We start from the raw sequence: 72,089 nt of genomic DNA on the forward strand, positions 1-72,089 counted from the left end.
GAAGAAAAATCAGATTTTTATAAAATCTTCTAAAAATGTAAAATAAAGATTTGAAAGTCAATCCGATGTCGGAATTCGATAATTTTTGTATGGATGAACTCGTATCGAAACGGGTATTCGAATTTCGTGAGTTTTTTCGGGATTCGAGGTGTGGGTCTCACTGTTGATTTTTGAAATAAATTTCGGATTTTAATCCGAAAAAATTAATAAATTCATATAGAATTAATTCCTACGATTTGTATTGAATATATTGAATTGTTTATGACTAGATTTGAGGATTTCAAACACTAATTCGCGAGGCAAAGGTGTATTGAAAACTTGATTTTGGTTGCGAAGCGAGGTAAGTATCGTGGTTAACCTTGACTCAAGGGAATATAATCCTTGAATTATTTGCTATGTGAATTTCATGTGCAACGATGTATATGCAAGGTGACGAGTGCCTATACTTTGTCAATTTAATTATTTGCTTAATTATTTAAACATCTTAAATTATTTTAAGACGCGAATTAATTGTTATAATAATTGTTTCTCTCCTATTCCTTGTCAAATATTAATTCTTGAATTTCGGTAATAATTGTCACATGCTTATTTGATTTATGTGTCTTAATTGCTACTTGACATTTAGCATATTAAATATTATACTGCCTATTTTCTCCCTGATTTTTATAATTAATTGCTACTTGTCATTGTTTGTTTCATAAATGAATTATAATTATTGTATGCCTTGATGCTTAATAGTTTCTCATTGAACGTGATATTTATTGGAGTATTTTTATTACATTTAAGAGTTGTTAAAATATATGGGGGGATCGGGTTGCATGCCGCAACACAAATGAAAATAAATATATTGGGGGATCGGGTTGCACGCCGCAACAGAGTTATTTAAAATTTATATTGGGGGATCGGGTTGCACGCCGCAACTGATTTATTTAAAGTTTATATTATTGGAGCGGGTTGCACGCCGCAACGAAAATTTATTGAGGAATTATATTGTTGGGGCGGGTTGCACGCCGCAACGGAAGTTGATTGAAATAATAATTGGTTATGACTGCCGAGTTGACTTCAAATGTTAAAATGAGTTACCTGATTTATTTCTATTATTGTTATTATTATTATTATTATTATTATTATTATTATTATTATTATTATTATTATTATTATTATTATTATTATTATTATTATTATTATTATTATTATTATTGCGTACAAGTTAATGTAAGTGACCTGCCTTAGCCTCGTCACTACTTCATCGAGGTTAGGCTCTGCACTTACCAGTACATGGGGTCTGTTGTACTGATACTACATTCTGCACTTCTTGTGCAGATTTCGGAGTTGGTCCCAGCGGCGTACTGTAGATTTGCCCGGATACAACTACCAGTGTAGACTTGAGGTATAACTGTACAACGTTCGCAATTCTGAAGTCCCCTTCTATCTTATCTCAGACGTGTGTTATATTTCAAATAGCTTGAATTTTATTCAGACCTTTATTTGTATTATTCTAGAAGATCGTGCACTTGTGACTCCAAATTCAGGGATGATATTTAGATATCGCGTCTATTATGGATTATTCACTTTATTTTAGGCTTTATTTTCGCATTTGTTTTCTTTGTTATTAATTAATTTAAAATTTGTGTTAAAATGGCTAATTACATTCTAACGTTGGCTTGCCTAGCAAGTGAAATGTTAGGCGCCATCACGGTCCCGAAAGTGAGAATTTCGGGTCGTGACAGATGTATAAAAATAGTACTAAAAAAAGTGTATTAGTAATTCGGTGATTAGTAATGCTTGTTGGTTACTGTGACTAAAAGACAGAAATTGTGGTTGTAACTGAATTTTGAACCAAACAAGCAGCAGAATTGAACTGGTGAAGGAGAAGAAAATAGTGTTTGAAGCAGAATTCGTCAAAGCTTTCATTTGTATAGGGAGTACTATATATAATTACAGTAAATATATATATATATATATATATATATATATATATATTTAAAAGATACTATTAGGGTGCTATATATGTGTTCAAATTTTATATTTTGGTAGCTACTTACTAGTGTTATATTACTCTTACTTTACGCGAATTTTTCTCTTTTTATAATAAAAGAGTATATCTGCAAAACATTAATTTTGAAGGGTTAAATTTTATTATTTGATCGATAGATACTTGTATTGGTTTTCCTGTAGTTAAAGGCAAATGTTCAGTGTTACCTTTTTTCTAATAGTTAACTTATATCTTATATACATTCACAATTATCCATTGTAAAAGGTTATTTACCAATGGTAATAGTTCATGAATATGTGACAAAATCTAATTATTAAAGATTATTTTGTCAATAAAAGTTTACAAAAATATTTTAATTTTTAACTCATAACTGCGAAGCGCGGGTTAATTCACTAGTACGGTAGAAAACAACGGCTAATATAGTAATGGATAATAACAACATAATAAGCTAATTTCTTCAGAGAACTGTTCAAGAAGATATATACGGATGACTTTCATAATTATCACAGCTTACGGACAGGGGCGGATGTAGCCCCGTAACATCGGGTTCTCAATTGAGCCCATAACTTCGACGCGGAACACAAATCTATGTGCAAAAAATCACTAAAATCGCAATAAATTATAGGTATGAACTTATAACTTTAAGGATATAATGAGTTTAGTACTTTAAAACTTAAGATTAAACCCATAAAATTTAAATCCAAGATCCGTTCCAGCTTATGGACCGTTGGGCGTTGAACTAGATAAGGGTCCGTTGTATATATACAAATCCCACGTCAGAATAGGAGAAAAAAGCTTAAGTTCAGAAATCAACTATTAAAACGCTATTGAAATTAAATCCCAAGGTAACAAAGTTGTGAGCCTCAAAAGCCTAGAAGTAATCTAAGGAAGTCAGGCTAAAGCAGATTGGATTTGGAAAGTAACAATAATACAAGTGTTAACACCAAATTTGACATTGTTTAGTTTCGAAGGAACACACATAATCAAACTGTTAAATTAGACCTGTCGATTTGACCACAACCATAATTACTATTTTGGAGAAATGACAAACCTAATGTAATCATAATAGTCTCTTTCGTGATTAGTAACCTTTCTATTATCAATTATTTCCTTCAAACCTAATGTAACAATAATGGTAAGAATTCAATAACGAGAATAGCAACAAATATCCAAATTAATTAACTATGCAATTATCTAAAAGTAAAATAGCCAATAGTTTTCTTGTATTTATTCTACCCCGACTAAACACTCGGTAGATGACTTTCACTGCCTAACTAAACACAATAACAAAACAGAAAAAAAATGAAGCCACCTTTTTCCTCTTCTCTTCTGTTAATATTACTACCTTTTATTGTTCTTATCATTTTTATGTACAGTGAAGAATTCAGCTGCATTTTGTGCCAGCTTGATCCCAGTGTTTCCAGCCAACAACACATTAGTGAGTAATTCCAATGAACTTGTACTTTTTCTTTCTCTTTTATTTAATATCTATTTATTTATTTTTTTAGAAGAATTTATCATGCTTGTTTGTCCGAGACAAAAGCACAGTTTTGTTTATTTATACATGATAACATATTTGTTTACTCTCAAAATCGGATAACAATTAAATTTGTTAGTGGTTTAAATGATATGCGGATTAACTTGATACTGAACGATAAATTAGATAGCAATTGAAATAAATAACGATAAACTAACTGCAAACCACACGAATTGGATGATTTCAGCCTAGGAAAGCTGGCCACCCTTGAGCTGAAAATACTTTTATTAATACCAAGATACCAAAGAATAAGAACTTAAAGAATAACGTTAATGTATTATTTATGAGTGTGTGTTACAATATCCTTTATGAATTGTGAGACCCCCTTTATATATTAGAGGAACATACTTTTAAGGTATTATTCCATTATTCCATAAAAGGTAAAAAAAAGTCCTTGATTTGTTGACCGTTGGTTCCTTTTTTGGTATGTTCCGTGATTTCCTCCGCAATATCCAGTTAATTACGTGAATTTCGTGTTGCGGAAGCCGAATATATAGAGAGTGATTAAATCACAACTACTATATCTAAAGATAGCTAATAAATAATAAATGAGACAATCATAAAAAGAACACTAGAAATTAACGAGGTTCGGCAAAATTTGAGTTTTGCCTAGTCCTCAGACACAATCAACTCAAACTTTATTTCACTTCAAAAAATACAAGTGAAATACTATAAGAGAGAAAGAAGATTCAAATGTCTTAGGAGATAAGAAGGCAAGTGAGAGATGTTTACAAATAAATAAAATCCTTGCTATTTATAGAAGGGAAATGGCCATAATAATGTCATGCATGACATCATATTAAGTGTGATCATGCAATGTAAATGCATGAAAAATGCATCTACTAATTTCTTCCAAAAAAGAGACTTCAAATGTTCACACACTAGTTCACATTAATCTTGTCAAATTCAATAAATCTCCACCTTGGCAAGATTTCACTTTTGCAATTTTCTCTTACTGATAAATTTTGATTGTGTCTTCAACTCCAATCTTCAAAGTTCAACAATGTTGATCAAGTTCAAACAATGTTGAAACTTGATCGCAGTCACTACTTTTGTTAGCATATCGGCAGGGTTGTCTGTAGTCCGAATTTTCTGCACCATGACTCCACCTTCTTCTATAATATCTCGTACAAAGTGATATCGAACATCAATGTGCTTCGTCCTTGCATGATAAACTTGGTTCTTTGCTAATTGAATAGCACTCTGACTATCACAAAATAGTGTGATATTTTCTTGACCAATACCAAGCTCTTTAAGCAACCCTTGAAGCCAAATTGCCTATTTTACAACCTCCGTAATTGCCATGTACTCTGTCTCAGTAGTAGACAAAGCAACCGTTGACTGCAAAGTATACTTTCAACTAGTTGGTGCATTTGCAAAAGTGAAAATATAACCAGTAGTTGATCTACGCTTGTCCAAATCACCCGCATAATCCGAGTCAAAATATCCAGCCAGATTCTGACTATCTTCCTGCTCAAAAATCAATCCAACATCTACAGTATTGCGAATATACCGTAGAATCCATTTCACAGCTTGCCAATGCTCCTTTCCTGGATCATGCATATACCTGCTTACAACTCCGATAGCATGTGAAATATCAGGTTTTGTGCAAACCATTTCATACATCAAGCTACCAACGACATTCGCATATGGCACTCTTGACATATACTCTCGTTCAACTTCATTCTTCGTCGACATAGCAACACTAAGCTTAAAGTGAGGAGCAAGAGGAGTGCTAACCGACTTCGTGTTCTCATTCATGCCAAATCGATCTATTACTCTCTTTAAGTATTCTTTCTGAGATAGATAGAGTTTCTTTGAAATTCTATCTATTTTTATCTCCATGCCAAGAGTTTTCTTCGCCTCACCCAAATCCTTCATCTCAAACTCCTTTCTTAGTTGAATCTTCAACTTCTCAATTTCCCCTTGACTTTTGGAAGCTATCAACATATCATCAATGTATAGGAGAAGATATATGAATGATCCGTCTTCAAACTTGTGCAAATACATACAATGATCATATTTGCTTTTCTGCACTTCAGCTGCAACATAAACTTGTCAAATCATTTGTACCATTGTCTAGAAGATTATTTCAATACGTACAACGATTTTTCAAGTTTGCACACCATATTTTCCTTTTCAGCAACTTTGAATCCATCTGGCTGAGTCATATAGATTTTCTCTTCCAAGTCTTTATGTAAAAATGCAGCTTTTACATCTAACTGAACTAGTTCCAAATTCAACTGTGTCACCAAAGCCAACAAAACTCTAATGGAGGAGTGTTTCACGACTGGAGAAAATACCTCATTGTAATCAATTCCCTCCTTTTGAGCATACCCTTTGGCCACCAATCTTGCTTTGTAGCAAACATCTTCTTGGTTAGGAAATCCTTCTTTTTTTGCAAATACCTATTTGCACCCAATTGCTTTATTGCCCTTCGGGAGATTGGCCAATTTCTATATGCAATTCTGATGAAGGGACTGCATTTCTTCATTCATGGCAATCCTCCACTTATCTTCTTCTGAACTTTGGACTGCATCTTTATAAGTGGTACGAACACCACCAGCTACAATTGAGGTTGCACAAGCCACCGTCTCTATGAGACGAACATGTTTCTTTATTATTCTTTTTGGCTTGCTGGTTGCTATTGATTCAAGTTATTGTTGGGGTTGCTGAGTTGGAATATCCCCTTCCACTAACTCTTCTTCTAGGGAAAAATCTTCTATTGTTTCCTCGTTTTCTCCCTGTGTTGGAAAAATTAAATTTTCCCTCAAACTCCACCTGCTTTGAAGCACCATCAATTTGTTTGACATCTTCAACTGCCACTTTATCTATTATGGAAGATTCATCAAAGGTAACATCTCTGCTGAATATAATTTTTCTTGTCTCTGGACACCATAATCGGTATCCTTTGACTCCAGAAGTAATCCCCATAAATATAGCTTTCTTTGCCCTCGGATCCAATTTTGACTCTTTCACATGATAGTATGCAATTGAGCCAAACACATGCAAAAAATTATAATCTTCATCAGGTTTTCCATACCATTTTTTAAATGGTGTCTTGCCTCCAATAGCAGCAGATGGTAGACGATTAATGAGGTAGCATGCATATGTTATTGGCTCAGCCCAAAATTCTTTGCCCAAGCCAGCATTGGACAACATACATCGAACCTTCTCCAGCAAAGTCCGGTTCATGTGTTCTGCCACTCCATTCTGTTGTGGTATATTTCTGACGGTGAAATGTCTCAAAATGCCATCATCTTCACAAATCTTATTGTAAAGATCATTTTTGTATTCTCCACCGTTATCTGTGCGAAGACACTTTATCTTTCTGCCTGTTTGAGTCTCTATCACCACCTTCCATTTGAGAAATATTTCCAGTACCTCATCTTTGATTTTCATAGTATACACCTATACTCTCCGGGAAAAGTCATCAATAAAGGTTACAAAATCGTATTTCCCACCTAATGAAGATATTTTGGAAGCACCCCAAACATTAGAGTGAACATAATCCAAAATACCTTTAGTATTATGAATTACTGTTCCAAATTTAACCCTTGTCTGTTTCCCCTTGACACAATGCTTACAAAACTCCAAATTTCAAGTCTCTACTCCTTTTAACAATCCTTGATCTGATAAAATCTTCAAGGATTTTTCTCCAGCATGTCCCAAGCGCATGTGCCATAGCTTGGTTGCTTCTGCCTCCTTGCCATCACTGGATGTCACTGTTGCTGTCCCAATAACTGTACTACCGTGATAGTGGTACATGTTATTATTTCGCCGAATTCCCTTCATTACCACTAGTGCACCGGAGCATATTCTCATTATCCCATTTTCTGCAACAACTTTGAGCCCCTTTGACTCTAAGGCTCCTACGTATCGAACATCTGTTAATGTTCTTATCGTATCGAACATCTGTTAATGTTCTGATCAATCCATCATGGTTCCTTAATCGGATTGAACCAATACCATATGCAGTAAGAGGATTGTTATTCGCGGTGTGAATAACTCCACATTCCCCTTCTTGAAAATTAATGAACCAGTCCCTGTTGGGACACATATGATAGCTACAAGCTGAATCCATCAGCCATATGTCATATGGTTTGAATGGCTCAGTTGTAACTACTGAGAAATCAGAGTCGTCACAATCAGCTACATTTGAATCCCTGACAGCCTTCCCATTGCCATATAGGTTTGGCCTTGTTTTTCAACTTTGGACAGTCTTTCTTCCAGTGCCCTTTTTCTCGGCAAAAGGCGCATTCATCTTTGCTAGGTCTGGATCTTGACTTGGATCTTCCTTTCTTTGTTCTTATATGATTTTGAGAATGACCTCTCACAACCAGTACTTCTCCTTCTCCACTCTTTTGCTTTTCTCTCTTTCTTTGTTCATAGTTGTATAAGGCAGAACAAACTTCTTTGAGAGATACATCATCATTCCCATGAAGTAGAGTGGTTTCGAGGTGCTCGTACTCATCGGGAAGTGAACTTAATAACATTAAGGCCATATCTCCATCACTAAAGGTTACGTCCATATTCTGCAAATCTGTCGCCAACTTATTAAAGCTAGTGATGTGATCATTCATTGTAGAACCAGGAACATATGTGAAGCGCAATAGTCTTTTTTTCATGTAAAGTTTACTTTGACTTTTTCTTTAAGAATTTATCCTCCGATGCATTCCACAATTTACTTGCAGAAGTTTCTTTTGTGTATGGATACTTCTGTTCTCTTGCGAGGTAAGATCTAATGGTATTACAAGCAATGCAGTTGATAATCTTCCAATCTCCTTCTCCGATATTGTCTGGTTTATTTTCTTCTATGGCAATATCTAGCCCTTGTTGAAAAATGACATCAAGAACCTCAGCTTGCCACATCTCGAAATGTCCTGACCCGTCAAAAATTTTAACTGCAAATTTCGCATTTGACATAATTCTTGTCATAAGCGAAGATGCCAATGGCATATTACTGACACCCGATGTGGACTCTTCATTTTTATTATCTCCCATTTTGCTACAGATACTATTTATTTGCTGACAGTACAGAACACCAAAGTAATTCTTTTCTAATGTGGAAGTTCAGTATGCTGCAACCACAGAGCATACTAAGATAGAACCTTGGCTCTGATACCAATTGTTGCGGAAGCCGAATATATATAGAGTGATTAAATCATAACTACCATATCTAAAAGTAGCTAATAAATAGTAAATGAGACAATAATAAAAAGAGCACCAGAAATTAACGAGGTTCGGCAAAATTTGATTTTTGCCTGGTCCTCGGACACAATCAACTCAAACTTTATTTCACTCTAAAAAATACAAGTGAAATACTACAAGAGAGAAAGAAGATTCACATGCCTTAGGAGATAAGAAGGCAAGTGAGAGATGTTTACAAATGAACAAAACTCTTGCTATTTATAGAAGGGAAATGACTTTAATAATATCATGCATGACATCATATTAAGTGTGATCATGCAATGTAAATGCATGAAAAATGCATTTGCTAATTTCTTCCAAAAAAGAGGCCTCAAATGTTCACACTAGTTCATATTAATCTTGTCAAATTTAATATTTCGGACCCCTGTCGGATAAGCTGACAATATGTTCCTTGAGACCGTTATGACTGGGATCGGTTATGACCTCGGTAAACTCGAAGGCAAATCTGATGGTTTCGATGGCTAATTTGGTAAGGCATGAACCGATCTACGGGATTTTATCATCATCTCTCGATCCCAAATTATCGTTTTGGATGATCAGTCAAATCTTGAGTTCGATTTTACCCGTATACAATATTAAACCAATTTTATTATATGCTTGAGTAATATAGCTAAGTTAGAAAGCAAAAAATTCAGTTGAACTCACATTATCCGCCTCTTCTTGCAACCGATAAACAAATAAATTTAAAAACCAATTCTCTTAAAACTAATCCAAACATTCACCAAAAGGAAAAAAAATAAATATTAAACTTATTTTGACTTGTATAATTTGAATTCTGTCGGTAGAGAAGAACATGGAGAAGTTACCATTTGCCATAGGAGAGACAGAAAAAGGATGCGGTGTGTTCAATGGAAAATGGGTTTGGGACGAGAATCGGCCTTTGTACGAAGAATCAGAGTGTCCGTACATAACGCCACAGTCGACTTGCCAAGAACATGGCAGGCCAGATAAAGACTATCAGCATTGGAGATGGCAACCTCATAGTTGCTCTCTCCCGAGGTAAAATTCTTTTATACTGTGAGTATATATATAGAAGTTCGAACTTTTATATATGAGGAATTATGTTATGACTACATAAATGACAGTTTCAATGCGACATTAATGTTGGAAACACTTCGGGGGAAGAGGATGTTGTTCGTAGGCGATTCGTTGAACAGAGGACAATATATTTCCATGATTTGTCTTGTTCATAGACTGATTCCTGAGAATGCTAAATCCATGGAAAATGATGGTAATTTCGCCATTTTCATCATTAAGGTGATCATCAGTAGAAATTTTTTAACTTATACATTAAAATTCTATGAGTACATGTGATTTAATAATACAAATATAATTAGCTTATATTTGAATTTCCAGGATTATAATGCAACGATTGAGTTCTACTGGGCACCATTTCTCCTGGAATCAAATTCTGATGTTGCAATCACACATAGGATCGTTGAAAGAGTTGTTCGAAATGGTTCAATAAACACACATGGGAAATATTGGAAAGGATCTGACATAATTGTGTTCAATACTTACCTTTGGTGGCTGAGCAATTTCAGTATCTTGTAATTTCCTTATTTCTTAAGCACTTTCTTGTTCTTTATTTACGAGTTTAACACTAAATATTTAAATTTTGAATCCGCTGCAGGCAAGGGTCTTTTGACGATGAAGTAAAAGATATAGTGGAGGTGTCCACAGAGGATGCATATCGCATGGTAATGAAGAGTATGTTGAGTTGGATTAAAGAGAATATGGATCCAAAGAAAACCAGAGTCTTTTTCACTAGCATGTCACCTTATCATGAAAGGTTGAGTAAAACAATAATCTTCCCACTTTTGGTTTAAAGAAATTAAAAGGAAAAAGAGTAAACCAAGAAAAGGAAAACATAATACAGGCTACTTGGATAATAGTTTGTTGAAAATAGAACAAAAAGTATTTGAAGTTTGAAGTTGGAAAAGAATATTTGGAATTACCAGTTAGGTCATGATCTACATATATAATTTTGGTTTATTATATCATGAGGAGTTAACCTATTTTTCTTATTTTAAAAAGAATTACTTATCCAAAAGTTTATTTGACTCAGTTTGGAAGAAATTTAAAATAAAGATCCATGTTCTTTTCATGGCTTCTCCATTGTTATATTTTCTTTTCACTATTTTTGGGATTTTTGATTTTCTTGAACCGAGGGTATATCGTAAATAGCCTCTCTATCTTTACAAGGTAGGAATACGGTCTGCGTATACACTATCCTCTCAGACACCACTTGTGAGATTATACCGGAATTGTACATTGTTATTGTTGTATACTTTTAATATGTTCAAATATCATTTGAAAATTTAGGGTTTTGCATTTTTCATTGAGAAAATAAGAGTATCTACTCTTTGTTTGGCAGGAGCATAGAATGGGGAGGTGAACCAAATAAGAATTGTTTCAATGAGACTAAAATGATAGAGGATCCAAATTACTGGGCAACAGATAGTAGAAAAAGCATAATGCAAGTGATTGGTGAAGAATTTGGTAAATCAAAAGTTCCCATCTCATTTCTTAATATCACACAGCTCTCAAGTTACAGAAAAGACGCACACTCGTCAATTTACAAGAAGCATTGGAATCCATTAACACCAAAGCAACTAGCAAACCCTTCCAGCTATGCTGATTGTGTTCATTGGTGCTTGCCTGGGATTCCAGATATTTGGAATGAACTTTTATTTGCCAAGCTTTTCTATCCTTGAGATTAATTTTACTGAAAATTGATGGCCGTTGTATTATATAATGTTCTCAAGATGGATGATTGATTTGGGAAAAACTATACAGTATAGCTGCACTAAAAAATAATAGCCAGCAAAATATATATTTTTATACATATTTTTTTATGTATTTGGCTAGCGAATGTAATATTTTTGATCGACCGGCCAAATATGTAACCTGCTCATGAATTTATGAGGTATTAAGAGAGAAATGGGGCGAGTAATTATCTAATTGAAGGGCTCATACGTACCGTTACGCGGCGCCTTCCTGAGATTCCTTAGAAGGATGATGTAAGGCTAAGCAACCGATATCCGTGTAGTTACTATCTACCAACTTGGGTCCCCTCCGTATGCTAGACGAGATTATCAATGCCGTACGGGAAAACCAATGTTAAGAGCGATTGATAGAACAAAAAAGAGAATTGAGAATGAAAGAAAGCTTGATTGTATTAATGAAAAACTATTACAAAAAAGCAACAAGGTGTCGAGGGGGAGAGATACTAGTATCGAGAATTGTTTGCTTGTTAGAAAGTTTGATTGCTTGATTCCCCCGAATAATAATTAAAAAAAATAAACTAAAGTTACAGGAATAGACATAACTAAGCTAGAGAGACATAATGGAAATACATGAAATAAAACTACTCTATATTTACAATAGAAATGACTTAGGTTCCTACAAAGAAGAAGCAGGTCCGTTAGCAGCAACCTTGTCTTTAACATCAGAGTCTGCATGCGCGACGCTGCTGGCATCTGCCTGCGGCTGGCGCTGGCGAGAGCTATCGGTGGAGAGACATATGCACAGGCGCGCTTGTCACTTGGTGCGGCCAAGACCACGGGGTCGTCCATGGCGCTAGGCGTTGGGAGGCTTGCCAGGACACCATGGGGTGCGTCCAATGGGTTATGGGACATGGCTGGAAATCCGCCCATGACATTCTATCCCACCTGAGTTGGCGACGTCCTCGGCGCCTTACTTGTAAGATAATCTTCGATCAAGCTCTTGTAGGCTTTGAGATTTGGTCTCTCTCTCTCAAGTATTCTCCTCTGCATCACACCCCTGCCATTTCACCAGGAACTCTTCCTGATATTTTCTTGAAGCATGAATCACTCGAGCTATCGGTGGAGAGACATAGGAACATGCACACTTGTCACTTGGCGCGGTTAAGACCACAGGGTCGTCCATGGCGCTAGGCGTTGGGAGGCTTGCCAGGACACCATGGGGCGCGTCCAATGGGTCATGGGACATGGCTGGAAAGCCGCCCATAATATTCTCTCCCACCTGAGTTGGCGAAGTCCTCGGCGCCTTACTTGCAAGATAATCTTCGATCAAGCTCTTGTAGGCTTTGAGATTTGTTCTCTCTCCCAAGTATTCTCCTCTGCATCACACCCCTGCCATTTCACCAGGAACTCTTGCTGATATTTTCTTGAAACATGAATCACTCGATCATCGAGAATATCTTCTACCCCGCCTTTTCCCAATTGAATTAGGGCATCGAATACTGGGTATTATGAGTTGGCTCCACGATGGATCCTCCATGTCTTCCCGAAAATGTTTCAGAAGGCTGACATGGAAGATTGGATGAATCTTCTACTAGGTTGGGGTATCCACCCGGTATGCAACTTTACCAATGCGCTTCTCTATGGACAAGGGTCCAATGTACTTTTGCAATAGGCGAGGGTCATGGACCCCTGCAAACAAGTATCACTTTGGGATTTTCACTATCACTTTGTATCCTACTTGATATTCAACAAAGCGACGATTTTGATCAGCATGCTTTTTTATCCGCTTTTGGGCTTTAACAAGATAGCTCCGCACTATCTCCGAAATTCTCTTCCATTCCTTCGAGAAGCTAGTAGATCGAGGAAATTTCGACATGTTTGAGGCATTCACAGTGTGTGGGAGTAGCAGTTGCTGTCCGATAACAATTTCAAAAGCTCTTCTATTTGTACTGGAGCTCTTTTGTGAATTGAAACCTAGTTGAGCACCATCCAGAAGCTTCACCCAATTCTTCTGCAATCCGGTAATAAAATAGCGGAGATATTCCTCCAGTATGCCATTGAACCGCTCTGTTGGCCATCAGGTTGCGGATGGAAACTTGAACTTTGGCTCAACATTGACTCGAGGCACTTGAAGAGCTGAGTCCAAAAGTTGCTAGTGAAGCGAGAGTAGCGATCACTAAAGATGTCTTTCGGCGGACCCCAATATTTGACAACATGAGAGAAGAAGAGTTGAGTTATATCTTCTGCTGATATATATTTTGGGGCTGCTATAAATGGAGCATATTTGGAAAATCGATCTACCACAACCAAGATAGTTGTAAGATCTTCGACTTTGGGCAATCCGGTAATGTAATCCAGCGACATGCTTTCCCAAGGTCTCTTTGGAACATGTAGTGGATCAAAGAGTCCCGCTTGTGTCAAGCGGTCCAACTTGTCTTTCTGGCATACTAGGCAAGTCTTCACATACTGAGCAACGTTATCTGCCATTTGAGGCCAATAATAAGCACGACACAACAACGCCATGGTGTGTTCTTCACCTGGATGGCCGGCCCACAAAGTATCATGGTATTCCATCAGAAGATTCCTTCATAGATCTCCTCCTTTAGGAATATAAGGCCGGTTCCCTTTCACCTTTAGGAACCCATCTTCCATGTATAACTGGATAGTCTTGTCCTGTCCTACCAAATCGACCAAATACTATGCAACAGGATCTTTAGTGAGTAGATCATATATCTGATATTTTATAGTGGTGGCCACTTCGCCCCCCTTAGGGTGGCGAGTAGGCACAGTGATGCTAGATCAGTTCTCCGACTAAGTGCATCAGCAACTTGGTTGGTCGTCCCACTTCGGTACTCCATGTTGAATTTTAATTCCGCTCGGAGTTCCTGCCACGTGGCCTGTCGGCCATTCAACTGTGGCTGGGTCGTGAAATGACTAACAGTTATGTTGTTTGTCTTGACCACGAATGGGGTTCCCAACAGATGTGACTCCAAAGGCGTAAACAACAGACGACATCCAATAATTCTTTTTCGTGGGCGGCATAACGCCGTTCTGGATCCTTCAATTTCCGGCTCTCGTACGCCACTGGATGCCCCTCTTGTCCCAAGACTCCACCTAGAGCATAGTTAGAGGCATCTGTTTGTACTTCAAATGGCTTGGCAAAATCAGGGATGGACAAGACGGGTCTACTAGACATAGCCGCTTTCAATGCGTTGAAGGCCTCCGCTCGCCTGGGACCCCAATCCCACGTCGTGAACTTCTTTAGGAGTTCTGTTAGCGGCATTGCAATGAGAGAGTAATTTTTCACAAACCACCGATAAAAGTTGCATAGGCCAAGGAACACCCTCAAGGCGTGGATATCCTTAGGCGGCGGCCAATCCTTGATAGCCTTAATCTTCTGTTGGTCCATCTTGATCTGCCCTTCCTCGATGACATGTCCGAGGAAGTCAATCTATTTTTGGGTGAAGGAGCTCTTGGATAGCTTCACATATAATTCGTTCTCCCGCAGTGGAGCTAGGACGTTCCGCATGTGCTCCAGGTGTTCCTCCATTGTTTTGCTATATACCATAATATCGTCCAAGTAGACCACTACGAATTCATCAATATACTCTCGGAAGACTTGGTTCATCAGGGTGCAATGTGGCTGGAGCATTAGTCAAGCCGAATGGCATGACCAGGAAGTCGTACGACCTATATCTTGTCACATAGGTCGTCTTATGTTCATCTCCCTCAGCAATCCAAACTTGCCAGTAACCTATCTTCAGGTTTACTTTGGTTAACACTGTAGCACCACCCAGTCTATCAAACAAGTCTACCATTAGTGGGATACAATACTTATTCTTCACGGTGATTTTGTTTAGGCCTGATAATCCACATAGAGTCGTAAGGTTCCATCCTATTTCTTTTGAATAGCACAGGGGACCCATAAGGGGACTTGGAGGTCACAATAATCCCCGTGTCTATAATTTATGTCAACTATCTTTGAAGCTTGGCGAGTTCGAGCTGTGACATTCTGTAAGGCGCCCGGGCAGGTGACTTCGCACCTGGCACCAACTCAATCTCATGGTCCACAGTGCGCCTAGGCAGGAGTCGCTTTGGTATGTCCTGTGACATGAAGTCTTCAAACTCCCTTAGCAGTTCCTTCACAAGTGCAAGAATGTGACTCAAAGAGTGTTCAATATCTTCAATACAAAGGGTAGCCAGGAACGTAGGTTCATGTCTTTTGACTCCCTTCTTCAACTAGGCCAAGATGTTCTTTGTAACCATCTTTATGGTTGTGCATGGGATAATGAAGGGATTCACCCCGTTGGCTCCCATCATCAACAACATATATGCATACGGTACATGAATGGTGTTGGTTTTCCTAATAAATTCCAACCCAATCATCAACTCGAATTCATCTATGATTACCACATGCAAGTTGAACTTTCCTCCATAAGGACCCAGCTTCACTGGTACCCCTTTGGCTATTCCACCCACCGACTGAGGCGGTGAGTTGATAGTCTTGACAAGACCTCTGTCATTTCCCACAACTAGACTAAGGCGCTCTACTTGAGTTGAGGCTAAGTAGTTGTGAGTAGCGCCCATGTCTATCATCGCCCGAATGGGCTTACCATTAACTTTCATCTCGACGAACATCAAGGTCTTCTCTTGGTTAAGAGGAGGCCCCTCATCCACCTTCTTTTTCCCTTTCTTGGTGGTTGGGCATGTGTCCTTCTTCTTATGGATACCGATACTGGTTCCTACTAAGGCCTCAGAAATAGAACAAACAAGTGCGTTGAAGACATCTATTGGTTCTGTCTGGTTAGCATCATCTGTGTCGTCATCCATCCCATCATCAAAAGTTTGATGGGCATTCATTGTTCCTGTGGGCGTTCATTGTTCTAATGTGGCCCGCCACAATGACGACATCCTGAATGGGGCTTCCTCTCCCGATCATTATTGTGAGACGCAACACTATTGCTGCCTGAGGAAGGAGTCTTAGATTTGTTTGCACTCCGATCTCCTCCACTTTTTCTAGGGCCACCATTGCTAGGTTGGCCCCCTTTGTATCCTCCACAGACAAGCGGTTGAGGCCTATCCTTCTAAGCCTCCACTTGATAGTCCCCAAGGCATTCAGCTGCTTGGATCGCCTTGGGTAAAGTGTCTACCCTTTGTCTTTTCAGCTCCATACGAGCATAAGGTTTCAAACCTTCCAGGAATGTGAAGAGTTTGTCTTTGTCTGCCATATCCCGTATGTTCAGCATGAGCATGATATATTCCCGCACGTATTCCCGCACTAGCTTTTGGTCTGGTAGAGCTCCCCTAGATGTCTTCGCGTATTGTACTCAACATTTTTCGAGAAGAACTGTAGTCGTATGTCTACCTTCAGTTCTGCCAATGTCTCGAGAGTATCTTCACCAGCCCTGATGGCTTCGTATTTCACCTGCCACCATAGTTTAGCATCACCCCGAAGATACATGGCATCAATTTCTACCTTTTTTGCTTCTTCTAACTCCCCCACAACATCGAAGTACTGTTCGATGTCGAAGATGAAGTTCGCCACTTACTTGGAATTCCGAGCTCCATTGTATGATTTTGGCTCAGGAATCTTCAGCTTTGAGGGTACGTGGGCGAGGTTCACAGCACCCCCGATCTAGTTTTCACCTCCTCGAAGTAGGCCTTGTAGTGCAGCATTGACAACATTGAGATGGCATGTCAAGTTGTCTATGGTTTGCTGCATGGCAGTCACCTTGTCTGCCTCTTGTTCCCTATAGGCTAAATCCTCAACCCGCTCCTATTGGAAGCCCTCAAATTTACCAAATATTTCGGCTACCTCTGTGGCTGCCGTTTACCGGTCTCCTTCAGAGTCGCGACTGATGTTCGCGTTGTCACATTTGGCCTACTACATCCTGCGGTCCAGGTCGTCTAACTTTTGCACTAGGTTGGTTCTTAGATCAGGCACCGTATTTACGATGAGTCGTAATACGTCAATCGTCTCTTTAAGGGTCGCAATGTGGTCCACATGGCAATGTGTTCCCTCGTCTGATGTCGAGTCTAGGCTCTAATATCAACTGTTACGCGGCACTTTCCTGAGATTCCTTGGAAGGGCGACGTAAGGCTAAGCAACCGATGAAAGAAAGCTTGATTGCATTAATGAAAGCTATTACAGAAAAGCAACACAGTGTTTAGGGGAGAGACAGCAGTACAGAGAATTGATTGCTTGCTAGAAAATTTGATTGCTTGATCCCCTCTAATAATGCTTAAAAAAATAAACCAAAGTTACGGGACTTGACATAACTAAGCTAGAGAGACATAATGGAAATACATGAAGTAAAATTACTCTATATTTACAATAGAAATGACTTAGATTTCTTCAAAGCAGAAGCAGGTCCGTTGGCAGCAACCTTGTCTTTGCATCAGAGTCTGCGCGCGTGACGCTATTGGCATCTGCCTGCGGCTGGGTACTGACGAGGGCTATCAGTGGGACGACGTAGGCACATGCGCGCTTGTCACTTGGCACGGTCAAGACCACGTGGCCGCCCATATCGCTAGGCATTGGGAGGCTTGCCAGAACGCCATGGGGCGTGTCCAAGGGGTCATGGGGTATGACCGAAAAGCCGCCCATGACAGTACGCATATATGTACTAAGTACTATAGTATTGTTTTACATTAAAAAATGAAAAAGGGCCAAAAACGTCCTCCGTTTGTTTTTGGTACCAAAAATATCCCCGCTTTCTATATTTTGGACTACAAATGCTCTTAAACCGTTAGTCTTGCCACTGAAGGTGACATGGCAGTCCAACTGGGTTAGATTTGCTTACATGGACATCCACCTAATTATTTTTTCGGAATTATTTTTAAAATACAAAATCAACACTTATTCCGTAAAAAGTAAAAAATTTCTAGAAAAATTATTTATTTTGGAAATTTTTATTAAAATACAAAATCAACACTTATTCTGAAAAAAGTAAAAAATTTTCGTAAAAATTATGTTTTTCAATTTTTTTTATTAAAATACAAAATCAACATTTATCCCGAAAAAAGTAAAAAATTTCCGAAAAAATTATTTATTTCGGAATGTTTTATTAAAATATATAATCAACACTTATTTTGAAAAAAGTAAAAATATTTCGGAATTTTTTTTTCGAAAATCTTTTTAAAATACAAAATCAACACTTATTCATAAAAAGTAAAAACAATTCCGGGAAAATTATTTTTCTCCGGAAAAAATATTTTTCCGGAAAATTTTTACTTTTTTCGGAATAAGTGTTGATTTTGTATTTTAATAAAAAAATTCGAAATAAATAATATTTCCGGAATTTTTTTACTTATTTCGGAATAAGTATTGATTTTGTATTTTTTTAATAAAAATCCGAAAAAATAATTTTTTTGAAAATATATTTTTGCCATGCTAGATTGCTTAGGTGGATGGCCATGTATGCAAATCTAACCCAGTTGGACTGTCATGTCATCTTCAATGGCAAGATTAACGGTTTAAGGGCATTTGTGGTCCAAAATATAAATGACAGGGGTATTTTTGGTACCAAAAACTAACAGAGGACATTTTTGAGCTATTTCAAATAGTTCAAGAGCATTTTTGGCCCTTTTCCGTAAAATAATATCGTAACATAACATTACGTCTGACTAGAAACAGTAATTCTTTTAAGGCTTACATGTATGAATATCTTCTCAAGTCTCCTCTAACCATTCATATTATTTGGCCCCCAACTAGAAAACATATATTGATGAAACTTACTATAAATTCATAGGATTTTTCCCAGAGAGGTGTAGAATTCCACATGTATGGTAAATCCCAGACTTTAGGATATAACTAATGTTACAGACGGCATGTCACATGGGCTCCTATAAAAATAACTATACCAAATTTTGAAGCATAACATGTTCTATTCATATTTTTGGGTTTCAAGATTCTATAATTGGGGCAAAATTAAGGCGAAAATTACTTTCTATGTTAGGGAGGACATGAGTAGAAAGGCATTCAATGATCTAGCATAAAGACAATGAATCTGATTCAAATCTCCTTTTTTAATGGAATGTTTTTTGAAAATATCATTGATAGGAAATGGTCATCTTGATTATTCTTGAAAATATAAGAGTACGGTAAAACCTTTTTATAACAGTATCCATAAATAGTCATTCACTATAAAAGCTTTTTCTCGGAACCGCTCTTTTATATTATGTTATAATATATGTCCTAGATTTATAATAACGCTTCACTATAGCATCCAAAAAATATCAGAATAAACGCGGTTGCTATAGAGATGTTTGACTATATTCATTATATAGGGTAAAATATGATATGCTACGTGGCCACCCAAAAGAGGGACACATGGAACCTAAGACGGGGATAGCCAAAATCAAAGGCAACGGTCCCGTTTGTCACCAGAAAGAATAACGCTCATAAGGATGCAATAAATACTCTTCGTCCGGTAGCATTTAATGGAAAATATTCCACAGCATTAAGTACGTTGCCCGTTACAAGGAATTTGGCATTTATACTCACCGTTACATCTTCATCAATGGGCCTCATAATTGACATTAAAGAAGGGCACGATCCTAGAACCTCCTTTCCTAGACGTAGCTATAAATAGTGAGCTTTGTTATCATTGTAAGGGGACGAATTTTCTGGCAAACTAATACTACAATCTACTCAAAGCTCTAATTAATTTTATCTTCTTATTTTCTATTCTTGTTCTTATTACTGTTGTACCTGGAGGCTTCACTTACAGAGTCTTTATTTCTGTCATTTCGTCTTCCTATCAAGGGTAAGTATTATATATTTCTTTAATTATCTTGTTATTTCATGATCAAATTAATTCACTTATCTAGAAACCACATATAAATTCAATTGTACCATTTTACGGGTAAACAGTTTGGCGCCCACTGTAGGGCCTAGACAGTCGTGCAATTAAGTTGATCCTTGCCTTTTTTACTAACATGTTTTGATTATTTTGTCTTAGAAAAAATAATAAGAAATGGCAGATAACGGTGTTAACAACACGCACAATCCCGAGCTTTGAGGGGATCAACTTAATTTCGAGGACTCAATTAGTAACACCCATAACGAAGGGAATGACACCACGCCGGTGCATGACATAAAATATCCTTGACATGTTCGGGATACAACTCCCGATGATGCTGAGGAGGAATATGTCGTTGACGCGGTAAGGGTCCTACAAGAACAACAAGTGATCATTCTAGGCCACCTTACGCGACAGGATAAGGTTATGACAGAGTTGAAGTAGGCGCTGTCGGGGGCTTCGAATAATGCGAATAGACGAGATCTGGTTCCTCCCGGCTTTCCCGCGAATCAAACAACGCATAGGGTCGACAACAACATCCCGAGGGGCGAAGTTGGCTCCGTTGAGGCTGGGGGAGAGGATCCGGCCACAATAACGAAAACAATCCCTTCAAGAATGAACTCTTACGATTTATGAGGGAAGTGAATGCCCACATGGACCAAATCCCGGTCACACCATCGGCGCTGAAAGGTCCAGACTCAAAGAAGTATACTCAATTTCCATACAAGCCAAGTACGACACCGGAATTAATCCCGAAGTAGTTCAAAATGCCTGATGTGCCAAAGTATGACAGAACTTCATACCCTCAGGAGAATATCTCCACCTATACAATGGCGGTAAAGGGAAATGATTTAGCTCCTCACAAAATTGAATCTGTTTTTCTAAAAAAATTTGGAAAGACTCTCACGAGGGGAGCCTTGACGTGGTATTCACTATTACCCAAGCATTCCATAGACTCCTTTGAGATGCTCGCAAACTCTTTCATCAAGGATCATGCCGGGGCCATAAAAGTACATACCCGAAAGGCCGACATATTCAGGATTGCGCAAGGAGAGTCCGAGTTGCTATGAGAGTTTGTTACCCGATTCCAAAAGGAGAGAATGTTACTCCTGACTGTCCCGGATGAATGGGCGGCTGAAGCATTCACCAAGAGACTGAATCTGAGAAGTTCAGACGCTTCCCAAAAATTGAAGGAAAGCATGCTTGAGTTTCAAGTAACGACTTGGGTGGATGTCCACAACCGGTACGAATCAAAGATAAGGATCGAAGATGATCAGGTTGGCTTTGCATTGTCGACAAAAGGACGGGAAAAGAACATAGAAAAATCAAAAGACAATTTCGACATGGACAGATGGTCTTCGAGGCCGGGTTTTGCCCTATGAACGGACCGAAGGCCACAACAAAGGCTTTTGGTCGGCGGACAAGTTCGCCATCGATAAAAGGACTAATCACGATCGGAGCAATAGATCATTGTGGGATAAAGAAGCGTCAAGGGCACAATATCTGTCCTACCCCAAGTTATCAGAATACAATTTCAATGTCAGTGTAGTGGAGTTGGTGTTAGCCATGAGAAACATCAAAGAAGCACGGTTTCCGAAACCAATGAGATCTGATCCCGGCCAGAGGGATCCCATCTTATGGTGTGAATATCACAGGATGAATGGCCACCGAACAAGGGACTGCCGACACCTCCGGGAAGAAGTGGCAACACTGTTGAAGACGATATCACTTTCATGGAGGAGGACGTAGATGAATTACTGTTGTCGCACAACGACACACTAGTAGTTTCTTTAAATGTGCTAGATTTTAAGATTAAATCTATTCTAGTGGATCTAGGAAGTTCAGCCAATATCATACAATGGAGAGTATTGGAGCAAGCTAAACTAACTGGAAGTATCATTCCGATCACAAAACTCCTCTCCGTATTCAACCTCGCGAGTGTGACAACTCGAGGAAAATTTTATTACTCACAAACATTGAAGGAGTAATGAAAACAACTCTTTTAGAAGTGGTAGATGGTGATATGGGATATAACATTATTCTGGGAAGGCCGTGGTTGCACGAAATGAAAGTTGTACCATCAACATATCATCAATTTCTGAAGTTTCCAACACCCGAATGAGTTAAGCAGATATGGGGTGACCAACCGGCGGAAAGGGAGATAAAAGCAATTTCGATCTTCAGTAGCAAATGAAAGGAACACGCGGCATAGCAATTACTTGAACCAGCGCCCACTGCCGAGCTAGATGAAGTCATCCCGGGGAAGAAACGTCGGAATTTTATCAGGTCCCCAGATATTTCCATGTTCCAGAAGAGACGGATGCAACAAAATCTACAGCGGAAGAGCTTGAGCAAATTGCGTTGTTCGAAGAATTCATAGAAAGGAATTTCCACTTGGGGGAAGGACTGCATCCGGAGCTCAGGTCTGGCTTTATTAAATTTCTTAAATATAGTGCCAATTGTTTTGTATGGTTGCATGCGGATATAGATGGTATCCCAATGGAGGTAGCCGTACACAAGTTAAGTTTGGATCCCAACGTACCTACGGTAAGACAAAAGAAACGCCCTATTGCCGAAGCTAGGAATAAATTTGCCAAGGAAGAGGTAACTCGTTACTTAATATCGGTTCGATCCAATAGGTAAAGCATCCGGTCTGGCTAGCTAATGTAGTAGTAGTTCCTAAGAAGAACAATAAATTTCACATGTGTGTAGATTATAAAGATTTGAATAAGGCGTGCCCGAAAGACCCATTCCCACTGTCAAACATCGATCAAATGATTGATGCTACGGCCAGGCATGAGTTAATGAGTTTCCTCGATGCTTATTCCGAGTACAATCAAATTAAGATGAACACGGAGGATCAGGAAAGGACTTCATTTATAACGAATTTTGTTACATATTGCTATAATGTGATGCCTTTCTAGTTAAAAAATGCCAGAGCCACTTATCAACGGCTCGTGAATAAGATGTTTGAAAAATAAATAGGAAAAGCTATGGAATTTTATATAGACGAGATGCTCGTTAAGTCTTTAAATTCGGGTGATCACCTTAAACATCTACAAGAAACGTTTGACATCGTAAGGAGGCATAATATGAAACTTAACCCCGAGAAATACGCGTTCGGGGTCAGCTCTGGTAAGTTTTTGGGATTTCAGGTATCGCAAAAGGGAATTGAGGTAAACCCCGATAAAATCAAGGCCATTGAAGACATCCCGGACCAACTGTCAAGCGTGAAGGAAGTTCAAAGGCTCATGGGGAGATTGGCAGCTTTGAGCAGGTTCATTTCCCTATCATAAGAAAAATGTCACAGTTTCATCACACTGCTCAAAAAGAAAAATAATTTCGAATGGACCTTGGAGTGCCAGCAGGATTTGAAAGATTTGAAAAAGTACTTGTGAAGCCCTCCGATGTTTCCAAACCAAAAGAAGGTGAAATGCTGTTAGTCTACCTCATGGTTTTGAAAGTAGCAGTAAGTGCAATTTTAGTCCGTGAGGATGAAGGTACTCAATCTCCAATTATTACGTTAGTAAAATTTTAACGGGAGCAGAAACTTGCTACTCCCATTTTGAGAAACTGACCTTAACTCTCATAGTCGGCGCTCGGAAGCTGAGGTCCTACTTCCAATGTCACCCGATAGTCGTGGTGACCACTTTCCCTTTGCGGAACATCCTTCACAAACCCGAGCTCTCGGGTAGATTGGTCAAATGGGCAGTCGAAATGAGTGAGTTCGACATATAATATAAACCAAGGACTGCAATTAAGTCACAAGTCTTGGCCGACTTTGTGGCCGATTTTAGTCTAGGATTGCTGTCTCTGGCAACAAAAGAGGCAGTAATGGTGTCGGGATCGACATCGGGGGTTTGGACCTTATTAAATGACAGAGCTTCTAACGTAAAAGGGTACGGGCATGGTATAGTATTAATAACGCTTTCGGGGGAATCCCTAAGGCAAGCCATTAGAACGGTCCCTTTAACTAACAAAGAAGAAAAGTACGAGGCTTTGATTGCAGGGCTCGAACTGGCCCGAGGACTTGATTCTGAGGTCATCGAAATCAAATGCGAATCACAACTGGTGGTAAATCAGGTCTACGGGATCTTCAAAACTAAAGAGGAGCGCATGCAACAATATGTGGTAAAGGTCTAGGCTCTGTTAGAGCAATTTAGGGAGTGGTCGATTACTCATATCCCGAGGGAAGATAACGCAGAAGCGGACGCATTGACTAACCTTGGGATAATCAACAAAAATAAAGGGATCAGAGTCCAGGACGGTAGTACAACTGATGAACTCGGTCCTGGATACAGATAGCTACTATGAGATAAATGCAACTAATTTGGTCCGGGACTGGAGGAATGAAATCATTGATTATCTCGAGCACGGGAAGTTTCCCGAAGACTCCAGAGCATCCCAGGCGCTGTGTGCCAAAGCAACGCGATATAGCTTCAAGAGAGGCCAACTGTATAGAAAATCTTTCCAAGGCTCGCTGGCCTGATGCTTGGGGGGCATCCAAAGCTAACTATGTTATGCGGGAAGTCCACAAAAGGATATGTGGAAATCATTTGGGCGCAGATTCCGTAGTGCTGAAATTGCTAAGGGCAGGATATTATTGGCCCCGCATGGAACAAGATGCTAAAGACTTCGTACAAAAGTTTGATAAGTGCCAACGCTACGCACCACTGGTACATCAACCGACAGATTTGTTGCATTCGGTTCTGTCCCTGTGGACGTTCATGAAATGGGGGATGGACATCGACGGGCCATGGCCGCCGACCCCCATAAAGGTAAGATTTCTTTTGCTTTTGACTGACTATTTTTCTAACTGGGTGGAAGCATGTCCTTATCAGAAGATCGGCGAGCGCGAAGTGGTGGATTTCTTGTGGGAAAATATAATTTGCAAGTTCGGAATACCAAAAGAGACAACATGTGATAATGAGCCACAATTTATCGGTGCAAAAATCACAAAGTTCCTCGAAGATTTAAAAATAAAGAGGATCACATCTTCACCATACCATCCGAGCGCAAATGGTCAAGCGGTGTCAACGAAAAAAGTGATTATACAAAACCTCAAGAAAATGTTGGAAGCAGCTAAAGGTAATTAGCTCGAGGAATTACCCGGAGTTTTGTGGGCATACCGAACAACGGCCAAATTGAGAACAAGAGAAACTCCATTTTCCCTTGTGTACGGGGCAGAATCTTTAATCCCGGTGGAAGTAGGGGAATCCACCTTGATATATTTCCAAGCAGATGAAGAATCAAACAATGAAGCAATGTTAGTCAACTTGGAACTACTCAATGAGCGCAGAGACATGGCGCATGTAAGAATGGCAGCCCAAAATTAGAGAATGGAGCGGTATTATAATCGAAGAGCCAACCTCTATTATTTCAAAGTTTGAGACTTGGTCCTAAGGAAAGTAACTCAAAGCACCTGGGAGCTCAACGCAGGGAAGCTAGGTCCAACTTGGGAAGGTCCCTACCGGGTATCAACTGTCACCAGGAAAGGTTCGTATGAATTAGAAAACCAAGATGGAGAAAAGTTGCCAAACAACTGGAACGTGGCACACCTAAAAAGATAATATTGCTGATGAACATCACCCAAATTGAAAGTATGTGCTGCACTCTTTTTCCCTTCGTCCAGTTTTTATCCCAATTGGGTTTTTCTGGGACGGTTTTTAATGAGGCAGTAACAGAAATCATACTACGAAGAAAGCTCCAACAGCACAAATAAGACCTTTAATAGCAAGGCACACAAGCAAATAACCACCCTGGGATGGTTAGATAATATTTTGCTCTATAGCAAAATTCCCACCGGGAAGCTAAGTTTGTTATTGAGCAAAAGTTACCCGACCATTCACAAGTATAAACCATTAGAGGGTTGTTAGATAGTCCTTCGCTCGATAACATGAATTTCTGAGGGGAAGTAAAGTTTGTTACCGAGTTAAGGATTACCTAGCAATTTATTAGTGGGATCCTCAAAGGTATAAGGCTTCTAGTGTTCCAATTCGCATTAGAACACTGGGGGGGGGGGGGACGATATGAGGATACGACAACAAATGAATGCCACGCCGACCGATAATCGAAAATCGGAAACATAGTTGTATCATCGGGACCGGGGACTACGTGACCAACCCCGTAGAAATAAGTTGTACAAGTTAGCCACAAGTAATGGCAATTTCTTTTTTCAGCATAACAAATGCTTATGTAATTTTAAAAAATAGAAGGAATAAAATGAAGTCCTTTTGTTTTTATCTTGTTTCTTGTCTAAACGATGAATTAACTTTGTCATTTGAAAGTTAAACAAGTACTTCAAATGATAGTGTCGTAATGAACATGAGACGTCCTCTTCAAGAGCACCGTAAACATAAGATGGCCCTCTCTTATAAAAACCTTCACGTTAAAGGGTTGATTTCGAAAGAACTCATGCTAAGAATCAAAATGCTTTAGGAAAAAATACACCCAAGGCTTCACATAATAAGACGCAAACAGTAAAACTTGCGCAAAACTCTTAAGCAAAAAGAAGAGAATGCAAAGATTAAAACTTGCATAAATGTTCAAATGAAGGAAAGACTAAAACAATAATTGAGCAAAAAGATGTTTTTATTAAAATGCCAAAATGGCACAGATACAAGAATTGGAAAACGAAATGAAAAGCTAAACTGCAGCATCTCCGGAACCCGGAGGAAGAGAAGTGTCTGTGCCCCCAATGGAAGTGGATAGATCCCCCGATGGCTCAACATTTTGGCCTTCGCCAGTTCAGCCTTCAACATCTTCGTCTTCCGCTTTATCTTTAGTTCCCGAAGTTTCAGAACCGGAAGCAGCAGGCTCTGCCGGCAGACCATTTTTGGCGACCAACTCAAGTTCACGGGCCTTAGCAGTTTCAGCATCAAAGTCGATGATACCAACTTTGGCCTTTTCCAAGGTTTTTCTCTTCATGTTGTACATAGCATAAGTCTTCTCAACAACGAGGGAAGATGCTTGGCGCTTAAGTTCTTCTTTGAGTTGGGTTACCTCGGCAGAAAGGCTTTCCGAGATGGATCTAACAAATCTGAGGCTAACATCAAGGTCGCGGACAATTGAACCAAAGAGCCTATTATGCTCGGTGTATTTCCTATACTTCTCCTCCAACTGAGTATGTTTCACCCCCATAGCAGCAAGTTCTTCAGTTTTGGAGTTCAAGCTTCCTCTAAGTTAGTCAATCTTTCAGCGGAGGCAGCCTCACGATTGGATGCAGTAAGAACGACCTTATGAACTTCAATACATTTGGCCTTAACCTCTTCAAATTGAACCCTCAACGAGGCAATATCTCGGCTAAGGGTCTATGTTTCTTGCTAGCTTTGCTGCAAACAACCTCCAATACAATGACCTCAAAGGCTTTGGCTTTCAGTTCTGAGAGGCGAGCGACACTTTGCTCACGCTCTTCCAAAAGCTGATCCCATGCGGAGGTAATTTCTTCCTTCTCACAAATCAACCTCTGAAGACCCACAGAAGCAAGAAAGTTGGCCTACATAGCAAGAAAGGCAAAATTCAGGATATGTTCAGGAAAAAATAGAAGAAATAACAAATGAAGAAAGGAATGTACCGTTGCGGCGTTGGGCATGGAGTTGTTCAAAAAACACTCTCCCGAGAGTGCCTGAATCTTTTCCCACTCTTTCTCTGAAGCCAAAGGCTTCAGATAATTATCAAGCTCCACCGACTGGGATAACAAGTTGTATCCGGTAGAGACCGAAAGAGTAAAATTCCTCCTCCTTTGTGGATCTTCAAAAGCGGCACCATAATTTTGCCCCAAATTCCCATGAACAGGGGACTGGAGGAAAAGGAACACCTTCTTTGTGGTCAGGTGCGACCGGTGAAGATAATGTAGCATTTGCTGGTGGAAGAGTGAATGAAGGTGGAAATGATGTAGCAGTTGCTGGTGTTGGTGAAGATGAAGTTGAAGAGTGAGAAGCAGCTGCAACAAACATAGTGTTGGTTGTTGGTTGCTCATCAGCCGAGGACGGAAGGGACACCCAGTACTCACCCCCAAAATGCCGGGCGCAACGACTGGGACACGGAAACGGGAGTTGGCATTTCCCACCATATCATATTCCCCCTAGAGCACCGAGACATCATCCTCAGATGGTGTAACTAATGTATTATATTGAGTTGATGAGGATTGTCTCCTTCTATGTAGAGAAGCTCCCCATCACTATCCTCTCAATCATCGTCGATCATCACAGTGTCTATGACCGGCCCACGAGGAGGGCTAATTAACACAACTACCAAAGATGACTCGGGGGCAACAATCTTCACCCTCTTATTATTTTTCCCGGTTGCGGAGGAGCGTCTTCTTTTTGGTTGTTTGTCTTTCGGTCGGAGACTCCGTAAAGAAACACTTATGCCCGAAGCAAGCCCGGAGACACCTGTTCTAGTAAGTGCCTCCTGAAGCAGCCTTGCCGCATCAGCAGGATCAGCCAAAACATCCTCCTCGGGGACAACAACAGTGCCCGCGGGTAGACCTGATTTCAGAGAAAAGATATAGGGGGTTAATAAACTTCTTCACATAAGAGATTGAGACAAGGTGAGTCTGAGTTACTATGGTTTTTGGCCTTCCACCCATATTTAAGGGCCATTTCTTTCCATGTGTGGATTTCGGGCGTAGTGGCATCCAAGATCTTGTGGACCCACTGGTCCAAGCCTTCAACCGTCAGTGGGACCCATCGAGTTGCTGAAACAAACGGAAGATGGAGGATCAATACGGGTATAGAAAATATATAATAAAATAAATATTAAAGAAGGAGCTTACGAGTGCGGTTCCATGCTTTCGGAAAGGATGAAGTCATTTCCGGAATGATATCGTTGGTGGAAACTACAACAAACTGTTCCATCCACCCACAGTCGTTGTCATTATCCATACTAGATAACAGAGCATGGTGGCCACGTTTGTTGGAATTTATCATCCCCCCACGGAAGAATTTGGGGGAATAAAAATTCATCACATGAGCTAAAGATAGCTCCTCTCCCGTCTCTTGGCACAAGCACCGAAGACAGGAAATCGTCCTCCATACAGAAAGACTTGTGCCAAACATACCTGATAGCGGAGGCAGAACTCCGGAATATTGGAGTCAAGTTCTCCACTCAAAGAGAACACACCCAAAGTAAATGGATACTTGTAAAAATATGTACAACTCTCCTTGGGAAGGGTCACTCGCTCCGATAGATCAGGCGCATAGCTGGAGTAAGGAATTGTCCACCTCATCACCCCGAAGAGCAGTGGCTCTGTTGTTTTGCACGCCTACAGAGAGAGAGGCCCGCTCCGTAATATTGGAGTCAAGTTCTCCACTCAAAGAGAACACACCCAAAGTAAATGGATACTTGTAAAAATATGTACAACTCTCCTTGGGAAGGGTCACTCGCTCCGATAGATCAGGCGCATAGCTGGAGTAAGGAATTGTCCACCTCATCACCCCGAAGAGCAGTGGCTCTGTTGTTTTGCACGCCTACAGAGAGAGAGGCCCACTGGATCTATCCAAATTCGAAGCCCATCAAAGACTCTCCTACATAAAAGGATCTGAGTCCATCCAAATGATATTAAGAAAAATCCTATTCGATCTTTTTGTTCTTTAATCTTGGCCAATTCAAGTTGATCCAAGGCTCTTGTCGAGTTGGCTTAAGCCCGAATCCATCCTTACAGAAGAAGGACGGGATATCGGCTACGAGAAAGAGTCCTTGTAGTTCACCTCCGCCTCCCGACGCTGCTGACCCCTACCGGGACCTTTGCCTCCCGGACTTCATATTCATCATTTTTGAAAGCGAGGGGAAGGGATCTCTTTTCATCCGGGAACCACATGATGATCCACAAGAAAGGTGGCAGGATTCGAACCTATGGTCCGCTTTCATGTGTCTTGGTTGTTGGTGGAGAAGAAAACCCGCCTGAAAACATGATTAAACCGACTAGCGGCACTTTCGAGATGCCACCTTGTTTATAAATATAAAAAAGTCTGCTTTAATAAAGTAGCTCGGGGGAACCTTAAGACAGGACATCGGGGCGAAGGTATGAAGGTACGGCAATGCAGCCCAGTCTGGTCTGAGGAGGAGTGGGATTGTGAAAGCTGCAGCAAAGGGAAAGGTCTTTTTGGCTTGACCAAGAAGTCTTATGTCCTCCGAGTTGCACGACGTTTTAACCGAAAGAACTTCTTGCGCAATTCATAACTTAAAAAAGCTATAAACAAAGTACCAAAGTGGTTGCGGGAAGTAAGAAGTTGATCCTTGTTTGGTCATAAGGATAATAGTTCTTCTTAGGTCAGGGGCGGCCGGGTTAGCACCCCTCGTCGCCTCTATACCCGAAACAGATGTGCTGCGCTACCCAGCGCCTAACCTTGTCTCCCCTACTCTTCTTCTGGTTGTGCCATTACCAATCGCGGGTAACCCCCAGTTTTTAATATCCAAATCATGACAATGGTAGTCTTGCTTCAAAACTGGAATACTGGAAGAACGGATGGAAGAAGGATATCTTCCAACAACCCATGTGCGAGGAAGAGCCGAAGGGAATTTCTCTTCGAAGTATTTTGTTGTAATAAGACTTCTAGGAATGATGGAATCCACCGTTGGAGGAGCAGCATCCCCGGCTTTGTTCTTGCCCTTTGAAGAGATAACGTTCTTTGAAGAAGAAGACATTTGGATAAAAGAAAAGTTTTTTTTTATTTGAAGGGAGTTAAAGAAAGGTTTATTAACAACAAGAAAGGTTTTAGAATACTTGGAAAATTACGGAGTATAAAGGGAGAAGGTTGATGCGTATAAGTAAAAGTTTTGGAGGCTAAATTTATGGCCATGATTATCTCGATAATCAGCAAAAGTTGTGCTGAATCGTGGGATGACGCGTGTTCAGGGCATTAAATACGGAGAGACTTGCGTCTAATCAACCGTCACAAGCTTTCAGAGGGGATCATAGTAATTCCTTCCAAAAGAGTGTTTCTACCAACTTCCCGATGACACATAGTTATGTCACTGGAAAGCTTGGGGACTATCTGTATAGGGTAAAATATGCTATGCTACGTGGCCGCCAAAAAGAGGGACACATGGAACCTAAGACGGAGGATAGCCAAAACCGAAAGCAACGGTCCCGTCTGTCATCGGAAAGAATAACGCTCATAAGGATGCAATAAATACTCTTCGCCCGGTGGTATTTAATAGAGAATATTCCACAGGATTAAGTACGTTATCCATTACAAGGAATTTGGCATTTATGCTCATCGTTACATCTTCATCAATGACCCTCATAATTGACATTAAAGAAGGGCACGATCCTAAGACCTCATTTCCTAGATGTAGCTATAAATAGTGAGCTCTGTTATCATTGTAAGGGGATAAATTTTCTGGCAAACTAATACTACAATCTACTCAAAGCTCTAATCTTCTAATTTTCTATTCTTGTTCTTATTATTGTTGCGCCCGGAGGCTTCACTACAGAGTCTTTATTTCTGTCATTTCGTCTTCCTATCAAGGCTAAGTGTTATATATTTCTTCAATTATCTTGTTATTTCAGGATCGAATTAATTCACTTGTTCAGAAACCACGTATAAATTAAACTGTATCATTTAACGGGTAAACATTCATAATGCTCATCATTTAATAGGCCATTAGAGGAATGAACTCATTCTCTGTTTTAAAAGGCGTTTCTGGGGTGAGTCTCGGGGCGATCCCCGGGGTGAGACGTACCAAAAACGCCCCGGGGCGATGGTGTGGGGCGAAAGTCTCAAAAGGCATATGCCCCGCAATTTGGGGCGTACGCCCGGGCGTATGCCCGGGCGTTCATGGCGCGTTTTTTTTAGTAAGGAGTAAGCCCCAGAGACTTTTTCAAATTAAAACAAAATTTGTTGAACTTGTCTTTCATATAATACCCAAATTCTCAAAAGTCAGTTTGGTAATTACTCAAAAGGTTTAAAAAGGAACTCAAAAGTATTAAAAGTAAAGACCCTTTTTATTGATTTAAGCCCTAATTCATGGTTTTCTCAATTTTTTATCTTGTCCGCTAGTCTGCTAATATCTCCCAAAAGCAACGAATATTTAATTTTTCTTACAAATATAAAGAGAACTACATTTTTCTTCATAGCAACAAATTTAAAGTTTAAATTGCAGGTTAATTATCCTTTTTGTTCCTCCATATAGAAAACTTTATTCTTTTAGACTCAAATTACTTGTGCTTGTAAGTAACGTATAATAGATTGTTTTGATTAGTTTTTTGTGGGGATGGAGCACACATATATATAATTTTCTTCAATTTTTATGCAATTTTACATGTTTATAAATATTAACTGTCATTATATTATTTTATAAAATATTAAAAATTAAATACTTATGGGGCTTACGCCCCGCGCCTCGGGGCTTACGCCCCACTGAGGCATATGTAAAACGCTCCGCCTTATGCCCACGGCTTTTAAAACACTGGACTCATTGACATATTTTTCATATTGCCTTCAAATGTAATGTAATAATAATAGTAAGAATTTAGCAACGAGAATAGATACAAATAATCCAAAATAATTAATGATGCAATTAGCTGGAAATAAATTTATTTCCTTCAATTATTTCTATACGTGACCTCTATATTTTCCTGTATTTATTAACCCAATGAATAATAGAAGGCTTCAAAGGAAATGGAGTCACCTCCAAATTCTTCTCCTTTTCCCTCTTCTATTCTCAAAAAAGTTCGTCTTTCTCCATTTCTGTTAATATTATTACCCTTTATTGTTCTTGTCATTATTCTGTACAGAGAAGAATTCACGAGTAGCATTTTTGTTCAGCTTGACTTTAGAGTTTCCAGCCAACAACACAATTCTACCTCAAGAATAAGTGAGTAATTCTAATGAATTTGCACTTTTTGTTTCACTTTTGATTAATTTATTTAATTTTCGGACGAATTGATTATGCATGTTTGTCCAAGATAAAAGAACTGTTTTGTTTGTTTATCCAAACATGAACATATAACAAATTAAACCAATCAAAGCACAAATAATATCTCTAAGAGTTAGAATCAGTGGGTTACAATGTGTATAATCTTATTATACGTATATATTTTAATTTCTTGTAATCGAGAATCAATATTAGTTATTACTGCTTTCTTTTTTTATCAGCTTACACACTATCCTCCTCAAATCTCACTTGTGAGATTACACTTGATTTTTTGTTATTGTTGTTGTTGTTATATGTACATATAGTTCAAACTGAAAGCAAAAGGTTCGGTTGAACTTACTGAACCCGTCCTAAATCCACGTCTGTTTGCTAATATGCGATAAAAAGAAAATTCCAAAAAATTAAATTCTTAAAACTAAATCGAAACACTCACAAAAAGTAGGGAAAAAACCAAAAAATTCCAAATTAAAAACTATTTTTTTTGTGCACATCTTTTTGATTTACACGCATGAAGTTGGGTTAAAATTAACTGCATTTTTAATTTTTTTTTTCTCTCTCGCCTTTTTACTTGTATAAGTATTTCATATTTACGATGAAATTTATGAAAATTGTTGGCAGAGAAGAGCAAAGAAAAGTTACCATTTGCAATAGGAGAGACACAGGAAGGATGCGATATTTTCAGTGGAAAATGGGTTTGGGACGAGAAAAAGCCTTTGTATGAAGAATCAGAGTGTCCGTACATAACGCCACAATTGACTTGTCAAGCAAATGGCAGGCCAGATAAAGACTATCAACATTGGAGATGGCAACCTCATGGTTGCTCTCTCCCGAGGTAAAATTCTTTTATACTGTCAGTAAATATATAAGATGGATTATATTAAGAATCCATTAGACCATTTTCTAGAGTTTTCATTTCTTTGACATCAGTGTAGTTACTTACTGATCATTAATCGGCATAATTAAAAAGATGTTGGACCTAACTCAATCCTAAAAGTTAATTCATTAGGTGAAGATTATCCAAGACTATATAAGGAGATCCATTTTTAAAATCTCCTATCGATGTGAGATCTAACACCCCGTACGTCTGGGACTGGACATTTAGAATATACTTGGTTTTTCTCCTTATGATTTATGACGCCTTGATTAACCTTAAAATGGCAGTTTCAATGCGACATTATTGCTGGAAACACTTCGGGGGAAGAGGATGTTGTTCGTAGGCGATTCCTTGAATAGAGGACAACATCATTCTTTGATTTGTCTTGTCAATGGACTCATTCCAGAGAATGCTAAATCCATGGAAACTGTTGGTAATTTTGATGTTTTTACCATTAAGGTGATCATCACTTGCAATTTTTGAGCTTACACATTACAATTCTGTTAATTTAGTTGCATTGATTTAATAATACTAATATAAGTTAGCTAATATTTGAATTTCCAGAGTTATAATGCAACAATTGAGTTCTACTGGGCACCGTTTCTGCTGGAATCAAATGCTGATGATGCAGTTAAACATAGAATCTATAAAAGAGTTGTTCGAAATGGTTCAATTGATGTACATGGGAAATATTGGAAAGGGGCTGATATAATTGTGTTCAATACTTACCTTTGGTGGAGGAGTGGCTACCATTTTAATATTTCGTAATTTCCTAAGCTCTATTGATAATTTATTCATTTTTATTGCTTTTTATTTGTGACAAATCCAACCCTTGGGTCACGAATTATTTCAGAACTTATTCTTTCAACTCAAAACGTATAATATTTAAATTCTGAATCTCTTACTGTTTCCAGGAAAGGGTCTTTTGATGACGTAAAAAATATAGTGGAGGTATCCACAGAGGATGCGTATCGCATGACAATGAAGAGTATGTTGAGATGGATTAAAGAGAATATGGATTTAAAGAAAACCAGAGTCTTTTTCACTAGCATGTCACCTTCTCATGAAAAGTGAGTAAAACAATAACCTCTTTTTTCCCCTTCCCTTCCTTAAAATGAATATTCTCATCTCTTTCCCTTGTTGCATAGTGCATATTTACTTTAACAAAAAAGGAAAAATATTAGACCAACAAAAGAAAAAAAAATACTTTAAAGCGTATTGAACAATATTTGTTTGAAATAAAACCAAAATTATTTGAAGTTTGAAGTTGAAAAAGAGTATTTCGAATTACTGGTCAGGATTTTACCAGGTCTACATATATAATTTTGGGGCATTGGATCGTGAGAGTTGACCGATTTTTCTTGTTTTAAAAAAGAACTACTGATCCACATTTCTCTGAGTAGTACTTTTTAATATGTTCAATTAACTTTTTATAATTTGGGTTTGCATTATTCCTACTGAGAAAAAATAAGTGTCTATTCTTTGATTGGCAGGAGCACAGAATGGGGAGGCGAAGCAAATAAGAATTGTTTCAATGAAACTAAAATGATAGATGATCCAAATTACTGGGGATCAGATAGTAGAAAAAGCATAATGCAAGTGATTGGTGAAGAATTTGGTAAATCCAAAGTGCCCATCTCATTTCTCAACATTACACAGCTCTCAAGTTACAGAAGAGATGCACATACATCAATTTACAAGAAGCAATGGAATCCATTAACACCAGAGCAACTAGCAAATCCATTTAGCTATGCTGATTGTTTCCATTGGTGTTTGCCTGGACTTCCAGATACTTGGAATGAGCTTTTATTCGCCAAGCTTTTCTATCCTTGAGATTTTGTAGATGATTGAAGCCTATCGCGCGTATTATGTAATGTATTCAAGATTTGATTCATGTGGGATAAGGAGAGTGATGTTTTGTACTTCAATACCACGCAAGAGGGAGGTGATTTATGTGATGTCCAATTTTTTGCGTACACGGATTATAGAAGAACCCAGTTCTTCTATGTGTTCCTTATACTACTGTTGCGGAATAATAAATGCGGAAAGTAAAGAACACAAGTATTTTTACGTGGAAAACACCTGGCTCAAAAAGTGAAAAAACTACGACCTACTACCAAGTAGGATTTTTTCTAACATTTCACTAAATCACTAAGCCAAAAACAATATTTACAAAATTTTGTAAACCTAAGGATTACCTCTGACCCTTTGTGGCAACCAGCCTCTAGCTGATGACAAACTCTAGGCTTTTCATAAGCATAAGCCTTGTTTCAACTCAGCTCAACATCAACACAATATTAGAACACATTCTATTTTAAAGTCACAAATTATCAAGGACCAGGTTCACTAGGTTATAAACATCACAGTCCAAGTGAAAAGCACAACCAGTATTCACCCTTTTGGCATCATCGAAAAGTTGCATAAGTATATTAGATAACCAGATTTTAATAGATATTACTCATGGCCATTGGGGCTACTTCAAATACAATCATGGAGTCAAGTATCATATATCAATCTAATGATATTAGCTATCTAAGAAGTATCAACAAACAGTTAGAGTACAAAAATACTTGATTAACATTGATACTAATCATCCACAAAGCAAAAAGAAGAATAAAGATACTGGATCATGAGCAAAAAGAACAAAAAGAAATCCCATTCGGCTAGGCTAGGGAGGTTTTAAGGCTGGGAAGGACCAGGTTCTTGGTTTCTGACCTGAAGTAGCTTCAGCATATCATGAAGAATGCCATCATTCTTCTCCTTCTCTTTTGCAAGCTCAGCCTTGAGAGCATCCCTCTCAGTTTCTACTTCAGCTAGCCTCTTCTTCAGCCTCTCAATCTCAGCATCCTTAGCCCCATTCTCCTACACCAAAGCTCGCACTTTGCTGTTCACAGGTACCTTCTTGGATGAACCAGGTTCTTTGGGAGTAGTGTAGACTTCATAATCACATACAGTCAAAGTGTTTGCCCCAAAGTGATCCTTGCTATTACCAACTTCCCATTTCTTGAGGGTACCTTGAAGTGAGCAAGTACAACCGTGAGAATGAAATCATAGGATGTGGAATGAGTTTTGGTGCCAGTTAGAACCCTATCAAGAAGCTGGATGATAAACCTAGGCCAATTGATTTGCCTTCCACTGTCCAGATATTTCATAAGAACCAGGTCCATGGATGTGGCAATGTGTCTTCTTTCCTGCTTGGGCAGCACAACCTTGTTAATAAATTCAAATAACACTTTGTGGGGTGGCTTCATCTCACTATTGTATACAGACTTGGCCTCTAGCTCTAACTCATTATCATCAAACTTCTTTGTAATAGCAAAGGAGGTAGGGAGGTTCTCTAGGCTTGGCCATTTGAATTTTTTGTAATCATTGTACCCTTCAGCAGGTATACCCAGAATCTCTCCCAATTTTTTGTCGTCGAAGCTCACAGTCACTCCATTCACCACACTGGTGAGTCTGCCATTTTTATCTCATAATTTGCCATGAACTCTACAATCTCAACCCTGGCAAGCCTTCTATCGATCTGAAGGACCATGTCCTTCCAACCCTGGAGTTGTAGTTTTTGCAGCAACATGACCATGCCTTCCTCCTCCAAGTCCCTGAGGAGTCCACCCTTCAAGATGGTTCTTTTTCCAAACTTCTCCTTCTTGTCCTGTTCTTCATTGGTTTCTTCTTCTTCTTCTTCTTCTTCTTCTTCTTCTTCTTCTTCTTCTTCTTCTTCTTCTTCTTTTTCTTCCACTACTTTCACTTTTCTAGATTTCATGATAGACCTGGTTCTTTTCGCCAAGGTGGAAGGTTCTGCAGACTTTGTCTTTGAAGGGGACTTCTTGTTGGAACTCTTTTTTTTTCTTTGTCTTTGGAGTCGCAACCTCTTCCTCCTCTGCCTTGTCTTCATCACGAAGAACCAACTCTATCTTCTCAATTTCAACTGCCTCAACAGGCTCAACCACTTTCTTCTTTCCCTTTGCAGCATCTTTTCTTTTACTCTGTACTAGGGCTTTTTCCAGTTCAGCCTCACTCTGCTTCTTCTGACTCCTTGTATCTCTTCTTTTTGTAGGAGGAGTCTCTACAGAGATAGAAGAGGCAACCTTTCTCTTCTTGTTTTCCTAAGCAGTTCCAAAGATTTTAACTCCTGAACTCTTCTTTTGCTTAGGATTGTAACTGTCAGACACTCGTTTCAATAGGTCTTCGAGGGGTTCCTTCACAGGTGAAACAGGTTCTTGAACATTCTTCCCTAACCTAACCAACCCCTCAGTAGCTTCTCCAGACCCACTACCCCCTTTTTCTCTCAAACTTTCTTCCTCTCCAGCAGATTCCTCACTCCACACTACCATAGCTCCTATTTCTTCAGTCAAACCAACAGGAGTGGGTGAAGATTCAGCCACTCCTTTTTTCATTCCCTCACATCACCTTGAGAACCCTCACTCTCTTTTTCTTTTTTCTTTTTATTTTTACCACCCAGTTTCCCAGACTTAGTTGTTTCAACCCCAGCCGTAGTTCCTACCAAAAAAAACTTATTTTCCAGATTTTCAGCAACCTCAGAGATTGTCTCAGATGTAATTTTTGGACCAAATGTTACCTGTTCTGTTTCAGATGAAACAGTTTCTTCCCCCTCAGTTGCAGACTTGAAGGAATCTTCAGATTTTTGGGGTTCATCTGCCTGACTTTGCCCTCAGTTGCTCATTGATTTTCTTGATTTGTTCTCCTCCTAGCGATTATATTGCGAGCAAGCATCTTGAATCTTCCTGTCTTAGAGATAGGTGTGATTGAGGGTGTGGTTGAAGGTGTGGGTGCGGATTCTTTGGGTGGTGATGAGAGATTTTAAGAGATTTTAGCGATTGATGGTTAGAGGATGAGTATGTGTGTATTTAGAAGATGAGAGAAGATAGAGAGAATTATTTAGTAGCTGGAAATTTAGAAGTAAAGAAACAGCTAAGATCAAATCAATATAAAGAGGTAGAATTTAATTGGGTAGTGACAGCTTTTTCAGAAGCTCAGAAGTCTAATCAAATTGGGAGTCAGTTTGAAAAGACGTTGAGGACTGTCCCTAGAATCTAGGTACTTATTGCGTTTTGGGACTCTCTTTGGGTGAAACTGGTTCATTTCGTAACGGATAAGCTCAATGAGGTTAGGATTAAATGGGACTCTCCTTTTGATCATGATCCAAATATAATTATTTCAAAATATGCAGAGTGGAGGGCACGTACCATATAATCTTGATGAACCAGGTTCTTCACTGAAAAATCTCTTGTGTAAGTTTTAATTTTTCAAGAAAATAAAAATAATATCATTAGAGATTAATGAGACATTTTAGCACATGGCACAAGAGTATACCAGTAAAAGTATGAGACTGAGCAAAATCTAATCTAATTATGTACGAAATTCACAAATTGTCTAACCAATTTTTGAGTTAGAACTGGTTCCTTTTAGGTGATCTTAATCATCCCCAATTCTAACCTGTTTCTTTCAAAGTGATCTCTACTTAGAGCTTTCAGCTATTTGCTTGTCAGTAGCACAAAATTCCACAGTGACCAAACCCTTTTCATAGTTGTCCCTCAAAAAGTGATGCCTAACATCTATGTGCTTAGTTCTTTTGTGATGAACCAGGTTCTTGGTCATACTAATTACACTGGTGTTATCACAAAAGATGGGGATACAACCTATATCAATTCCAAAGTTCATTAATTGTTGTTTGATCCACAACAATTGAGCACAACATGAGGCAGCAACAACATACTCAGCTTCAGCAGTAAATAAGGCTACAAAATTTTGCTTTTTGGTGGCCTAAGACACAAGACATGAGCTAAACAAATGTGCCATACCTGAGGTATTTTTTCTATTCACAACAAAACCTGTATAATCAGCATCGACATATCCCACTAAGTTGAAATTACTACCTTTTGGATACCATAGACAAATGTTAGTGGTGCATTTTAGGTATCTCAAGATCCTTTTGATAGCAGTCAAGTGAGACTCCTTTGGATTTGTCTGAAATCTAGCACAAAGGCCTACAATGAAAATAATGTCAGGTCTGCTAGCAGTGAGATATAACAAAGAGCCAATTATTCCCCTATACAACTTCTGATCAACAGATAAACCAAGTTTATCTACATCCAATTTTATGGTTGTTGCTATAGGAGTATAAATTTCTTTGGAATCTTCCATTTTAAACCTTTTAAGTAACTCTTTTACATACTTCTATTGATGGATCATAGTTTCGTTTAAATTTTGTTTAATTTGTAAGCCTAAAAAGAAATTAAGCTCACCCATCATACTCATTTCAAATTCACTCCCCATTAGTTTGGCAAATTCTTTACTTAAATTATCAGTAGTTGCTCCAAAGATTATATCATCATCATATATCTGAACTACCAAGAGATCTTTACCTTTTTCTTTCAAGAATAAAGTATTGTCAATTTTACCTCTCTTGTAGCCATGCTCAAGCAAGAATTTTGACAATCTTTCATACCATGCTCTTGGAGCCTGCTTGAGCCCATAAAATGCCTTGTCAAGCTTGTACACATGATCAGGACATTCCTTGCTTTCAAAGCCTGGAGGTTGCTTGACAAACACTTCTTCATTTAGATAGCCATTGAAGAAGGCACTCTTGACATCCATCTGATGGAGAGTGAATTCCATGTAGGCAGCAAAGGTTATAAGGAGTCTAATTCCTTCTAATCTTGCAACTGGAGCAAAAGTCTCATCATAGTCTATGCCTTCCTCTTGACTATATCCTTGAACTACCAATCTTGCCTTGTTTCTTGTAACTGTTCCAACTTCGTCAAGTTTGTTTTTGAAGACCCATTTTGTGCCAATTACTAATTTGTCCTTGGGTTTTGGTACCAGATGCCACACTTGACTTCTTTTAAATTGATTGAGTTCATCTTGCATTGCGTTCACCCAGTATGCATCCTGCAAAGCCTTAGCAATATTTTTAGGTTCAATAAGAGATAAAAAAGCATCAAAAATACAAAGATTCTTCAAAGAGCATCTGGTTTCGATTCCAGCGGTTGGATTAGTAATTATGTTCTCAATGGGATGAGAACTTTGATACTTGTAAGGTTTCACAACCAGTTGGTTTTCCCTAGATGTTCCTTTAATCTTTTGTTGCTGAGGAACAGGTTCTTGGACAGGTTCCCTCGAGGTTTGAGGATCAGTTCCCCCTGTCAGGTTGCCCTGGGTGGAAGGACCTGTTCCATCACCTGTTATTTCCTCTGGTGCAGCTTCAGTCTGGGCTGTGGTTTCATTTAAGTTTCTTACCAGCCCAATTTCTTCATCATCATGTTCCTGCCTCTCAGAAAGAATGTTGGTTTCGTAAAAAACCACAGGTACACTTTCTTCTACACACATAGTTCTTTTGTTATAAATTTTATAAGCTTTACTATGTGACAAATATTCCAAGAATACTTCCTCATCACTTCTGGGATCAAACTTACCTAGGGAGTCTTTTCCATTATTGTGCACAAAGCACTTGCATTCAAATGCCCTAAGATGGGATATATTTGACTTTCTCCCTTTAAGTAACTCATTGGGAGTCTTCTCAACAAGAGGTCTAGTCATGCACCTATTTATGATGTAGCATGCAGTGTTCACAGCTTCTGCCCAGAAACTATGGGTCAGTTTACTAAAAAGAAGCATAGTCCTAGCCATTTCTTCTAATGACCTATTCTTTCTTTCAACTACTCCAGTTTGTTGTGGAGTCCTAGGTGCAGAAAAAATATGATTTATGCCATGCTCATCACAAAATTCAACAAATTTAGCATTCTCAAATTCAGTACCATGATCAGACCTAATTGATGCAAGTTGATTACCTAGTTGTTTTTGAATTTTTCTTACAAAAGAAGTGAACATGTCAAATGCTTCATCTTTATATGTTAAAAACAATTTCCAAGTAAACCTAGAGTAATCATCAACAAGCACCATAACATATTTCTTACCACCTCTGCTCAATGTTCTCATTGGTTCACAAAGATCCATATGGACCAGTTCTATCATCCTGGTGGTACTTACCATTTTCTTGCTTTTGAAAGAGGATCTTACCTGTTTCCCCCTTGCACAAGCCTCACAAACTTTATCTTCCTTGAACTTAATGTTAGGTAACCTTATCACCAAGTCCTTGGAGACTAGTTTTTTGAGATGATTTAGACTGGCATGTCCAAGTCTCTTGTGCCAAAGGAGGGGATCATTATCCAACACACTTAAGCAAGTGAGTTCATTATCTAAAAGTATGGACAGATCCACAACATATATGTTGTTCACTCTTTTTCCCTGTAAAACTATCTTGTCAGTGGTAAGATTAATCACAAAGTATTTTGTAGAGATGAATGCTACCATGTTTCCTCTATCACACGGTTGTGATACACTTATTAGACTGTACTTTAGTCCATATATCAAGTAGACATTCTTAATAGAATGAGAATCAGTCTTACCTACCTTTCAAACCCCAATGATCTCACCTTTCTTCCTATTTCCAAAGGAGACATTACCTCCCTTAAGGTCCTCAAGTGAAAGGAACTGGTCCTTGCTTCCTGTCATATGCTTTGAGCAGCCACTATCCATATACCATATTTGGTTGCTTCCCTTGACCTGCAAAAGGAAATCAGGGGTTAGATTTAGGAAACCCAAACTAGTTTGGGTCCATTTCTATAGGCAAAGGGGTGAATCAAATTCTTTTTAGCCCAACTTGGCAACCTATTTTTTCCTTAAACAATATCTTTGTTCTTTTGACTTGCCTTTTCTTTTGCAGTGCATTCACTTTTATAGTGACTAGTGTTACCACAATTTGTGCAAATCTTATTCTCAGGAAGTGTAAGATACTTGCTTTTGATATCTTACTTAGGTGCAGGGTTCCCAAAGCCAAGTCCTCTTTTGTTGCTACTATGGTGTTCTTGTAGCCATGAAAGTGCATCGTAGGACCTGTTCTATTTACAAATTCTGTCTAGCTCATGCTTGACCTTGCTTAGATCCTCCTTTAGAATTCTTACATGTTCATCTTTCATTTTTTCTATATTTTCTTCTAAAGTGAGTTATGTGTGATTGACTGTCTTTTTGCCTGTTTCTAGTTTCAATTTTAGATTCTCAGATCTAAGCTCTAGGACAGTTGAGTCAAGTGCATGAACCTGGTTCTTCAACACAGTATTTTCACTTATAGTTTCACTAACCCTAAGTTCCAGGTTTTTGCACTTAGCCTTCAAAATCACACATTCTTTAGACAGCTGTTCCTTTTCATTATTTACATCCTCAAATTCATCAATTAGCTCTAGTAGTAACTCAAATAACCTTTCTTTAGACAAAAATTTAATCTTGTCTTTGAGATGAAGGGCACTTACCTCAGTTTCTTCATCAGATTCTCTAATGGCCATAAGTGCTCGTTCATCCTCATTATCATCATCTAAGCTTTCAACTGAGCTTTCTCCCCAAGCAGGGACCATAGCCTTGGTTGATCCTTTGTTGTTGCTTTTCTTGGGTTGAACCTGTTCCTTCTTCCTATTCCTTCGTTCAGCTCTTTCCTTCTTCTATTCAATTTCCCCCAAAGGACAGTTTTTGATGTGATGATCAGGCTTTCCACACTTATAACAACCATCATTGGTTTTCTTCTCAGGAGTTTTTGCCTTGCTGTAGATTCCACTTTTTGAAGAACCCTTTCCTCTCCTCAGGTACTTCTTGAAGTCTTTGGTGATCACAGCCATTTCATCATCTTCCATATTAGAACTTTCAGTGATTCTGAGTGCCAAGCTCTTTTCCTTCTTAGGTACATCCATCTTCATAATTTGTATCCTAAGTTCTTAGGCAATGAGATTTCCAATTAATTCATCTAGTGGGAGAGTTGCAATATTTTTTGACTCCTGGATGGCAGTAATCTTACTTTCCCAAGTGATTGGCTAGACCCTAGTAAGTATCTTCTTAACCCTCTCTTCTTCAGGAATAATCCTTCCAAGATATTTTAGTTCATTTCTCAGTGTAATGAACCTTGTGTACATATCTTGAATGGTTTCTCCATCCTTCATAGCAAAGTTCTCATACTGAGAGTACAGTAGAGTTCCTCTAAATCTCTTCACTTGGGTAGTTCCTTCATAAGCCACCTGTAGTGTGTCCGAAATTTGCTTAGCAGTTGCACAACATTCTGCTGTACTCATCTGGACCAAGCCCACAAACAAGCCATTTCTTGGCTTTAGAATTCTTCTCCCATTTCTTCAAGTCCTCAGCAGTGCAATCCGCTCTTGTCTTTGGCACATCTACTCCTTCAGCATTTTTCTTCAATATAGCTAGTGGGCCATCAATAACAATATCTCATAGCTCATAGTCCTCTCCTTGAATGTGATCTCACATTCTGTTCTTCCACCAAAAGTAGTATTGTCCATTAAAGAGTGGTAGCCTAGTAGTGGATTGTCCTACCCAGTTTTCAGGTGGTACACTCATATTAATCTTCTCCTAAGGTGTTAGCCTCTTCAAGGATAACCCGCTCTGATACCAATTGATGTTTTATACTTCAATATCACACAAGAGGGAGGGGGGAGGTGATTTGGTATCCAATTTTTTACGTACACAGATTATAGAAGAACCTGGTTCTTCTATGTGTTTCTTATACTACTATCACGGAATAATAAATTCGAAAAGTAAAGAACACAAGTATTTTTACGTTGAAAATACCTGGCTTAAAAGGTGAAAAAACCACGACATACTACCTAGTAGGATTTTTCCCAACACTTCACTAAATCACTGATCCAAAAATAATATTTACAAAACTCTTTGTAAACCTAAGGATTACCTCTAACCCTTTGTGGCAACCATCCTCTAGCTGTTGCGACAACTTCAAGTTAACTCTAACTTGAATACAACACTCAGAGTACCTAGTACAATTGCTTCTAGATAAAGCTGAAAAGTACAACTCAAAAGCCCTACTACAATGAAACTAGAATAAAAAACAGACACTTGAAACTGGTTCTTCTATCTGGTTCATATAGCTTCAGGTTCGTACACTTGAATTACACATGAATTACTTGCAAAATGCCTTGCTATTTTGCTCTCAACTCACGTTTAACTTCAGCGTTTATGCGTACCTGCAAAATGAGAATATCCTGCAATATATAGAGTTAGTAGAATAGGAAATAACTAGAGTTCTAATGCTTTACTCTTCCTTGGTGGAAGAGTTCTAGTTATCTTCAACTTCTAACTCCTCCCTTATCTAGGATAGAGTTCTCTTCGAGTAAGGAGTCCTTCTCCTTATCACTTATGCAACCTTTTCGTTCAGGAGATATCGGATATAACCATTTAAGCTTATCTCCTTCACGTGCATGCCTTGTGCTTGAATTTGCCCATGTCTGTGTACACTGTGTATGGACCTAGTTCATGCTTGAGTTCCTTTGTCAATCATCAAAACAAACTTCACTTAGCCAACATAGAGCCACGGGGCGAGCAATTATCCTCCTCAATAATCGGATAGAGATTTAGAGAGTGAGAAAAAACTAATGAAAAATGAGTATAGTGGAGATAGTCGTACTTTATGGTAGATCACAACCATATTATTAAAAGTTTTGCCACGAGTAAAGGAGTAAAGAGTTTCAAGGAAAATATACGTTTGTTGACAGTTTGGGAGAAAAATGTTAACAAGGAAAAACTAGATTACCTCATGAGTTTATTGCAAAAAGAAAGTATTTTTGTCAATCTATTTCGACCATAATTTGGATAAGAAACAGCACACAATTTAGTTTTTTCTTTATCTAATTGAACTCTTCATATGTACACCATAAATGTACTATAATCTTTCGATTTCTTGCATTTTGCACCTTAATGTGTGCATTATTATTATTTTTTTTTATGAGAACAATATCAACCATTTGCAAGCAAGAGTTTTCTAGTTTAAACTTCGCTGAAAGATCTCACATTTCCTTCTTAAAATCTGCGAATGTGCATAGCCAGAAATTCTTTGGCACAATAATTTGCTGGTTTCTTGCTTTCTTATAAACCAATTGAAAAGTCTGAAATTATTGCACAGAAATTACGTAGAGCTGTGGTTATGTAAATGACTCTTTGGTGATTAGTAAAATAATTCAGTTACCAAAAAAGGGGGTAAATCATAAAGAATAAGAGGATAGAGAGCAAACAAAAAAATAATGCACACATTAAGGAGCAAAATGCAAAGAACTCCGTCAATTTTCATTATTCAATTTTTCTTTTAAAAAAAAAGAACAAAAAGATACCAAAAGTCAGAACATATATAATATTACGTCTTACTAGAAATATTTGTTTAACACTTATACGTGTGATCTAGGGGTGTCAGTGGGTTGGACTGATTTTGGACGGGTTAAAATAGGCTGAGTAAATAAATAGGCGGGTCAAACTTGGCTGAAATGGGTTGGATCAAGTTGTGCTAAAATTTGGGTCATAGTGCAACCCGCCCAACTCTTACCAAGCTTTAATTAATGTGTATTGTTTAATTATTAAATAAGACTTTTTTCTTTTGTTATGGTCATATGTAACATATCAAACAAAAAAATAATTTATTTTAAAGATATTTTAGCAAAGTTACTCGTGGATCAATTTGAATAAAAATCAACCCAACTTCAGATGGGCTGAAATGAGTGGTGTCAAGATGGGCTGAGTTCAACAACATTGACCAGCCCAACCTTTGGCAAGTTGGATGGGTCAAATGAGTTTGTGCTTAAATTACCACCCCTAGTGTGATCATAACAAACACTACTAAAAAACAGCAAATTTGCGACTGAATAATTTCGACCGATTTAATTCAGTTACAATTTTTGACTGATTTGGTCGGAAACTTTATTAAAAAAATATGTTAATTTTTTTTATATTTGGCTCCAAATTGCGACTCTTTCAGTCGCTCATTTACACGGAAAATACCGCGAAAATATGTTTTATGATTTTCGATTGAATAAGTCGTAAAAAAAAAATTAAAAACAAATTAAATGTTTCGACCGATTTGGTCGGAATCTGTAATAAAAAGGTCTGACTGGTCAACGGATTTGTGACAGAATCAGTCGCTATTTGAAAATTTCAACTTTCAAATTTGCGACCAATTCAGTCGCAAATTTATTTTTAATATAGTCCCAACCCATTTTTTCTTCTTTCTTCTTTCATCTCTAGTTTTTTTTTCCTCTCATCACATCTCCTCTTCTGCCCCCACTCGCTCTATTTTTTTTCATTTTCTTCTCTAATCTAACCGTATAAGATATAATTTCCCTCTCTCTTTGTAACACCTGACTTGTCATTTTAATAATTTATGCCCCGTTCAGCGATATAAGGTCCCGAATAATTTCGTAATATGTATTATGACTTGCGTGTGCAGTCGAGTTTAGTTTTCGGAAGATTCAGAATTAAATTGAAAGAACAATTCTTATTTTAGAAGCTAAAATGAAAAGAGTTGACCGGAGAGTTGACTTTTGAGCAAAACGGCTCCGGAATGGAATTTTGATGATGTCAATAGTTTCGTATGGTGATTTCGGACTTAGGCATATGTCCGGATTTGGATTTGGAAGTCCGTATGATAATTCGGTATATTTTGGCGAAAAGTTGGAAATTGAAGTTCTTGAAATATTCATAAATTCGACCGTAAGTAGATTGATTGATAACGAGGTCGGATTTTAATTACAGAAATTAAAACAGCTCCATTACGTTATTTATGACTTGTGTGCAAAATTCGAAGTCATTCCGGATTGATTTGATACATTTCGGCGAAAAATATAGAAGTTGGAAGATTTGAAAACTCATAATTCGATTCGAGGCGCGATTCGTAATTTCGGCATTTCTTGACGTGGTTTGAAGTCTCGACTAAGTTTGTATTGTATTTTAGGACATGTTCGTATATTTGGTTAAGGTCCCGAGGGCCTCGGGTGGATTTCGGGTAGTTAACGGATCAATTTGGACTTGAAGAAAGCTGCTGGAATTTCTGGGCAGCAGTTGATATTTTCGCTTCTGCGGAAGCTTCATCGCAGAAGCGACGCCTTGCACCGCAGAAGCGAAATGGGAAGGGACATGACAGTGGTTGCAGGTGTGAAGCAATTCCCACACATGCGGGATCGCAGAAGCGAGAAAGAAGACGCAGAAGCGGAAGCTGGCAGCAGTGGGTGTGATCGCAGAAGCGACCATTTTGTCGTAGAAGCGACATCGCAGATGCACAATTTCTTCCGTAGATGCGAGCTCCTGTTGGACAGTGGATATTGGGACTTCACAAATGCGCATTTTGGCTCGCAAAAGTGAGGCTGCAGATGCGCAAATCTGTCCGCAGAAGCGGAACTAGGCAGAAACATAAAGGACCAAAAATGATCATTTCGCCATTTTCGATTGGATTTTTGGAGCTCGGTTTTGGGGCGATTTTGGAGGAGTTCTTCACGACTTCGACTTGGGTAAGTATCCTATATCCGAAAGTGATTATATTTCATAAATCCATGGTTTTATTCATCATTTATTTCGGATTTAAATGGAAGAAATCAAGGTTTTTGCAAAACTTTTTTAAAAACGAAAATTTAAGATTTGGAGGTCGAGTTGTTATTGAAATTTGATAAAATTAGTATGGTTGGAATCGTATTAGAATGGGTGTTCGAATTTCGTAAAACTTCTATCAGGTTTCGAGAGGCGGGCCCCGCATTTATTTTTGGTTGACCTTTTAGAATAAAATTTTAAGTTGACGTTATATTATCCGGAATTAGTTCCGATAAATTTTAATAAAGTTATACAATTAATTTGAATAGATTTGAGTTATTCGGAAGATTAATTCAAGCAAGAAGGCTATTTTGGAATATCGGCATAACTTCAAAAAGGTAAGTATCTTGCCTAACCTTGAGTGGGAGAAATTACCCCTTAGGCATTGAGTCTTATGTGTAAATTGTGTGATTGAAAGCCGTGTACGCAAGGTGACGAGTACATACTTGGTTTATATGTGCAAATTACATCGGTTGAAATTCATAGACGCCCTTATGTATTAAATTGGAAAAATTATTGGAACTTAGTAAATCCTTGAATTGTCATGTCTCATTCCTTGTTTGTCGATTTTGTATTTTATATGATAATTTTGTGTTATTGTCACTTGGATTTTTATGTGAATTCTGTGTGTTGTTGATTTGATAATTTTCTTGGAATTAAATTCATTATGGAATCCTTATCTGCAAATAATTATTAAAAAAGGTTTAAAATGAGGCATTAATTTATATTTATTAAAATATGGATTAATGAAGGCGTTGTCCTATGCTGAGTTACTTTTCCATCTGTATTGTTATTTTGAGATTTTATATACGTTGTGTGGAGTCTTGGGATATTTGTTGAGAAATTTATTGATTTGCTATATCTTTGGAATTGGTTGTGGTCATTGGGCAAATTGTGATATGAATTGATTGTGTTGTGTTATCATAATAATAGTCCGTGTAAATTGTTGTGTGATTTGAGTTATTATTATGAGGATATAAGGGTGGCATTCCAATGTTGATATTATGTGGGTATAAGGGTGGCTATTATACGGAGCGATAAGGGCGGCTATAGGAGCGATAAGGGTGGCTATTGATATTGTCGGAGCGGAGGGATAAGGAAAGCTATTACAGGAGTAATAAGGGTGGCTATAAGAGAGATAAGGGTGGTTATTGTCAGGGATGATATGTGATGATGTGGGGTTATGGTGTTGGTAATTGATATGTGATGATGTGGATTATTGTGTTGGTGATTTTTATGTGATGTTGTAATTTTCCTTGTGTTTATCCTTATATCTTGCAACTTGTCTTGTTGTTTCTGTAAACTTGATAATAGTCTGATCTATGTTGAAATCGTGAGTTCGTGGCTATTGTCTAGCTGATAATGTTATATGGGATCGGGTTGCACGCCGCAATAGATATGATTAATATTATATGGGATCGGGTTGCACGCCACAACAGATATGATTAATAATATATGGGATCGGGTTGCACGCCGCAACAGATATGAAATGTGGGCACGAGATGTCGGAGGAAATTATAATGGTTTTTATTATTGGCACGTGAACTGTCCGTGCAAATGATGATTTAAATATGGGCACGAGGTGCCGTGGAAATATGAAAGTGGGTTGAGACCCGTATTTTATGATTATGAAATGAGGTGTCACAAAGTGACTTTTATTTGAAAGAATGTTATATTCGAAAGATATTTATTTGAAAGAATTATATTCGAAAGATATTTATTTGAAAGAATTATATTCGAAAGATATCTATTTGAAAGAATTATATTTGAAATATATTTATTTGAAGGAAGTATATTCGAAATATATTTATTGGAAAGGATTATATTCTAGAGATTTTTATTGAAAAAGAATTTGTAGATGAAAGATGTATATTTTGAAGGACTTGATTATTGGTTGTACTTGTGTTCATTATCTGTTTGAACAATATTTATGGAGTTCTTGTTGCCTTGCTGTTTACATCACTAGTTGATTATTGTTGATATCACTGCTATTTGTTTTCTATTATTTTTGTATACTATATTGCACATGTTATTAGACTAGTGAGTGTCTTGACTGTACCTCGTCACTACTCCACGAAGGTTAGTCTTGATACTTACTGGGTACCGACTGTGGTGTACTCATACTACACTTCTGCATATTTTTGTGTAGAGCCAGGTATTGAAGATATCAGACTTGGACAAAGTTAGAGTGTGATCGCAAGGATTTAAGATAGAGCTGCCTATTCGTCACTGTCTCTTGGAGTTTTTTCATTTTATCGTACTGTTAATTTCTCATTCGAACAGTATTGTATATTCGGTCCTCGAGATTATTCCATGTATTCAGTTAGACTTCGTGACTCAGTATTACCAATCTTGGGAGGTTGTTTATATTTGTTTTCACTTTTGGTTTCGACACTTGTATTAAATTATATGTTTTAAAAACAAATGGCTTCTGTTGTTGTTATAATCGGCTTACCTAGTCTTAGAAACGAAGTGCCATTAGTACGACGCATGTGGTGGAATTTCGGGCCGTGATACTCTCACTCTCCCTCTCCCTCTCCTTCTCCCTCACCCGCTCCCTTCCCCACAACGCAGCCACCCCTCCCCCCCCCCCCCACACACACATAATATTGTTTCTCCAAGTTGTTTAACTCGTTTTTGGTGCAGGAATCCGACGGCTTATCTCCACTTTGGTGGTGGTCCGGCAGCAGATCCATTAGTCGTTTTCCTTTGTTTTTTTTTTTTGTGCATTAATTTAACAAAATAGTATGTATATATTAGCTATAGAAGTAGTTACTTATGGCAGAGCATCAAAAACACCTTCTTTTCAGTCAAAATATTTAAAATTTTGCTTATTCTTTTTGTTCTAAAATGTTAATATGAGACTATCCTAAATAGAAGGATCATACTTTATAACGTCTACAATGGAGAATTATGAAATTACCAATGTCTTAGTGTCTTTCCTATACCAGAAGTCCAGAACCATTTTCATATTTTGTGGAATTTGGTAGTGTAGATGTTGGAAAAATATTTGAAGAAATTATATATTCACATGTATCAAAATTATATACGGTAAGGTTGAAATAAAAAATCAGATTTAATCTTATTTGGAAAATACATGAATTGAAAGACAAAAGTAAACGGTAATAACCATAGTATAAATCTTTTGAATTATGTATATTAGTAAGTATATTTAATTAATTATAACAGATAAGTTTTCCCATCATAGTGAATTAAAGGTACATTTTTCGTCTTCCACATTTTCTATCTCTCGAGTGGTTTTCAAAAACATATATGGGGTGGTTTGGAGCCGGCAAAAGCGGTGCCAAAAGTAGTATAATTGTATGTATCCAATAGTAAATCAAGAAACAAAATCGTTAAAAAAGAAAAACAAGAAAGACAGTCAAGCTGCAATGGAGTCTGAGTCTGAGTCTGAGGAGGAAACTGAGTCTGACTAGGCTATTTGAATATTTTAGAGTTCAAGTTAGAAACATGATTAATTTATGTTGTTTGATAGTTGGTTGTTTGATTAGTTGGTTGAATTGTTACAAATATTATTGTTCGTTTTGTAGTAAATATTGGATTTGAATTGTTATACTAGGTGTTTGGTTGGTTGTTAGGTGTTTGGTTGGCTGTTTTATTTGGCAGGTGGTGTAATTAAAAATACAGCAGAATTCTGCTAAAAATTTCTCTGATTTGCGACGGAATCAGTCACAAATTCCACTAGAAATTACCCAGATTTTTGACTGATTCAGTCGCAAATTGAGAATTTTTAAATTTTTTTAATTAATTAATACTCAATATGTACCACTGTTTCAGTCAGAATATTTAATTAAAAATTAATTTTATTATTTAATTTTTCAACGGAATCAGTCGAAACTTTTAATTTGTATTTATTTTTTTTATTCTGGTCAGCGACTGAATCACTCTCAAATTTAGCGACCAATTCGGTCGTAAATGGCTTAAATTCAAATGTACCTGTATTTTTCAGTTTGTGATTGAATCCGTCACAAATTTTCGACGGATTCTGTCGCAAATATATTGCGATCACATATTTTCTGACTTACCCTTTTCAGTCGAAAATCCGTCAGGAAAAATACATTTTCCGACCGATTTTCGACTGATTTGACGGTCTTGCTATTTTTTAATAGTGAAAACAATGACCCAATTATATTCTTGACTTTGCTTAGAATACAAAAACCCTACGAGATACACTATTGTAAAAGCTAGAACATGGGCGTTTGTTATCTTGACAACTTTCAAGAATGGTTAGTCCTCAGTTGTTAGCATTTATATTTGCAATTTCATCAATTTATTGAATAAACTTTATAACATACACACTGAAAATTCATCTCTTCTATCACTGTTTACCGAAAAAATCGGATAACGTTAGATTTGTGGATGGTTCTAAGGATATGCGATACAATTTAATATAAATCGCGTAGAGAAATGGAAATATGTGTATTGTTGATTACAAGAACGAAAATAATAAGTAAAAAAAATAAATAAGTAAAACAAGCACAAGGGGATTACTATCAATATCTAGAGGAGGTGATCTTTTTTATGTTCAACCTCCTCTAGCTTACAAGGATTCCCCCTTTTATAGAAGAGGGTAATTACCAAAAAATAATAAAATAAAATATGTAGTGGAAGACCCATAATGACTTGTCTCTTCCTTGATTCTCCCAAAGATTCTCTTTCTTGGTGTGGTTACAACGGCTCTTGTCTGTGAGCTCGATACTAAATCGAACTCGTTACTGGGTCGGGCCCTTCGGTCTTTGATCGAGTTCGATCTTCGAGATGGGCGTCGCGCATTTTCGACCTCGAAGCAGTGACTTGCGGATCGATTCGGTCACGGGCTCGATAGGATTATCAAGCCGCCTCCTCGATCGACCTTCGGGCTCGAGGTTCGTTAGTACCGACCTCAGAGCTCACTCCCAAAATCTCATTCCGACTTCTTAACACTCGAACTCGATCGAACGTAGGAAGGTCGAAATCTATTTCGACCGTATACAGATAGTCCCCTCGTTTCTCGGAAAAGGATGTCACGAGAAACGATATGATTTCCCAGTAGCTCGATCAGATATACACTGATGTTTTTATCTGATGCTTTCCCAGCAGCTCGATCAGATATACACTGATGTTTTTATCGATCCCGACCATGACGTATGTAATGCTCGATCATCTTATGCGTCTTTATAGTCCCCGACTTTATCCAGGATACCCGAATTTTTTCTTCCCCGGTGGGAATTGACAGTTACCATCGATCTTTGGTGATCGAAGAAGACCAATCAGTGATGAATGCGGAGGGACTTCCTGTCTTTTCAACGAGGCCTAACATGCTTTGAATCGGATAACTTCTAATGGCGTTTTCGCCGCTTCTGTACAAAACTTTTGTAAATACAAATCTTTCTTCTTCTTTTTTGAAGAGAAATGGCCTTTCAAACTAAATAGACAGTTTGAATTTAAATCTCTGTTGCCTTCGGGCCTCGTGGGTAGTCCCCTTTGCTTTATCGGGTTCGAGCGTCCTTCAGCTTAAATAGTCAAGTGTTTGTTTTAATTCGAAGAAATGAGTAGTTTTGCTCAAAATAATGTAGCCCGTAGGCGTAATAGTCGAGCGAGTGATGGCTCGAACTCAAAATAAATGTAGCCCGTAGGCTTAACAGTCGAGTGAATGATTCGAACTTGATGCAATGTAGCCCGCATGCGTAATAGTCAAAGTAGCCCGTAGGCTTAATGGTCGAGTGAGTGATCGCTCGAACTCGAAATAAAGGTAGCCCGTAAGCTTGGCAGTCGAGCGAATGATTCGAACTCGATGCAATGTAGCTCGTAGGCATAATAGTCAAAGTAGCCCGTAGGCTTAATGGTCGAGTGAGTGATTGCTCAAACTCGAAATAAAGGTAGCCCGTAGGCTTGGCAATCGAGTGAATGATTCGAACTCGATGCAATGTAGCCCGTAGGCGTAATAGTCAAAGTTGCCCGTAGGCTTAATGCTCGAGTAAGTGATTGCTCGAACTCGAAATAAAGGTGGCTCGTAGGCTTGGCAATCAAGCGAATGATTCGAACTCGATGCAATGTAGCCTGTAGGCGTAATAGTTAAAGTAACCCGTAGGCTTAATGGTCGAGTGAGTGATTGCTCGAACTTGAAATAAAGGTAGCCCGTAGGCTTGGCAATCGAGCGAATGATTCGAACTCGATGCAATGTAGCCTGTAGGCGTAATAGTCAAAGTAGCCCGTAGGCTTAATGGTCGAGTGTGTGATTGTTCGAACTCGAAATAAAGGTAGCCCGTAGGCTTGGCAATCGAGTGAATGATTCGAACTCGATGCAATGTAGCCCGTAGGCGTAATAGTCAAAGTTGCCCGTAGGCTTAATGCTCGAGTAAGTGATTGCTCGAACTCGAAATAAAGGTGGCTCGTAGGCTTGGCAATCGAGTGAATAATTCGAACTTGATGCAATGTAGCCCGCATGCGTAATAGTCAAAGTAGCCCGTAGGCTTAATGGTCGAGTGAGTGATCGCTCGAACTCGAAATAAAGGTAGCCCGTAAGCTTGGCAGTCGAGCGAATGATTCGAACTCGATGCAATGTAGCCCGTAGGCGTAATAGTCAAAGTAGCCCGTAGGCTTAATGGTCGAGTGTGCGATTGTTCGAACTCGAAATAAAGGTAGCCCGTAGGCTTGGCAATCGAGTGAATGATTCGAACTCGATGCAATATAGCCCGTAGGCATAATAGTTAAAGCAGCCCGTAGGATTAATGGTCGAGTGAGTGATTGCTCGAACTCGAAATAAAGGTAGCCCGTAGGCTTGGCAATCGAGTGAATGATTCGAACCCGATGCAATGTAGTCCGTAGGCGTAATAGTTAAAGTAGCCCGTAGGCTTAATGGTCGAGTGAGTGATTGCTCGAACTCGAAATAAAGGTAGCCCGTAGGCTTGGCAATCGAGTGAATGATTCGAACTCGATGCAATGTAGCCCGTAGGCGTAATAGTTAAAGTAGCCCGTAGGCTTAATGGTCGAGTGAGTGATTGCTCGAACTCGAAATAAAGGTAGCCCGTAGGCTTGGCAATCGAGTGAATGATTCGAACTTGATGCAATGTAGCCCGTAGGCGTAATAGTTAAAGTAGCCCATAGGCTTAATGGTCGAGTGAGTGATTGCTCGAACTCGAAATAAAGGTAGCCCGTAGGCTTGGCAATCGAGTGAATGATTCGAACTCGATGCAATGTAGCCCGTAGGCGTAATAGTTAAAGTAGCCCGTAGGCTTAATGGTCGAGTAGCCCGTAGGCTTAATGGTCGAGTGAGTGATTGCTCGAACTCGAAATAAAGGTAGCCTGTAGGCTTGGCAATCGGGTGAATGATTCGAACTCGATGCAATGTAGCCCGTAGGCGTAATAGTTAAAGTAGCCCGTAGGCTTAATGGTCGAGTGAGTGATTGCTCGAACTCGAAATAAAGGTAGCCCGTAGGCTTGGCAATCGAGTGAATGATTCGAACTCGATGCAATGTAGCCCGTAGGCGTAATAGTTAAAGTAGCCCGTAGGCTTAATGGTCGAGTGAGTGATTGCTCGAACTCGAAATAAAAGTAGCCCGTAGGCTTGGCAATCGAGTGAATGATTCGAACTCGATGCAATGTAGTCCGTAGGCGTAATAGTTAAAGTAGCCCGTATGCTTAATGGTCGAGTGAGTGATTGCTCGAACTCGAAATAAAGGTAGCCCGTAGGCTTGGCAATCGAGTGAATGATTCGAACTCGATGTAATGTAGCCCATAGGCGTAATAGTTAAAAGTAGCCCGTAGGCTTAATGGTCGAGTGAGTGATTGCTCGAACTCGAAATAAAGGTAGCCCGTAGGCTTGGCAATCGAGTGAATGATTCGAACTCGATCCTGTTTGCATAATAAATCTTGAACATAGAATATCGGTAAGGAGGAGAGCTTTCTTTGCAGGTCATTATACATGGGTTGATGTTTTGCGTCAGGGCTCGGGCCAACTATATAAGCATGGTTCGTTTTGACCGTTTGACCCTTACAACATTTTCCATTGAGACACTGTTTGTCATGAAATAACAAAGTAATTTCCTTTGCACCGAACTTGATAATCATCACAGATGCGTTCAATGATAAAGCCTCCCTGTGTACGAGGTTGATTTTAAAGAGGCCTCGGATACTCAGCAGTAGTATCGTTTCTGCTATATGGCTGGTATCGATCTCTGGTCGACTTTTTCTTTTTCGTAATGGTCCTAGAAGTCAACTGGTCATCTTCGACTCTTATTTTGGATTGATATCGATTGTGTACATCGGTCCAAGTAATAGCTGGGTACTCGATCAGATTTTGCTTTAGCCGCCGCGAAGCCCTCGAGCTCCGCTCATTTAGACCTTGAGTGAAAGCTTGAACAACCCAATCGTCTGTGACTGGTGGCAGATCCATTCATTCCATTTGAAAACGAGCTACGAACTCTCTTAGCATCTCGTTATCCTTTTGCATTACCTTGAACAGGTCTGACTTTCTGGTTTCGACATTTATGGCTCCGGCATGAGCTTTTACGATACCAATGGAGTTATATGGTAAATTATGATACCATATCATTGCCCCTTTTGACAGGGTTTCACCGAATTTTTTTAATAATACAGATTCGATCTCATCATCTTCCAAATCATTTCCCTTGATGGCACACGTGTAAGAAGTGATGTGCTCATTGGGGTCGGTCGTTCCGTTATATTTGGGTATTTCGGGCATACGAAATTTTTTGGGAATTGGTTTTGGGGCTGCACTCGAGGGAAAAGGCTTTTGAATAAATTTTTTCGAATCTAGCCCTTTTATCATTGGTGGAGCCCCCGAGATCTGGTCGACCTTGGAATTATATGTTTTTACTTTTTTATCGTTGGTTTCGACTCGTTTTGTGAGTTCCTCGGGCAATTTAGTAATTTCAAGAGTAGTCCCCGATTCTTGCTCATTTGGCTTCTCTATGGCTGGTTCCGTTTTGTGGGTGACTTCTCGAAGCGGATTAGGCTCCGGCCTGCTTTGTACCTAAGTTTGGCTCTGCAACTGAGCTATCGCTATTTGTTGGGCTTGTAACATCTCGAAGATCATCCGTAAGCTGACTCCGATCTCCTCCACGTTATGGGTGTCTCGAGCTACGGATCGAGTACCACCATGAATGCTCCTTTCCGGTTCGGAATGCTGATTCGCCTCTAGAGCTATTTGTGAATTGACATCCAATGATACTTCGGCTCGAATTTCGGGTGCTTCGATTCGAGCCTCAGCGCCTTCATCGAGTGGCCTTCCAGCCCCGGGTGCCAATTTGTTGGTTTCATCTTGAAGGCCGGCTTCGTGGTCGATAGGCGAAGCCATTGCTGATTTGAAGTTACAAACTGGCGTGTACTTTAGGTTTATATCAAAAAATCACTGTTACCCTTCGCCCCACGGTGGGCGCCAAACTGTTTACCAGAAAAATCGGATAACGTTAGATTTGTGGATGGTTCTAAGGATATGCGATACAATTTGATATAAATCGCGTAGAGAAATGGAAATATGTGTATTGTTGACTGTAAGAACGAAAATAATAAGAATGAATAAGTAAAACAAGCACAAGGGGATTACTATCAATATCTAGAGGAAGTGATCTTTTTTATGTTCAACCTCCTCTAGTTTACAAGGATTCCCCCTTTTATAAAAGAGGGTCATTACCAAAAAATAATAAAATAAAATATATAGTGGAAGACCTATAATGACTTGTCTCTTCCTTGATTCCCGCAAAGATTCTCTTTCTTGGTGTAGTTGTAACGGCTCTTGTCTGTGAGCTTGATACTAGCTCGAACTCGTTACTGGGTCGGGCCCTTCGGTCTTGGATCGAGTTCGACCTTCGAGATGGGCGTCGCGCATTTCCGACCTCGAAGCAGTGCCTTGCGGATCGATTCGGTCACGGGCTCGATAGGATTATCGAGCCGCCTCCTCGAGCGACCTTCGGGCTCGAGGTTTGTTAGTACCGACCTCAGAGCTCACTCCCAAAATCTCATTCCGACTTCTTAACACTCGAACTCGATCGAACGTAGGAAGGCCGAAATCTATTTCGACCGTATACTATCTCAACTAAATTTAAAAAATAAACCATCTTTAAAGTCATAAATAGAATGATATTTGTGCTCATGCTAACACTTGCCTACAGACTTTTTTCATACAGCCCACTTGAACAAATTTGGATTTGGAGCAAGGTTCTTCGATCTGACCCTATTATCTGTATATTTTGACTTGTAAAATATATCACATTAAAAGATATCCATATATATATATATATTTATAGTTTATAAAGGTAATCCAATGCGATACATTAAATGTGAATTTAAAGTACTATGTTGGATACCCTTTCAACTAAAGTGTTTTAAAGAATTTTAGCCTTAGGTTCAATTTACCTTACAACATATAGAACATAAGATATAAAGTGTTGATAACATCACAATTTATTATTGGTTCTTATATTCATAATTGGAACAAAATAAAGGTGGAAATTACATTCTATGTTTAGTGAGGCCGTGAGTAGGAAAATATTCAACGACGAATAATGTGGGAAGAGGAATTATTGATATCGTTTCACACTAATTATTATGGCTTAATTTGGAAAGTAAGATGATCTAGTTTAAAGACAGTGAATCTGATTCAACTCCCTTTTTATCAATGTTTAAATCGTGCTAGAGGCTATTACATAAACCCAAGAAATTTTTTTAGCTAAGACCCTTCGTTTAACTTCAAATTTGTAATATTTTTGTCACTTAGACATACTGCTAATGTTAAAAAAAATTTGGGAAGAGAGAAAGAGAGGACAAAGATTCAATAGATGGAATTGCCTCCTTCTTTGCCCCTCTTCAGAAAAACTCGTTTTTATCATTATCTCTTCTTATTACTAAGTTTGGTTGTATTTTTGATTAGTTATTCAGCCTTTCTTCTTCCATCTTCGCCATCAGTCACATCCTTAGCCAACTTGATTTGGCCAACTCCAAAACCTACAAGTAAGTTGATCAACACCCCCTATTTTTTTGGTATTAATTTTCTTGGATTTTAATTTCTATACACTAACAACGTAAAAGAAGTTTACACTAATGTATCACTTAAAATGTAGTTATCGGTAATAATTCATAATAAGTGATATTAGTAACCTGAAAATTAACACACCCTCAATATGTATTAAGAAGGAAAATCTTGAAACAACGGTAAAGTTGTCTCCGTGTGACCTATAGGTCACGGGTTGGAGCCATGGAAGTAGTCACTACTCCTTGCATTAGGATAGGTTGTCTATATCACACCCCTTAAGGTGCAGTCCTTCCCCGGACCCTACGTGAATGCGAGATGTTTTGTAGGCCGGGTTGATCCCTCCTCAATATGTATTAAGTTAATTCCATTTTCTTGAGGAATATTCGTGTTTTTCTAATCCTAAGTTGTTAACTTTGTTGTTGTGTTAGAGAAGAACAAGGATAAGTTGCCATTTGCAATTGGAGAAGCTGAAAAAGAGTGCGATTTATTCAGTGGAAATTGGGTTTGGGATGAGTCAAGTCGGCCTTTATATGAGGAATCAGAATGTCCATATTTACTTCCTCAGCAGACTTGCCAAGAACATGGCAGGCCAGACAAGGATTATCTCTATTGGAGATGGCAACCTCATAATTGTCTTATTCCAAGGTGTGTAACATTTTCTTTACCCAAATATTACTCTCTATCAATTATATCATTACACGATTATAATTTTTATGTATTGACAGTGTAAAAATTAATATTATATTATCTCGACAGATTCGATGCATCTTTGATGCTCGAAACTCTTCGAGGAAAGAGGATGATGTTTGTAGGTGATTCCTTAAATAGAGGCCAATTCATTTCCTTGGTTTGCCTCGTTCATAAAATCATACCAAATGACGCCAAATCCCTCCATAAAGTTGATTCATTTACCATTTTCACAGCCAAGGTATGGTACACACACTGAGTTTTTGTACTATTAATGGAATTTGACCTGTTAGATCTGGTTAATTATCATTCATTATAGGTTACTGCTCAAATATTAAAAAAACAATCTTATTTTCAGCATTGCTAATTTGCTATATAACTGGTAACTATATTTGACCTTCAATTAATTGCAAGGTGAACTTTTAGTCATCCGCTAATTATGAATATTCATAAAATCACAAATTACTAGATGTTAAACTGCAGTCACCAATATGTAAAATTTATGTTGTTACTCCATATTTGAGACTGATATTACTCAAAAATAGCCTAAACACAACATATTTCTATATAGAGCGGCCAAAAGCATATAGTTTAACTGATTGAAGGCTAAATATGCTTTAAAAAAAGCTGCTAAATATTACAAGGACCATTCAGAATTTACCAATAATCGAGGAACCAAAACTGCACTTAATTATTAGATCGCTGCAAATTGAGTGTGGTCAGATAGAAAAACATCTTTTGCTGCCAGCTCTTGAAGTCATTGCTGAAAATGTATAGAATTACCTGCAAATATATATCTTTTAAGTGACTTGGAATACATATAAATAGTTTTTACACTGCATAATCTCAAACTCATACTTATATTACACCATTTGAACACTACTATTCAATTGCATGCAAATTGTAGTACTAATAGTTAACTTGGATTCACTACTAACATTTAACTTGGATTCGCAACTCAGAATTACAATGCGACAATTGAATTCTATTGGGCACCATTTCTTCTAGAATCAAATGCAGATAGTCCTGGAAAGCACAGGGTACCTGATCGAATTGTTCGAAAAGATTCAATAAATACCCATGGGCAAAATTGGAAAGGAGTCGATATAATGGTGTTCAATACCTATATTTGGTGGATGACAGGCCGTACATTCAAGATTCTGTAAATTTAACATAACATTTTCTTCTTACATTAACATTCTTTTCTTCTTTGCTATAGATCTCTAAAACTAAACTCTTATATTTCACGCAGGAATGGTACATTTGATGATAATATAAAACACATAGCAGATGTGCCAACTGAAGATGCTTATGGTATGGCGATGGAGAATTTACTGAGGTGGATAAAGGGAAATGTGGATCCAAAACGAAATAGGGTCTTTTTTACCAGCATGTCACCTTCTCATGCATGGTAAGGTGATTTGACTATACAAACTTTCATAATATTAGCATTACTATTAGGATGCCAAATAAGCCAAATTTATAAAAATTTCATATATATAGTCGATTTCAACTAGTTTACCATTGAGAGATATTCGATTGGTTGATTGATTTATCTTTTGTTACTGGCAGAGGCGGAATCAGGATTTGAAACTTATGAGTTGGAGTCTCTAGTCCTTTTAAGTTACTGGGTTCTTAATTAACAATTTGTATATATCAATGAAAATTTTAAGATAAATATAAAGTTTGGACCAAAGTTACTAGGTTTTTACCGAACTCATACCTAGCTCCACCTGATCCAACTTCGATAGAACCTATTGCTTCGAGGTCAAGCCTTATGGACACGTGTAAACGAGAAACATAGATAGAGAGTTAGATATACATTTCAAAATCCTATCTCTTAACTCGGAATCCATCACGTCTAAATTTTGGAGTCTATCAGTACTACTAACAAAATTATTTTTCCTATTATTAGGAGCAAAGAGTGGGGAGGAGATCCAAATGGCAACTGTTATAATGAAACAAAAATGATAGACGATCCGAATTACTGGGGATCAGATAGTAGAAAAAGCATAATGCAAGTTATTGGTGAAGAATTTGGTAAATCCAAAGTGCCAATTACATTTCTCAACATCACTCAACTATCAATGCCACGAAAGGATGCACACACATCAATTTACAAGGAGAGATGGGGACCTTTATGTCAAGAAGAACGAGCAAACCCTGTAAGCTATGCTGATTGTATACATTGGTGTGTGCCTGGAATTCAAGATGTTTGGAATGAGCTTTTATTTGCAAAGCTTTTCTATCCTTAAGACTTAAAGTTGTGCACAACGACCAGACAGACACCTCAACTGACTCATTTAAAGGAGAGATGGGGTCGGTTGAGGCGTTTATTTGGATGTTCTGGACAACTTAAGAGCGCAATTTATATGTTTCGCTTTTGTAATTTGTTTGATAACATTTGTTAGATTATTCTTACTATAAATGTATACAATTTCATGATTTTTACTAGAGTTTGTCGTCGTTTTATTTTAAATCTGTTCTTACGTACCGAGTGTTAATTTGCTACCCAAAACAAATACTCATACTAGTGAAGGAATAGATAGAACTGCTAATGCCATAGTTTAGTTTGGTTACGAGATGCATGCTTCTGATCGCATACATTTAGTTAATAAAAGGTGAGAAAGTGAGTTGAATCATAGTAAATGTTTATAATATCATGTCATTGATGATGATATTGATGAGAATGCAAGATTAGAGGCTAATATGAACCGTCTAACAACTATGATAGATAGGGATCAAATTTTCTCAAAATATCTTAAATCCAACTCAAATACCACTTGAATCAACAATAATCAAATCCTTGAAACCTTCTCCAATCTCCAATCTCCAGGATGTCATTAATAGTATGTGCGCCTAAGCTTCTAAAATCAGCTTATTTAACAAAATACTTTTGATAAGAAGCAATTTGTGTTTGTTAATTTTGTTTACCCTTAAAATTGGATAACAATTAAACTTATAATGTGATTCTAAGGACACGTGATTTCACTTAATATCAATTGATAAATATGAAGATTAATAATAGAAATGAACTATAAAGTAAAGCAAACCAGTATTAGAATGGAACTCAACCCTCGAGTTTGGATACCCTCGAACTGGTTGATGCAAGAACAACTAAAATATAACAAGTTGATGAACAATAGTATAAACGAGAAAGAGAATTATATTGCTTTGATATTTGTGAACAATGTGTGTTACAAATGATTAGAACCCCTCTTTAAATAGTAGAGGAATTTCACTTATGGTATAATTCTAATTTGTAATGACCCGACTTGTCGTTTTAAGAATTAACTCCCCGTTCAGTGACTTAAGGTCTCGAGCAGCTTCGTAATATGTATTATGACCCGCGGGTGTGGTCGAATTTGATTTTTCGGAAGATTCGAAATTAAATTGAAAGAACAACTCCTATTTAGAAGCTTAAATGGAAAGAGTTGACCGGAGAGTTGACTTTTGAGCAAACAACCCCGGAATAAAACTTTGATGATGTCAATATGAGAAGCCGGCACCACCAGTACGAGATTCTTATAGTGGTTATTCTATTTATCCGGTAGAGATTCATTATGAGAAGCCGCGCCCGCAGAGGGGTTGTTATGAGAGTGGTGATACTAGACACATCAAGAGAAATTGTCCCAAACTAGGGAGGGGTGGATTTTATCAGAACACTCAGGCTACAAGCTTTATTCCAGTTAATACTCCACGTGCATAGCCAGTTAGGGGTGGAGGATAGGCGGGTAGAGGGCGCCTAAGAGGTGGAGGCCCGACCCGTTAATATAATTGCGATAAATTGGCTGAGGCCGATACACCAGATGGTGTAGTTACAGGTATGATTTAATTTATAATAAAAGGAGCATCATTCTTATTTTTGATTCGATTCCGATTATCGAGGTGAAAACTCCTTTCATGCTCCTTACATATGGTGGATTAGTGAATTTGTATTCCACTCTCGTGTTTATCCCTGTTGGGAGATTTTATGGTGTTAGTCCGTGTGTATCATTTTTGTTTTGTACATTATTGTGGGCTCTGAGTCCAAATGTGACTTTCTATTATTCTCTACAGTGAGTTTCAATGTAATTTCGGAATAATTGAATTCAATTTTATGAATTATATGCCCTACCGGTATGAGGGTTCATTATGTGTTGAGAAAAAATAAATTATTTACGAAATTTATTGAAAGGAAGAAAGAAAGGAAATTAAAAATTTCAGTTGGCACAATGTGCAAAATACTTGTGATTCAGAGTTGAGGACGAGATCCTCGCATTTTAAAATGATGTGAAATATTTAAATTGGACTACAAGCTGCGGTGAAAGTTATATAAGGACAAGATCCTTGTGATGAAAGTTTATGTGTTTAAATTCTCCCTTTGTGAAATTAAAACTTGTACTATAGTATTAATAAGGAGTCATTCTTGTTAGGCTTATTTGATAATTCTTTTATGTATTTTTGTGCATATTTATCCATAATTGTGAGGAAAATATTGAGTTTTAGCCTACGAGGTGAGTGCCCAGGTGGCATTAAATGTGACTCGCTAAGTCGGGTAAATAGTTATGAGGACTTCATGCCTCACGTCTTGCTGTCAGTGTTGTGAAAATTTGAAACGAGGTTTTGGTTAATATGAGGTTAATTGATGATGCTGGAATTAATTATGAACAACTTTTAAGACCAGAGATGTGGTGATGGGCATACATATGATGTGCTTCATGTCCTGATATCCTTATGATAATGCAGTGCTTGTAATATTGAGATTAGTGTTATTGATACATATATTGTGGTGCTTTGTTGGGTTGTGGATATGTTGTTAGGAGTTGTTTTAGTGTTACTCTGGTAGGTGGATAGGCCCAATTACAGGGGAGACTCTGCTGAAATTTCTGAAAGATTTGTGAGTTAGTAAAATTTGGGGGATTGAGACGTGCGAAAGAAGAGATAAGTTATGTTTTGTGTTTGAGGGTGGACTCTGCTTCTCATTCAAGGGCGAATGATCCTAAGTGGGGGAGAAAGTAACACCCCGGAAAAAATTCGAAGTACTTCAACAATATCAAGAAAGTTGATGTGTGCGTAAGCACGAGTTGCTATAACTAGTTGAGACTAATATCGTGCGTTGATGTGAAAATAAGGCCTTTTGAAAATGTTTGGAGTGTAAGAAATTGGTTTTAAAGTTTATAAGTATGAATAAAAGAAATAATCTCAACTGAGATGGTGTTATCGGACCCATGTTAAATTACGGAATGTAGAATCACCCACGAGTATGTGTGTAAGAATACACTCAGTAATTTAATATCCTCAAAAATATTCTTGACACGTTCGAGGACGAACGTATATTTAAGAGGTGGAGAATGTAACGACCTGACTTGTCGTTTTAAGAATTAACGTCCCGTTCAGTGACTTAAGGTCTTGATCAATTTCGTAATATGTATTATGACTCGCGGGTGTGGTCGAGTTTGATTTTTCGAAAGATTAGGAATTAAATTGAAAGAACAATTCCTATTTAGAAGCTTAAATGGAAAGAGTTGATCAGAGAGTTGACTTTTGAGCAAACGACCCCGGAATAGAAGTTTGATGATGTAAATAGCTTTGTATGGTAATTTCGGACTTAGGCGTGTGTTCGGATTTAGATTTGGAAGTTTGTATGGCAATTCGACGCATTTTGGCGAAAGTTGAAAAATAGAAGATTTTGGAAAGATCGACTGAAGGTAGAATTTTTGATAACGAGGTCGGATTTTGATTCTGAAAATTGGTATAGCTCCATTACTATATTTATGACTTGTCTGCCAAATTTGGTGAGAAACGGAGTTGGTTTGACGTGATTCGGATGTCCGGTTATTAAAATAGAAATTCTAAAGTTTTTTTAAAAACTTCATTTGATTTGGTGTCTGATTCGTAGTTCTAGGTATTATTTTGGTGTTTTGATTGCCCGAGTGAGTTTGTATTAAGTTTTTGGACTGGTGTGCATATATGTTTTGGAACCCCGAGGGCTCATGTGTAATTCGGATCATGATCGACGCATTTCGGAACCATGAAATTGCTGAACCTGTCGCTACTGTTTCCTTCTATGCGATCGCGTGACTGTGTTCGCGATCGCGAAGGCTTAATGGTCACGAATGAAATTGTACTATGCGATTGCATAGTGAGGTCCGCGATCGCATAGTTGCAGCAACTAAGTCGCCGCGAATGCTAGGGCCAAGCCGCGTTCGCGAAGAAGGAATGAGGCAGAAGCTGAAGCACAAAATGTTGTACTACGTGATCGCACAAGGTAGTCCACGAATGCGGAAGGCTAAGAAACTGTGCTTCGCGTTCACGAGAGCACTGCCACGTTCGCGTAGAGAAAAAGCTGGGCAACCTAAAAATGTGCTTCGCGATCGCGAAGCAATGTACACGGTCGCATAGGGTAAAAACCTGGGCAAACAGAACTTAAGTTCTGTAAATAGGATTTCACCCCATTTTCTACCATTTTTGATTAGGATTTTTGTAGCTCGGATTAGGGCAATTCTGGAGAGAGTTTTCACAAACTTGGTTGGGGTAAGCGTTCTATATCCTAAAGTGATTATATTTCATGAATCTATGATTTTATTCATCATTTATTTTGGATTTAAATGGAAGAAATCAAAATTTTGGCAAAATCTTCCAAAAACGAAAATTCAAGATTTGGAGGACGATTTGTTATTGAAATTCGATAAAATTGGTATGGTTGAAATCATATCAAAATGGGTGTTCAGATTTCATAAAAATTCGGTCGGGTTCCAAGAGGCGGGCCCTGCGTTGACTTTTATTTATTTTTAGAATAAATTTTTAAGTCGAAGTTTTATTTCCGATGAATTTTAATAAAGATATACAATTAATTTGGATAAATTTGAATAGTCCGGAGGTCAATTTGAGCAAGAAGGCAATTTTAAATATCGGCATAACTTGAAAAAGATAAGTATCTTGCCTAACCTTTAGTGGGAGAATTACCCCTTAGGCATTGAGTCTTATGTGGAAATTGTGTGATTGGATGTCGTGTACGCGAGGTGACGAGTACGTACTTAGGCTTATATGTGCAAATTTTATTAGTTTAAAGTTTTAGGCATTTTTATGTATTAAATTGGATAATTGTTGGCATTTGATAAATCCTTGAATTATCACGCTTCATTCCTTATTTGTCGAGTTTGTATTTTATATAGTAATTTGGTGTTATTGTCACTTGGATTTTTATATAAATTCCGTGTGTTTGTTGATTTGATATTTATCTTGAAATTAAATTCATGATGGAATCCTTATCTGCAAATATTTATTAAATAAGTTTAAATTGAGGAGTTAATATAATTATCAAGAATTTAGATTAATGAAGGTGTTTCCCTATACTGAGTATTTTTCACCTCTGTTGATTGTTTTAAGGTTTTATATACGTTGTGTGGAGCCTTGGGTTATTTGTTGAGAAATATATTGATTCTACTACATATTTGGAATTTAGTTGTGGTCAGTGGCAAATTATGATATGAATTGTTGTATTGTGTTGTGATTTAAACACTCTCCTTGATATTATTTATGCTTCCTACCTTGCTTGTTAATGATATACATGTGCTTGGTAAGGAAGATTTTAAAGCACGAAGGGTGATGTCGTGCCATTTGAGAGTGTATTGCACGAAGGGTGATGCCGTGCCATTTGAATTATATTATCATGTGAGGGAGAGTATAAAGCACGGAGGGTGATGTTGTGCCATTTGAGAGTGTAATTCACGAAGGGTGATGCCGTGCAATTGAGAGTGTAAAAGCACGAAGGGTGATGCCGTGCCATTTTATTTATACTATCAGGTTAGGATGAGAGTAAAAGAACGAAAGGTGATACCGTGCCATTATTTTTATATTATCATATATTCATGGCACGAAGGGTGTTTCCGTGCAGGCGAGGACGAGATACATACATTATATTGTGATATCGTTTTGTTATGTATACATTCATGCCTTTATCTTGAGATGTTATTCATGCCTTCATGTGTGCCTCCACTTTATTTCTTTTATTGTTATTGGTATTTCTCCCACCTAGTTGGTACTGTTATATGTATGCACGGTGAGAAAAATATAAATGCACGAAGGGTGTTGCCGTGCCAATTGATTTGATCTACATATATATATTGGGTGAGAATGAGATAAGTGCACGAAGATATTGCCGTGCCATTTGATGTGATATGTTGAATATATTTCTCACGCCAGGAAAGTTAAATGAGGTGTCACATGATGACTGTTATTTGAAAGAATTATGTTCAAAAGATATTTATTTGAATGAATTATAATAGAAAGATATTTACTTGAAAGAAGTATATTTGAAAGATATTTACTTGAAAGAATTATATTTGAAAGATATTTACTTGAAAGAATTATATTCGGAAGATATTTATTTGAAAGAATTATATTCGAAAGATATTTATTTGAAAGAATTATAATGGAAAAATATTTATTTAAAGGAATTATATTCGAAATATATTTATTGAAAATGATTATATTCTAGAGACTTTTATTGAAAAACTTATAGATAAAATATGTATATTTTGAAGGACTTGATTAATTAGTTGTACCTATGTTTATTATTCGTTTGAGCAATATTTATGGTGTTCATGTTGCCTTGCTATTTAAATCACTAGTTGATTGGTGTTGCTATCACTACTATTTGTTTTCTATTATTTTTGTATGCTATATTGCACATGCTATTTGACTAGCGAGTGTCTTGAATGTACCTCGTCACTACTCCACTAAGGTTAGTCTTGATACTTACTGGGTATCAACCGTGGTGTACTCATACTATACTTTTGCACATTTTTGTCCAAAGCCAGGTATTGAAGATATCGGATTCGGACAGAGATTTGAGTATGATCGCAAGGATTCAAGGTAGGATTGCTTGGTCATCGCAGTCCCTTGGAGTCTTTCCATTTTATTTGTCACGACCTCAAATTCCATCTATATGATGTCGTGATGGAACCTAGTCTCTAAGACTAGGTAAGCCTATCAATGCGGAATAACAATAGAAATCTGAAATAAATAATCTTTAAATTCACATAATTACAACTCCCAAAACCCGGTAGAAATAAGTCGCAAGCTTCTAAGAATTTATCCTCAATGTATCTATATATATCAGGGTCTAAGAAAAATAAGGAAGCAACATAATAATGATAGAAGGGGACTCCGGAGTCTGCGGACGCTGGTAGATATACCTCGAAGTCTCCGTACATAGGTAGCTCACCGATGTCTGGACTGGTAGGATGTGCTTGGATCTGCACAAAAAGATGTGCATAAGCGTAGTATGAGTACACCACAGCGGTACCCAGTAAGTACCAAGCCTAACCTCGGTAGAGGAGTGACGAGGTCAAATCAGGCCCTACTGGAATAATAAAAGACAAGGTGAAATGTTTAACAATATAATAAAAATGAAATGACAATGGAAATAAATCAAGTAACTAGTATGTCACCAATTAACTACGCAAAATACTGGCTAATAATACCCCGTGGAAACAAAACAGAATTCTTTTCAACTTTAAGAAAATCACAATAATAATCAAAGGCAATTGCGGCCATAAATCAACATCAACAAAGGCACTCCCGAGGTACCGCCTCGTAGTCCCAAAACATAAATAAATTCACAATATCTCATTTCCTTATATCATCGTGGGAGCCTTCACATTTAATTTTAAAGAAAAATATTTTTTCTCAAAATATCATCCCGTGTTTTAGCCACCCTTATCACACCGCATGACTTCTAGTAGTTACCCTACTAGCCACGCATGTCAAGCCACCCTTATCTCACCGCATGCGTTTCAATACCCATACCTTATACCACCGCATGTGTATCAATATCACAATATATCACAATTTGCACCTCAAGTGCCCAAATATTTCAAGTTGCCAAAATAAACAACATCAATAATATTTTCAACGACAAGGAGCTCATGGCTCAATCACAATGAGTAACAAAATCTCACAAAATATTCAGGAATTAAATAACTCAGCAAAAATAATATTTAAAATTTTTTAATACGTTGCCTCAGTTTCAAATTTAAAATATCAAATACTTCATATTAATAATATTTAAATTAAAGAAATTCCACCTTCAAATAATGCACAGAATAAAAGAAACTAAGTTTCAGCTAAACATGTAAAAACAATTAGCTTGAGAAAGTCAAACAAATTTAAAGTATATAAATCAGATCAATGATGAAGAATATAACAAGATTTAATTAATATGCAACAGTGATCTACACAATTTAAAAACATAATCTTTCACATTTAGCCCGTGTACACACTAGTCACCTCGTATACACGACTTTCATCACATTACAATTATCACATCAATATCAATCTTAGGGAAAATTTCCCTCACACAAGGTTAGACAAGTCATTTACCTCGACTTGCTCCAATTTAATCAAGTAGTATGCCTTTTCCACGATTTTCCGACTCCAATCGACTCGAATCTTGACATAAATAATTCGATACAATCAACAAAAATTATAGAATGAATTCCATAAGAAAATACTATATTTTTCAATAAAAATCCGAAATTAACTCAAAAAATCGCCTGTGGGGCTCATGTCTCGAAATCCGGCGAAAATTATGAAATATGAACGCCCATTCAACCACGAGTCTAACCATACTAAGACTAAAATCCGACCTCCAAATCTTCAAATCTTATTTTCAAATCCCTAAGTTCAAATCCCCGATTTACACCACAAAACATGTAATCTAGTCGGATTATTCGATGATAATTAAATATTATGGTGTAGAAATTATCACAAGAGACTTACCTCAAGTTTCCCATGAATTCTCTCTGAAAAACCGCCCAAAACCGTGTTAAGAATGTCTAAAATGACAAAAATGACGGAACCACTATGTTTTGTAATCTGGTCAGTGTTTTCGCACCTGCGATGCACGTGACCGCATCTGCGCTTCCGCAGATGCACAGAACTCCCTCGCTTCTGCGAGCACGCACCTGCGAGCCAAATTCGCAGGTGTGCTTGCATCAGCAGGCAGTAGCAAGTTTCAATTGTTCTAAGTCCAAATTTGATCCGTTAACCATCCGGAACTCACCCGACGCCCCCGGGACCTCAACCAAACATACCAATAAGTCCTAAAACATCATACAAACTTAGTTGAATCCTCAAATCACATCAAATAATGCTAAAATCACAAATCACACCCCAATTCAAGCTTAATAAAACTTAAGAATTTCCAACTTCTACATTCGATGTCGAAACCTATCAAATCAAGTCTGATTAGCCTCAAATTTTGCACACAAGTCATAAATGACAAACGGAGCTATGAAACATTTTAGAACTGGATTCCGATCCCGATATCAAAAAGTCAACTCTCCGGTGAAACTTCCAAACTTAAATTTCCTATTTTAGCAATTTCAAGCCTAATTTAATTACGGACTTTCAAATAAAAATCTGAACACACTCCTATGCCCAAAATCACCATACGGAGCTGTTGGAATCATCAAAATTCTATTCTGGGGTCGTTTGCACATAAGTCGGCATCCGGTCATTTGAACTTAAACTTTAAAACTTAGAACTAAGTGTTGCAATTCATTCAAAAACCTCACCGGACCTAAACTAATTACTCCGGCAAGTCAGATATCAGTTATAAAGTACATAATGAGCAATAAATAGGGGAATAGGGCTACAACTTTTAAAATGACTGGTTGGGTCGTTACATCCTCCCCCTCTTAAAACAATCGTTTGTCCTCGAACGAGCATGGAGACATACCTGAAGTGGTGAAAAGATGAGGATAATGGCTACGCATATCCTTTTCGGTCTCCGAAGTCGCCTCCTCGACCGGATGGCCCCTCCACTGAACCTTCACGGAAGCAATGTTCTTTGACCTCAGCTTTCGAACTCGCCTGTCCAAAATAGCCACTGGTTCCTCAACATAAGATAGATCCTTGTCCAACTGAACTGAACTGGAGTCTAACATA

General features: G+C 38.1%; 3 protein-coding genes across 3 annotated transcripts; all 3 read left to right on the top strand.

Moving 5' to 3' along the window:
• The first annotated feature begins 3,298 nt into the window (after window positions 1–3,298).
• Window positions 3,299–11,483, top strand: LOC107831105 (protein trichome birefringence-like 33). Its single transcript, XM_016658833.2, has 7 exons — window positions 3,299–3,438; window positions 7,019–7,034; window positions 9,532–9,743; window positions 9,830–10,001; window positions 10,101–10,294; window positions 10,378–10,536; window positions 11,122–11,483. Exons 1-7 carry the CDS (start codon window positions 3,299–3,301, stop codon window positions 11,459–11,461), a joined length of 1,233 nt encoding a protein of 410 aa, XP_016514319.2. The 3' UTR covers window positions 11,462–11,483.
• Window positions 11,484–32,888: 21,405 nt separating this feature from the next.
• On the top strand, window positions 32,889–36,052 carry LOC107816582 (protein trichome birefringence-like 33). Its single transcript, XM_016642308.2, has 6 exons — window positions 32,889–33,099; window positions 33,778–33,991; window positions 34,321–34,492; window positions 34,598–34,797; window positions 34,948–35,103; window positions 35,527–36,052. Exons 1-6 carry the CDS (start codon window positions 32,904–32,906, stop codon window positions 35,864–35,866), a joined length of 1,278 nt encoding a protein of 425 aa, XP_016497794.1. The 5' UTR covers window positions 32,889–32,903; the 3' UTR covers window positions 35,867–36,052.
• Window positions 36,053–59,271: 23,219 nt separating this feature from the next.
• Window positions 59,272–62,407, top strand: LOC107816581 (protein trichome birefringence-like 33). Its single transcript, XM_016642306.2, has 6 exons — window positions 59,272–59,443; window positions 59,894–60,110; window positions 60,222–60,393; window positions 61,115–61,314; window positions 61,405–61,563; window positions 62,068–62,407. Exons 1-6 carry the CDS (start codon window positions 59,272–59,274, stop codon window positions 62,405–62,407), a joined length of 1,260 nt encoding a protein of 419 aa, XP_016497792.2.
• The last annotated feature ends 9,682 nt before the right edge of the window (window positions 62,408–72,089 follow it).

Source organism: Nicotiana tabacum, chromosome 13 (assembly GCF_000715075.1).
Source record: "Nicotiana tabacum cultivar K326 chromosome 13, ASM71507v2, whole genome shotgun sequence".
Taxonomy (NCBI): domain Eukaryota; kingdom Viridiplantae; phylum Streptophyta; class Magnoliopsida; order Solanales; family Solanaceae; genus Nicotiana; species Nicotiana tabacum.

Coding starts and splice junctions, on each gene's coding strand:
- LOC107816582 (XM_016642308.2), top strand. CDS start 32,904: ATGGAGTCACCTCCAAATTCTTCTCCTTTTCCCTCTTCTATTCTCAAA. Junction 33,100..33,777: donor CAATTCTACCTCAAGAATAA/GTGAGTAATTCT, acceptor AATTGTTGGCAG/AGAAGAGCAAAGAAAAGTTA. Junction 33,992..34,320: donor CATGGTTGCTCTCTCCCGAG/GTAAAATTCTTT, acceptor TTAAAATGGCAG/TTTCAATGCGACATTATTGC.
- LOC107816581 (XM_016642306.2), top strand. CDS start 59,272: ATGGAATTGCCTCCTTCTTTGCCCCTCTTCAGAAAAACTCGTTTTTAT. Junction 60,394..61,114: donor TTACCATTTTCACAGCCAAG/GTATGGTACACA, acceptor TTCGCAACTCAG/AATTACAATGCGACAATTGA. Junction 61,564..62,067: donor ATGTCACCTTCTCATGCATG/GTAAGGTGATTT, acceptor TCCTATTATTAG/GAGCAAAGAGTGGGGAGGAG.
- LOC107831105 (XM_016658833.2), top strand. CDS start 3,299: ATGAAGCCACCTTTTTCCTCTTCTCTTCTGTTAATATTACTACCTTTT. Junction 9,744..9,829: donor CATAGTTGCTCTCTCCCGAG/GTAAAATTCTTT, acceptor CATAAATGACAG/TTTCAATGCGACATTAATGT. Junction 10,295..10,377: donor CTGAGCAATTTCAGTATCTT/GTAATTTCCTTA, acceptor AATCCGCTGCAG/GCAAGGGTCTTTTGACGATG.